This window comes from Hordeum vulgare, chromosome 6H, assembly GCF_904849725.1.
Source record: "Hordeum vulgare subsp. vulgare chromosome 6H, MorexV3_pseudomolecules_assembly, whole genome shotgun sequence".
NCBI classification, from domain to species: domain Eukaryota; kingdom Viridiplantae; phylum Streptophyta; class Magnoliopsida; order Poales; family Poaceae; genus Hordeum; species Hordeum vulgare.
The window spans coordinates 212446275-212518172 of NC_058523.1; the positions used below are offsets into that span (position 1 = coordinate 212446275).

Here is a 71898-nt window from a genome sequence, read left to right on the forward strand (position 1 = left end):
TTATGCGATCTTGGAGCCGGTGTTAGTGTTATGCCTCTCTCTCTTTATCGTAGACTTGAATTGGATAAGTTGACACCCACTGAAATCTCCTTGCAAATGGCCGACAAATCAACTGCTTTCCCTATCGACATTTGCGAGGATGTGCCTGTTGTGGTTGCTAACGTTACTATCTTAACGGACTTTGTTATTTTGGATATTCCCGAGGATGATGCCATGGCGGTCATCCTTGGAAGACCCTTTTTAAACATTGCAGGGGCTTTTATTGATTACAACAAAGGCAATGTCACTTTACATGTCAATGGTAATGAGCATACGGTGCACTTTCCGAAGAAAAAATATCGAGTACATTGCATCAATGCTATTGAAAAAACTTCATCGATTCTTATTGGGAGCTTTGAATGTCCTATACCTACTATTAAGATGAAGTATGATTTGCTTGTTGGGGATATGCACATCCCCATTGAGGTAACCTAGTGACTATTCAAAAATTCTCTGGTTTTATGCGATTCGAAAAAAGTTTGTCAAGGAGACTTGACCAACCTCATTGACAGATTTATTTTGATGACCATGAGATGGATGAATCTAGGAGTCACAACCCTCTGTTCCGAAACTTTTACTTTCGGTTGTTTAGAAGAAAAATGATAGATTTAGCTTTAGTTTTTCCTGTTTTCTGCTTTCTCCGTCCCTTAGAAAAGTGTCCCGAAAATAAAAGTTTGTCAAATGCCCTGAAAATCAAGTATGATTTTTCTGGAATTTTTGAAAAATTCTGAGACAGAGAGCTAGTTAGGGGGATGAGCTAGTGGGTCACAAGCCCACCAGGCTTGGCCACCCCCCTAGTCGGGCCTAGCAAGCTTGTGGGGCCCACGTGACCCCCTCCACTTATTCCAGCTCCCATCTCCTTCTCCTACCTCCAGAAAAATTCATACCACAGCTCTAACCCGTGTTCTTGCTCCTCTTGCTGCATTTTTTGATCTCCTTGTGCAAAGCCCCATTCACCAAACTGTTTTGGGGAAATTGTTCCTTGGCATGTGACTCCTCCATTGGTCCAATTAGTTTTTGCTCTAGTGCTTTATTCGTTGCGTATTTTTGCTGCCTTGGTGACCCTGTTCTTGAGCTTTGCATGTTCATTTTAGTTGGTCCCAAGTAGTTTTGATGCGTGATATTGCCTCTAGGCACTTGCAGGAGTAGTTGCTATGAGTTTTGTTGAGCCTCGTTCACTTTTCCCTTGAGTCACTAAAAATTTCAGAAATTTTCAGAGAAAGAAAAAGGGAACGACGAGGAGGTTCCTAAGAGGCTCTTCAAGCCGTAACCCCAAGGAAGATGAAAATGAGAAGAACAAACCCAAGTATCCGGTCCCCCGAGTTGCAGAAGTTCGAGCGTGCGAGTGGCCAAGCGATGTGTTCTTACGTGCCGCCGGTCTTTATGAGGATGTTTATTACTTGGTGGAGAACGCAGGCCTTACCGCATTTGTTGAAGATAAGTGTCCACAATACCTCCTCCTCACTAATATTTTCGTGCAAAGCTTTAATTTCTATCCTAGGAAGGATCCTCCTATGGTCGAGTTCAAGTTATATGATATCCCCCAGTGCATGTCACTTCAGGATTTTTGCAATGTTTGCAAATTACCTTATGTTGGGGATATTCATGAACCTCGTCCACGGGACTTGGAGTCTTTCATTGATATTATTGCTATAGGAGAGGAGAGAGGAGTATCTTGCGCTAGAGTTGCTAGCATACATTCTCCCGTGCTTCAGTATTTCTCATTATTCATGGGGAAATGTTTGATTGGCCGTGGGAAAGCTGGGGCTCTTAGCTCCCCAGATCTTGCGGCTTTACGCGAAGCTCTTTATAATGATAAAACTTATAGCTTGGGCGCTATAGTGGCTCAACGGTTGAACACAAACCGTACTAAAGGTGTTGTTTATGGAGGTATCTATGCTACCCGTCTTGCTAGACATTTTGAGATACCTATTAGACTACAAGAGGAAGAAGAGATGCTTCTACTACCCGTCTTGCTAGACATTTTGAGATACCTATTAGACTACAAGAAGAAGAAGAGATGCTTCTTCGTGAGAGATATCTAGATTATGATAGCATGGTTCGCCATGACTTTCTTGATAGAGATAACAATAAGAGGATGATTTATAACTTGGTGTTTAGCCAGGGTACTCGTGAGACTATTACCTTGCCTGCTCCTTCTTTGTTCAATCTTCATCTAGGCAGGTACATTATTATGCCCTCGGACATCTACGCATATTGGGGCATAGCGCCACCACAGGCGCCCGAGCCCAAGCTACCAGTCGAGTACCAGACGCCAGTTTATCAGTGGGAGCTAGAGGAGCTCACCCAGCAGTGGCACCCTTAGTACACTCCGGAGTACCCCGGAGATGGTTATTTCCCTCCGTGGGAGTAGACCAACTTAGGACAAAGGCCTAAGCTTGGGGGAGTACGTGTTTCTCACCGACTTTATATTCTTGCTCATGCTTTCACTTTGTTAGTCGGTGTTCACACCTTGCCATTTGTATCATCCATGCTAGTTTATTTCTTTTTCTCGCTTTCTTCTCGTGTGTTTGTTTAGACTGAGAAAAACAAAAAAAATTAGTTGTAAGTTTACTTTTCTGCTTGCTTAGTAGTGTTTTAAAAATAAAACCAAAAAACATTTCCCGTTCTTCTTTTGCTTGTTGGGAGCTTTCCCGTGTAAATAGTTTTCTTTTTCTTTGGGTCAAGGTAAAAGACCATGGTTAAAATGTTTAGTGGCTCTCACATGCATATTTGTTTATCGGTCAAAGAGCCATATTACTTTGTCTTCTCCTCTGTGTTTGCCTGCAGATTCCAGCTTAGTCCAATGCATGAACACTCTCATTATAACTCACATCATTCGATCGTGCAAGTGAAAGGCAATAATGACGATATATGATGAAGTGACTGAGCCTGGAAAAGCTGGTATGAACTCGATCTATTTTGTTTTTGTAAATATGACTAGCTCATCGTTCTTAATTCAGCTTTGTTATGAGAGAAACATGTTTGCAATGACAACTTAGAGATCATAGTTTCTGATGCCATGCTTAATTAGCTAGGAGCTTATAATGGTTTGTCTTGGATGCTAACATGAATTTCAGTATGATTATGATGTAGTATGATAGGATGGTATCCTCCTTTGAATGATTCAAGTGGCTTGACTTGGCACATGTTCACGCATGTACTTGAAACAAAATCAACATAGCCTCTATGATATTCATGTTCATGGTGATTTATATCCTACTCATGCTTGCACTCAATGTTGGTTAATTTTAATGCATATTGATGACTGTTGTCGCTCTCTAGTTGGTCGCTTCCCAGTCTTTTGCTAGCCTTCACTTGTACTAAGCGGGAATACTGCTTGTGCATCCACTTCCATAAACCCAAAGTTGTTCCAGATGAGTCCACCATACCTACCTATACGCGGTATCTACCTACCGCTCCAAGTAAATTTGCATGTGCCACTCTCTAAATCTTCAAGCAATAATCTGTTTTCCATGCCGGAACCGCTCATGTGGTGACAAGGGGCGATCAGTATCTTCCATGCTAGGCGTGTTCTCCTCGATATGTGTTTATTCACTATCACTCACGAGAAAGGGGCCGGTAATTGGAATGCCCGGTTCCATGCTCAAATCAAAAAGATAATTGCAAACAAAACTCCCCCTGGATTGTTGTTGGTATGGACGACACCTGAGGATTCGGCTAGCCGTGGAGTATGATTGATCGGTGGGGGGAGTCAAAACTTTACTTTTCTGTTTGGGAACCGCCTATAGTTTGTGTAGCATGGAAGATGGTGAAAACTCTTGGTCATCGCGTTGACAATGAGAGCATACCACTCAAAATTGTTTATCTCTGTTTAAAAGCTTGAGCTCTGGCACCTCTGCAAATCAATGCTTCCCTCTACGAAGGGCCTATCTATTTACGTTTCTGTTGAATCATCCTCTTCTTATAAAAGACACCAATTAGAGAGCACCTCTGTCATTTTCATGCTTTGCTATTAATTGATATTGAGTATGACTGTGACTGGATCTTCTTTGCCATGAATTACAATGTTCAGTCAGCCCTTGGTCTTTGAAGGTGCTCTGCATTTCTGTTTTGCGGTCTCAGAAAGAGCTAGCGAGATACCACCTGTTCATATTGCTTCATGATTGTTTTGATTGAAGTGTTGACGTTTGAAACTTATTATTATTGCTCGCTAGTTCATTATGCCATTGATATGAGTACTTCATGAGACCTATATGTCATTGCTTACGTGGTTAGCTTATGATCTTGCTGAAAATCTGAATATGAGTTAGACATAATTACAACAACAAGATCAAATAGAGTTTGTAAAAGTTTTTGTTTTGTCTCTTTGAGTTTGTCAACTGAATTGCTTTAGGAAAAGCAAGGCTTTAAGCTTGGGGGAGTTGATACGTCTCCGTCGTATCTACTTTTCCAAACTCTTTTTCCCTTGTTTTGGTCTCTAATTTGCATGATTTGAATGGAACTAACCTGGATTGACGTTGTTTTCAGCAGAATTGCCATGGTGTTGTTTTTGCGCAGAAATAAAAGTTCTCGGAATGACCTGGAAATTTATGAGGATTTTTTGTGGAATATATAAAAAATACTGGCGCAAGAATCAACTAGAGGGACGGAGCCAGGAGCTCACAAGCCCACCAGGCCCGCCCCCCCCCCCCCCCTGGTCAGGCCTGGCAGGCTTGTGAGCCCCTCGGGGCTCCGCCGCCTCCAATTCCAGCTCTATATATCCTCCTTCGACTGAAAAAAAATCAAGGAGAAGAGTTCATCGCGTTTTACGATACGGAGCCGCCGCCAGCACATGTTCTTCCTCTAGAGGGCAGATCTGGAGTCCGTTCTGGGCTCCGGAGAGGGGGAATTGACGCCTTCGTCATCACCAACCATCCTTCATCACCAATTCCATGATGCTCTTCATCGTTCTTGAGTAATCTCATCGTAGGGTTGGAGGAGATCTATCATGTAATCGAGTTAGTTTTGAGCAGGTAGCAGAATGGTGGCAGCAACTGAAGGATTCCAGAGGCGATAGAGTGATCAGCTGGGATGATTTCTGCATGCAGGGATTTCAGGGATCACTATATTCCAGCAAGTTTTGTGGAAGAGATGCGTGAGAAATTCAGGCGCTTGAAGCAAGGAAGTTTGTGTGTGTACAAGTACAAAGTGGAGTTCCAGGAGCTGGTTCGTTATGTTAAACAGGACATTCCAGATCAAAAGAGCAAGATTTATCGGTTGCGAGGTGGTTTGAAGGAAGACTTGCAGCTGGCCCTTGCCTTGCACGATCCTCTCGGGTTCGACCAGTTCTACAATTTGTCTCTGAGGGCTGAGGCGGCTTTGCTCAAAGTCGAGAACTCAAGGAAGCATTTTAGATATTCCAGTTCCTTGTCCTCAACTCAGGTGGTTCGGAAGCAACAAAAATATTGGGTATCTCCTCCTCCTCGGAAGCGTCGGCAGTTCAAAAAGTCTGGTGGTCGTGGTTCTTCCCACCCACCCAACCCAGCTTTCCAACAAAGATTTCAACAGCAGAAGCAAGGAAATCCTCAAGTGCAATTCCGTCCACTTTCAGAGGTGACTTGTCACAAGTGTGGGCAGAAGGGTCATTACTCTAACAAGTGCACCACCCAGCAGTGTCTCTCGCATCCTCCTCCAATTAGGTCTCCAAGCAATGCAATGGTGAAGCATAACCCCAAGTATGCAAGGATAAACATGATGAATGCAGCTCGAGCACAAAACTTCTCAGATGTGATCATGGGTAATCTCTTAGTTAATGATATTCCAGGAAAGGTTTTATTCGACTCCTTCTTCCCATTTATTTTTAGGCAGTTTAAAAGTAGTTGTTTTGGACCATTAAAAAAGTTCCTCCTTTTCTAAAATACTTCTTGTAAATTGTGGAGGAAACCCCTCTGGTTTTAGTTTTTATTTTCCTTTTGGTTTTATTTTAAAACAAAGTCTTATTTAAATAAAAGGCATTTAAATTTTACTATTCAAAAATGCCCAATTTATTTTTATAAATTGGAGCATGTTCTTAGCAGCCCAAAAGTATTTTTTATTTTTGTTTAATTGCTTTTCTTTTGCCTCTGACGTTATTTAAAAAACAGCTTCTAATTTTTATTTTCAGCCACACACACACACACACACACACACAGAGAGAGAGAGAGAGAGAGAGAGAAGGCCCATTTGCGTTATGTTTCGGCTCAGGGGCCAACCAGCGATCCTCTCCCTCCTCACTGTCGTCACTGTGTACGGCGCTAGGGAGAGCCACCGATCCTCATTTCCTGTGTGATCGACGAACCCATGCCTCGGGGTTCGGTCTATTTAGCTCTCCTCCTTCCTCTCCAACCCTAGCCATCTCTCTTCTTCCCCTCTCTTCCACTCTCGCACCGTCAGGGATGAAGCAGAGAACCGTCGTCACCATGATCAGCTCCGGCTCGAGCTCGACGCTGACATAGTGTTGGCCCCGCCTCCTCCCCTACCCTGCCAGGAGCAAGAGGATCCCGACGCAGTTCCATTTTCGCACAGATCAGGCGCAGGGACTCCTTCCCCGACATCCACGATGGCATGCTCCTTCCTCGACTTCCGACGAGCTCCTCCCGCACCTCGACATCGATGCCTCCCTCCTCTCGTGCACCGGTTCTTCGTCATCGCCCCTAGATGAGCATCCGCAGCCTCGTTCCCTCCCCTCGCTGTCCGTAGCCTCGCGTAGCTGTGTCGCCAGCACGTTGCCTTGCCGCGCGGCTCTATAGAGCGTCAACAGTAGCCTGTAGCAGCAGCAGCAGCTTGTAGCAGCAACAGCAGATCGCGGTAGGGCAGCTAGTTCGAGCGTGCAGTCCCCCCGCCAGCGATTTTCCATGTGGTGTGCCATGCATGCAGCGTGCTATCTGTGCATCGGCAATATGTGGCCGACATTCCTCTATTATATCAGGGAGGACGCCTGGTGTTTAGTCATCTGGAGTGGAACCTCTTGTTGAGCAGATTCCCCCTCCTAGGCCGACTGGTTTGAGCGTTCGCGTGTGACCTGAGGTCGCGGGTTCGAGACCGAGCGCGCCCTTTTAGCTTCGGCATTTTCTTCGCGTGACCTGAGGTCGCGGGTTCGAGACCGAGCGCGCCCTTTTTAGCTTCGGCATTTTCTTCACGTGGTAGTTTAGCTAACAGAGCAGACTTACCTTGCTTGTTGCCTTTCTTAGAGCAGCAACACCTCAATAGCATAGTGGCGACAGAGTTGTGCCATGCGTGCGGGTCTTGGGTTTGAGTGCCTCCTAGCGCCCCCTTTTCCCTAGTTTTATTACCTGGAATTATACGTGCAGAGTGTGCTTATCTGAATTTAACCCCCTTTGTTGCCCCTTTTATGTTTCTGCATGCATTATTGTGTGTGGGGTGTAGGGCCCACATGTGATACTCTAGGGGGCCTGCTGCATATGACAAGTGCCCCCTGTCAATAGTGTTTTGTTTTTTTACCTGTTTGTTGTGTTATTCCATTTTTGGAATAGTCAAAAGTGGAATTTCCTAATCTGGTATATACCAGATATGGAAGGTTCGAGAACAGCTCCTGTTCTTGACATAAGTAGTTTTGATCCCATGTAGAATTTATGTGTTGTTTTGTGGTGTTTTTCTACATGCATATATATAGTAGTATGATATATGGATTTGGGGTAGAAAAACCCCAGGAATCCAATGGTGGCACTGGATTCCAGATTTGAGTAGTTCTGCGAAAGTGTCATTTTGTGATGAGGTGGCACTTTATTATGTGTGTAGGATTGTTTCTGTGCATATTCAGAGGTTGTGCATACCTGCATCATATTGATTGTTGCATTATCAATTGCTGGTGTTTATTTGTTGTTTGTTTCTTTGGGTAGCTATTGGGTCCGGAAACGAGTTCGATGAGTCGGTTGAGTTCGTGCAGGAAGATCAGGAATAGTTTCACTCTGAAGAAATCTCATGCAAGATGATCGTGACCTTGACATTGTTTCTAGATTTCTTATGCTTAGTTGATTCGATACCATCGTTATATCTCCGCTGCCTACCACATGATATATATGCCATCAAACATTGCCATGAAACCTCAAACACCTCCCCTCCAAGCAAATATTGTTTGGCTAAGTTAGGTTGCTCAACTATCAATCTTAGCGTTGCTAGTTGCAGGTTCAAACTGGTCCATGTGATAACATGGGCAATTTGATTATCATCTTACTTAATGCTATTTAATTAATGCACCTATATACTTGGTAAAGAGCGGAAGGCCTCGCCTTTTGTCGGGTGATTTGGTCCGCTGTTGCTGCCTTAGTTTCGGCTATCGGTGTTTTATTCCATAACTAAGCGCTCCTAATACGTTCGGGGTTCTTATGGGGACCCCTTGGTAAATCGTTTAGTCTAAGGCGTGTCTGGCAATACCCAACTTTGGTTTCAAATTTGCTAATAACTTAATAAAAAGCATAGGGAATAGCTACCCCGAGGAAGCTAATCAACCCCTGGGCCAGTGCTCCTCATGAGTGTTGGTCCACCCACCTAGCAGTCGGCGGTGCCACCTCAGGGCAACTCGAGTCGTTTGGCTATCGTCCATTATGCATAGATGGTTGTGTCCTAAGAACGAGATACGCGGCTCCTATCGGGTTCGTCGACACACCGGGTGGTCTTGATGGACTTGTCTTACCTTAGCGATATATCTTGCGCATTTGGATTCCGGTGAGACTTTGGGTCTTCTCAGGGTTTAGGGTTTCCTCTTAGAAATCCGACGAGATCACGAGTTTCGTGGTCGAAGATTACTATGCGACATGTGGTAATTTGTGATGGATTAGTTGGAGCACCCCTGCAGGGTTAAATCTTTCAGAAAGCCGTGCCCGTGGTTATGTGGCAAAAATGGATATTTTGTTAACATTCGGTTCTAGATAACTTAAAGTAACTTAATAAACCTGCCAACTGTGAGCGTAACCGTGACTGTTTTTTTAGAGCTCCTTCTCTGATCGAGAACACGGTGGGGTTATGAATGATGCAAGTAGGTGTTCAGGATCACTTAGTGGTTATGCTTAGATCTCGACCGTCTTATGTAGACCACCATAACTTATTTTTTTCTTCGTAAGTTAGCTACCATATATGCTTAGGTTGCTGCAAACTCAACACATACCCCAACCTCACCTATTAACTTAGTTAGACTCGATGCCAAGGTCATGAGAGTGCTGAGTCCCTGTAATGCCCCAAGTGTAGGACTTTCCCTTTTTGTAACCTTCCATGTAGGACCACCTTGACCTTGTCATGAGAGTTGCTATGCATGTATGATTTCATGTGTCACCTTCTATTTTTTTTCATTAGCATGCATGCATCCATGCCTTCTCATTCCTTGCCTTACCTTTTGATGGCATGTCATGATCATGGTGGCATATGTTCTTACTAGGAGTTAGTATTGTGGAGATATGATTGCATGTGATCTTGTTAGGTGTGATGTTGAGGTTTGTTATTATCTTGTGTTGATGCTCATGTGATAATGGTATGTGGGTAGGAGTGAGTGCTAAGTATGGTTTAAGCTCTTGCTATTTAAAAACCTTTTCCCTCCTATTATTCCATGTCAAAATTCCTTCTTCCCAAAAATGATTCTGAAATGTCTGGTGGTTAGAGTAAAATGTGATTATGAGGAGGTGCAATTTTTCTGACTTGTTCTTTGAATTTTAAAGGTGCAAATAAACCCAAAACAGTAAATTAATTACTGTTTTGCATTTATTTCAAATGGCTCCGAATATTACTTTCCTATTTTTTCCTAATGGGCCATAATTCCTTATGACCAGGAGGTATTCCTTTTGATTTTTAGCACAGTAGCTTATATGGTGGTTTATTTTTTCCTCTGTGTGTTTTTAAACGAAATAGAAAAACCCTCCCCTGCGTTTTCTATTTTTCCCTGGGCAACATGGGCCTCCTTTCCTGTTCGCTGGCCCATGCTCTCCCCTCCAGAGAAAGCCCACGCGAGAGCCCCCTCCTTTCCTTTCTTTCTCTGACGGCGTTACTTCGCCTTCCCCGCTTTCTTCTTTCCGTCAGCGCGTGAGAGACAGGGAGGAGCTGACGGTGCCGTGGCACGGACTCCGAGGGCTCCTATATATCTGGGCGTCCGAGCCTCCCCTCGAATAGGGTTTCCTCCTGCCGCCGCCATCTCCTTCTTCCCCCTCCATCTCTTCCTTTCCTCCCCAGGTAAACTTCCTGTAGGTAGCAGAGAGTGCAGAGAAGAGAGAGTTCGCCGGCGTCTACCCGGCGTGCGTCGTCGGGCGGCACGGCCGCCATGTCCGGGGGCTCGGGGTGGTTCCCCGCGACCCATTCCCGGCGCTAGGAGCCCCGAGGAGCGACCCTCCCGTCGAGACCGTCCTTGTCTTCGGCGAGCACCGGACGAACTCCTTCCCCTGCGTCGGTCTACGGCAGGACGACTTCATCGGCTCTTCTTCTTCCCCTCCGGCGCTCCTCCTCCCCGTTCGGCGCCCCCTCTTCTCCCCAAGGTGAGGTCGCGTCTTCCCCCTTCCTTCCTCCTCCGCGGATCGGCTCGGACCCGTCGTGGTGCGTGCTTTCTCTGTTCAATAGCAGCGGCACAGGAGGATGCAGTAGTAGCGGCTTGCTCTGCAAAGTGCAGAGTTCGTGGGTGTGATGCGCAGAGGAGGGCTTCCTCCCCCCTCGTGACAGCAGCGCCGTGGCCAGGGGACCCCCTCGTCACCCGTAGCTGTGGCCTTCCTGTCCCCTCGTTCTCGGTAGAAGCAGTGCAGCAACGTAGAGTTTGTGCGGGTTCTCCTTCCGTCTAGGGCGCCATTCGGGCGTTCACTAGCAGCAGCGGGGATCCCTTCCCGCGTAGATAGGTGTTCGGTAGGTGCAGGTCCTCCTCGTCGCCGGTTGCGCAGCGCGGCAACGCCGGTAAGGGGAGCCCATCAGGATCTCTGGCGCTGGCGATTTCGGTAGACAGAGGGCGATTTCCGTTAGCTGTTACCTTTGTGTTTTCCCCCTCTGTCAGTAATCACATCGTAGACTAGTGGTTGTTCCATGTGTGCGCCTGATGAGAGGTTCTGGGTTCGATCCCCCTCTCGGCCTATTTTTGTATTGCTAATTCGGTGCACAGTGACCGGGAGCAGTTCACCTTGTTCCCTTCCTCCATCCTGTCGAATAGATGACAGTAGTGTGGTGGTGTGTTGCTGTTGCTAGAACCAGAGGTTCTGGGTTCGAATCCCAGTAGTCTCTGTGTCCCTTTTGCTGTCATTTTTTTTGTCTATTTAATTTCTGTTTTCCTAACTCCTTTACAAAGTGGTTGTTTTGCTGTTAATTCTGATGTTTAACCATCTCTTAGGATTGGGGAGGATTAATTACTGTTACTGTTAGAATAGTTAGGATAGATTTATGTGTGTGTGTGTTTTGCACACTAGTGTTTGTTGGATGATGCTAACCTTGTGGTGCTCATGATGAGTGAATCTAGTGGTGTGAAGTACACTTGGTAGGAGTTGTGCATGATAATGTGGTTTCTTGTGAGTGTTGTGCTTAAGGTATGCAAGTAGCACTAGTGTATCAGGTGTAGCCATCTTTGGAGTTTTAGTGTGGCCTAAGTTGATCTTGTAGTTTCTGTTGCTAGCATGGATTTAGTGGGGTGGGTGCCTCCCCTTCACCACATGGACTTGAGGTGATGAGTTGCACTAGGTGGCCATCTATGTTAGCATGTGAGGGTGTGAATTGTTGTGGGGGTTGCACTTTGAGGGTGACATGATTCCTAGGAAGATCCTAGTAATGAATGTGAGAGTGTGTACCATCACATGCCCATATGTGGAGGGTGCATACTCTCTTGTTAGCATAGAGTCCCATTGTGATGTGCTTGATACTAGTAATATTGTGATATGGGTGTGGGTGTTGTTGATGTGCATGACACAAACATGGGGTTCAAACCCCCATGTCACTTTGTCATTGTGCACATAAAACTCGCCCATGTATTGTCATCTTAGAAGCATACTTTATGGAGTTACATTTACATTTTGTTGGAAATTTGGTCTTTGATTCCATGGTATAGGAGGAGCCCAAGGGCATGGATCTTTGTGTTTTAGTAGTAGGGGTTTGTGCTCAACACCATAGTGGTGTCAATCACCTCTTGGTGACATGTGTGTGCAAACTATGCCTAGACAAAGTGGGCATATGGCTGGAAAATTCCAGATTTTTGAACTCTGAAAATTTCACTAAGTCTGGGATGCTGGAAACATTTTCTTCCCCTGTAGATTAGGATGTGCTGGTCATTCTGTTGAGAACTGGACTTAGTTCAGTGCTAGTATTTTGAACCTGGTATGTTGGTGAAGCTTCCTGTCAATTTTCAAGTCATTTGGAGTCTAGTAGATTGTATTTTGATTGCTGTCAAAAAGCTTCAGAACAGAAACAGAAACTCAGGTGCAGGAATTTTCACTAAGTCCCTGAGATCTTATGGTTTTGGGAAAGTTTGTGGCCTTGTAGCTTCTAGAGTTTAATTCCTTTTGCTGTGATTCTTGCTGGATCTTGTATTGTTTTTGGTTGGAAACAGCCACATATATTATTTGCCATGTTTGAAGACCTGTAGCTATGTTGCATGTTGCTCCCAAACAGCTAAGATGCAGAAACTGGCAGATTGTGTAGTTTTGCCATTTTGTTCAAAGTTTGTGTTTAATTGTTGTTGGAGTGTTCTACCTTGCTCCATTTCATTCATGTTGGGTTAATATATGTCTTGGCAACCTGGGAATACCAGATTTGTGCCAATTGTGTGTGTGGTGTTGAATCTTTCATGTAGAGCTTCATATCGTGTTTCGTTGATTCCCGTTGATCCGTAGCTCCGTTTGCAAAGTTCTCTATATGGTTTTGCACCGTTTTTACGAGCTTCATCTTCTCATATCATTCCCATGCATGTCCAAATAGTTTAGTGCAAAGTTCTGTCCAGAAACTTGTTGAAGTATATTTTGCTTGTGCTAGTGTTAGAAATAGTGGTGCATGCTCAACTTTCATCTCATGCATCATGTGATTGTTGCATTTTGTGGTGCTGCTGTTCATTGGCTGTTATTCTTATGTTGGGTAGCACCGGGAGCGGAGAACGAATACGTGGAGTCAGGAGAGTACGTGCAGGACGATCCAGAACCATTCCAAGCTGAGGATATCACAGGCAAGATGATATGACCTTGATCCCACCTCTAGACTTGTTATGTTAGTTTCGATTCCATGTCATATTTATCGCTGCCTACCACTGAAAATATATTGCCTCTTCATGTGCCATGAGCCTAAACACCTTACTCTTTCCTAGCAAACTTGCATGGCTAGGTAGGCTTGCTCAGCTACTAATGTTAGCATTGTTAGTTGCAGGTGTTTTAAACTCATGTGATGACATGAGCTTGATATCATTATACTAATTTCTGTTATTTAATTAATGTATCTATATATTTGGTAAATGACGGGAGGCCTAGCCTTTTGCCGGGTGTCTTGTTCCGTTATTGCCGCCTTAGTTACCCATTACCGGTGTTTGATTCCATAATGATCGCTCCTAACACGTTCGGGGTTGTTATGGGGACCCCCTTGATAAATCGCGTAGCGTTAAGGCTTGTCCGGCAGGACCCAACATTGGTTTTAATTTGCTAATCACTTAATAATAAACTGCATAGGGAATAGCTACCCCGAGGATCCTAATCAACAACCCGGGCCAGTGCTCCTCATGAGTGTTGGTCCAACCACCTAGCAGTCGGCAAGACCACCCCGGGGAAACTTGAGGTTTGGTCCTTGTCCACTTTGCATAGACGGTGTTGTCCTGAGACTGAGATACGCGGCTCTTATCGGGTCGTCGACACACCGGGAGGTCCTGCTAGCCTTGCCTTACCTTAGCGATATATCTTGCCTATAGGAATCCCGGTGAAGCTTTGGTTTCCCCCAGAGTTGAGGTTTTCCTCTAAGGAATCCGACGAGATCACGAGATTCGTGGTAGAGGATGCCTTTGCGGCGTGTGTTCGTTTGTGATGGACTAGTTGGAGCACCCCTGCAGGGTTTAATCTTTCGGAAAGCCGTGCCCGCGGTTATGTGGCAACTTGGAATATTTTGTTAACATCCCGTATTAGAGAACTTAAACATAAACTAATAAAAATGCCAACTGTGCGCGTAACCGTGACTGTCCCTTCGAAGATCTCTCTTCGATCGGGAACACGGTGGGGTTATGAATGCCGTAGGTAGGTGTTCAGGATCACTTTCTGATCAAGTATTCTCGATCGTTAGCATAGACCACTACCACTTCACTTTTGCGTAAGTTAGCCACTTATTCAATCATAGGTTGCAGCAGCCTGATACACTTCACCCCTTCCTTACCCAAATAACGTGGCTAGCTTTGGCACCAAGGTCTTAGATTGCTGAGTCCCCGTGGCTCACGGATTCCTCTGAAACTCCCAGCAGGTACAGGTATCCCGGAGGCAGATGATCCCGACGGCACCCAGCTGGCGTGGCAGTACGACGAGGAGACAGATCGCCTTTACGTGAACTATCCAGAGGACTGAGTCGTGGTCGTGATCGTGGGCCTGCAGCGGGTAGCATAGCATTTTCCTTGTTTTGAAGTCCGTACCGGAACTACCTTGTTTGTATCTGCGTTGTACTCTGTATTATTAATAAGAAGACAGTTGGATCCCAGATTGTCTACTGTAATTATTATTATGTGCTATGTTTACTTGCTTGCGAAACGCTTAGATGCGCTTCTTTCCTATTCGGGGGCCTCGACCCCCAGATCGGAAAGGACCGCATCTTGGTCGTTACAGTCCCCGTGGCTCACAGTATACTACAACCACCCACAAGTACAAGTGAAGCAGAGGTAGGTTCATTCGATGCTACAGAGCTCAAGTGGGAGTTTGACGAGGACAGTCGCCGGATGTACGTGACGTATCCCGAGTTTTAAAGGCACTTGGTCGTGATCGTGGGCCTGGCAAGGCGGGATAGTATGGGCTTTTGTCGTTTATCTTGTCCGTAGTCGGACCCTGTTTTCCCCATTTGAATAATGTATGAATGTGTGACTTTGTAATTTACTTGTGGCGAGTGTAAGCCAAATCTTATTACTCTTACATCCATTATGTATTGGGATATTATCCTGCTTGCTAAACGCTCAAATGTGCCTCTTTCCCCTTTTGAGGCCTCGCCCCAAATAAGGAAAGTGTCGCATCTTAGTCGTTACAAGTTGGTTATCAGAGCCTTACGACCATAGGAGCCTTTGATTGATCGAACTTGGCCGAGTCGAGTCTAGTGAAAACTATTTTGAGTCTTAGTTATATCGGAGAGTGGGTTTCTTTTTTCTCCTCTTCTATGCTCTAGTGAGGTTCACGACTTAGGAAATTTTAATTCTACTCCTCTTCTCGCTCAATTGTTTTAGGATCACGTGCATATTTTGGAATATATATGATATCGATGTGATGGAGTTCTGCCTTGGTGCCTCCTGTTGTATTGATTTTATTCCGGGGAGTTGAGCTCCACGGGATTCTTGAGCACATCGTTATCATTCAGATTTCCTAGTATCTCAGGATGGAGGATGTTCGAAATTGCTTCAATACTAGTAGTGGCGCAATAAGCCCGACATCACCAGTACTGGTGCAGAGAGTTCGAGGGTACCGCCATACTTAGTATCGTTGTGATTACAAGGGTCTGAGATAGACGAGGTTCCGAGATTCTGGTTACGTGTTGACGGATGTGATACACTGGACGGGTCAGATGCTAGGAGTTGAGTGATATATTACTCCGTGTATCCGTGGACCAGATTGAATGACCAGAAATTTCGGAAGTTCTTAGCTGGGAATTCTGTTAGCAATTTAAGAATTCTTTCATCATATGTATGTTGGGAATATACATTTGTTCCGAGCAATCCTAGCTCATACTTGGCATTACAAGTGGCTCTGAATCAAATGTTGTTGACAGTTATTTTGAGGAAGAATTTGCACTAATTATAGCTCGAGTGCATTTGCTAAGAATTCTTGTTCAGATATTTCTGTCCATTGAATCAACTTACTCTTTGAATTTTTCACCTCGGGTCTAACATTGTTGTCCGTCTCCAGGATGGCTCCTCCAACTCGCTAGAATCCGGGTCGTGAGAGTGCTGACCCTCCACCACCCCCTCCGCCACCGCCTCCTCCTCAAGAGGCATGGCAAGCTGTGATGGCGACAACCAATGCAAACACTCACATGTTTCTCCAGTTGTTGCAAGAGAGGAACCAAGGGCATCAGGGTAATTTCAACAATGGTGGACATCAATTTGCATCTCTGAATCAATTCTCAACGAACCAGTTCAAGTCATTCACCTCCCGTGACCAGTCATTTGATGCAGATGACTAGATTCGTGACTTGAACAAGCACTTCGAGTGCAGTAATGTATGACCAGAGGACTTTGTCAAGTTTGCAACATTTCAGCTCAAGGGGCAGGCAACAGAATGGTGGCAGCAATTGAAGGATTCCAGAGGCTACAAAGTGATCAGCTAGGATGATTTCTGCAGGGATTTCAGGGGTCACTATAATCTAGCAAGTTTTGTGGAAGAGATGCATGAGAAATTCACGCGCTTGAAGCAAGGAAGTTCATCTGTGTACAAGTACAATGTGGAATTCCAGGAGCTGATTCGTTATGCTAAACAGGACATTCTATATCAGAAGAGCAAGATTTATCAGTTCCGAGGTGGTTTGAAGGAAGACTTGCAGTTGGCCCTTGCCTTGCACGATCCTCTCGAGTTCGACGAGTTCTACAATTTGGCTCTATGTGGTGTCAAGCCCAATTTAGGAGGCATGGCTCTATGGGATAACAAGGTTGCCCCAGTCGTCGACTCCGAGCATTGGGACTGGGGAGTACACCGCCCGCCTCCGTGCGCAAATTATGCATGCCCAACTCCGATTCAAGAAACAAGCCGACCGCAACCGGACCCAACACAACTTTGAAGCAGGGGATTCAGTGCTCCTCAAGCTGCAACTGTACGCCCAATCGACTGTCATCAACCGTCTGTGTGCCAAATTAGCATTCAAGTTATTTGGACCATTCAAGATTCTTGAGTGCATTCACAAGCTCGCGTACAAGCTGGAGCTGCGTGTGGACAACAGCATGCAGGACGTCTTCCACGTCTCCGAGTTGGGGCCCTTCACTCCAAACTACTCCCGAGTGTTCACTGAGCTACCTCGTCCACGTGATTTACCAGCTAGTGACGCCGAGCTGGAGGAAATTATCGAGCATCGGATGGTCAAGCTCGGCGATCAAGCCATCGTCCAGTTACACATTCACTAGTCATCCTCTTCGGGAAGCACCATGTGGAAAGACTAGGACACTCTTCGCCAACGTTTCCCAGCTGCAGGAATCTCGGAGGATGCACCAGCTGACCAAGACGCACGCCGATCTGACGGTGATGCACTCTGCGAATATGGAGCTCGTTCTGAAGAAAACGGGCATGTCACACCTGCATCCCTGATCCCTCCCAACATGGAGTGGACAAGGGAAGTCTGGGCCATTGATCCTTGTAAGCGTGGGGCCCATAGGCCAGGAGTGTGTGTGTGTGTGTCTATTTAGTCTGAGTGGATAGGGAAGGAGCAAAAAAAAGGAAACCACAAGGCTCTGATCTCTCATCCCTTTCTCTGGTTTGATTCTGGATCTTGCTGGGTTGTTACACCTCGTCAACGCCGCCGTCGCGCCCTCTCAAGCGCCGTTGTCGCATCATCGTCAAGCTCCACCGCCGCGCCCCCTACCGCCGCTGCAGCCTCGTCAAGCGTCGTCGCCGCCGCGCCCTCGTCAAGTGCCGTCGCCTCCGGCCTAGTCAAGCGCCGTCGCCTCCGGCCTGGTTAATCGCCGTCACCGCCGTGCACCCGTCAAGCGTCGTCGCCTCCGGCCTGGTCAAGCATCATCGCCTCCGGCCTGGTCAAGCGTCGTCACCTCCGCGCACCCGTCAAGCGCCGTCGCCGGCCTCATTCGCCCTTGCCCGAGCGCTACACACCAGATCCTGCCACCTCCGCGCACCCGTCAAGCGCCGTCGCCGGCCTCATTCGCCCTTGCCCGAGCGCTACACACCAGATCCTGCCGCCTCGCGCCGTCGCAAGTGAGGATCCACTATCAGGACATCTGTAGTCATTGAGCCCCGGGTCCAATCGCCCAATGTTGCCGCCTGATCCACGTTCCTTCCCGATTTTCAGCTATATTTTAAAGAACCTGCATATACAACCAGCCATATCATATAAATTTTACCAAACACTCATCTCGGCTCACCGTTGCATAGCATACAAAGTGTGCCCCTTGAGGAATATGTTCTACTAGTTACTCCCTCGGTACCAAAATATAGGTCGCTGCGAGTATAATTCCGACCAGGTGAAAATGAGGTAATTGACTTTTATGCCTCTAATACAAATTTTGAATTAGCGTCGCTACAGTAATTCCAACAGAAAGAGCATCTTATTCCGCGCGTCTTCCACCTCCGCCTGCACCCCCGACCTCGACCTCCGCCTTCACCCCCGCCCTCCACCTCCGGCCTCCACCCCCGCCCTCCACCCCCGCCCTCCACCTCCCCCCTCCACCCCCGCACTCCACCCCCGCCCTCCACCATCGGCCTCCACCTCTGCCTCCACCCCGCCATCCACCTCCGGCCTTCACCTCCACCTCCACCCCGCCCTCCACCTCCGCCTCCACCCCCGCCCTCCACCTTTGCCCTCCATCCTCGCCCAGGCGCTCCTCCTCCTGGTCCGCGTGTGCCCGCTGGTGGAGGCGCGTGCTCTGCTTCCAGACTGGTGGAGGCGAGCCGCTGCTGGTGATCTTTTGCTGCTAGTGTTTGGTGGAGGCGAGCTGCTGCTTGACCTTGGTGATCTTGGTGACGCTGGTGGAGGCTTGACCTTGGTGACAGATTGTCTAAGCCTTGACAGATTCTGCTGCTGTTAGTGTCTGGTGGAGGCGAGCTGCTGCTGGTGATCTGCTGCCACCTGCTGGTGATCTTCTGCTGCTGGTGCTATTGATCTGCTGCTGCTGGTGGTGGAGGCGAGTTGTTGCTGCGTGTTGGTGATCTGCTGCTGAAGTATTCACCTGAACTTTTATGAACTTTGCATCAAATTGATGACTGCATCTGCTTGACCTGTACAGTGTAGCACTAGAAATTTTGTCACCAATGACTAAAGGAGGAAGCACAGAAAAGGAAAACATTAAATATCAAGAGTCCAGAAATATGAGCAGATTAGTTCTACTAAGGTTTCAAGATATTGCAACCTTTATGTTTCAGAATTCAGAATGCTTTATTTTGGACGGTTGCAGAAATGTTCCTATGTAGAAATTTTGGATGTTAACTATGCAGAAATTCTGTTTAGCACATATTTTTTCTATTTCTTCAATCTTCTTTTATTCTTCTCAAGATATCTTATGTCCTAAGGTTAATTTGCAGCCGGAGTAAGAAGCAGGAGTAAGACCTCTAGCAGCAATACTCTAGCTGCAGCACCTGGCAACAACAATACTCTAGCAGCAATACTCATGTACGGAGTAGTGAATATGGAGAACATGGTTGTGCCAGACCTCAACTGCGCTCCACCTGCAGATGGAATGGATGAAGATCCAGTAGTTGAAATGGATGAAGATGCAGTACTTCAAATGGATGAAGATGGAGGTACAATTACAATAGCATTTCAGACTACTTTTAGTTAACTCTAGCATTTCTGACTATTTTTCCTTTGTTGTATTCCTTCGTGCAGGTGTTGAGCAAGCAGTTCAGAAAAGGGACAACCTTGATGACAAGCAGAAGTATGTTGCTTATGTTGCATTGCATACACTGTGTATGAGTAGAGGGGGCAAATTTAACAAAGACGATAAGAAAAAAGTGGCTGACTTTTTTGGAGTAGGTGTCTGGAATATTCAAAGAGTTTGGAAGAAAGTGATGAGGCAAATTGCACAAGGTTTGGAGGTTGACGTTTCCAGTCAGAGAAAAGGAAACTGTGGAAGAAAGGCAAAGGACATCAACCTAGACCAAATCCCTACAATCCCTCTGAACAAAAGGTCTACCATCTGGTCACTTGCTTGGCAACTTGGATGCAACCCCACCACACTCCATAGGAAGTTCATGTTGAAGTTGATAAAGAGGCATTAAAATTGTGTGAAACCAATTTTGAACGAAAAGAACATGAAGGATAGAATGATTTTTTTCTTGTCAATGCTCGATGAGACAACAATAGAAACTGGAAGGCCTAAATTCCTCAAGACCATGCACAACATTGTGTATATTGACGAGAAATGGTTCTATATGACAAAAAACAAGAACTATTATCTGCTCGATGAGGAGGAAGAGCCTACAAGAACTATACAAAGCAGCGCTAGCATCGGAAAGGTCATGTTCTTGACTGTCGTTGTTGTTTGGAAAGCAACTTATCTATATTGAAGGCCCAAGGGGCATATATATATTACACATGACTTGAGGTGCAAGGAAAGTAAACATAGACTAATAAGGACTCCTAGACTAATACTAATAGACTAATAAGGACTCCTAGACTAATACTAATAGACTAATAAGGACTCCTAGACTAATACTAATACTTCCTAACAACCCCCTCAAATGCAAAGCGTATGCAATAGCATTGCATTTGAGGAAGTGTAATACTAAAAAAAATGATAATCCAAATCCGCGTCTTGAGAGTGTCCTCGTAGCATGAAGAGTCTTCAAAACTTGTCGAGTCGCCGAAGGAGAGAACGAAGAGATGGCACATCAGAGGTAGACACCACATCACTTGAAGATACAAGATAAGTATCAAGAGAAGATGGGTTGTCAAAAGAAGATGGCACATCAAGAGGAAGACACCGAAGAGATGGCACATCAGAGGAAGACACCGCATCACTTGAAGATATAACAAAAGTGTCAAGAGAAGATGGGTTGTCAAAAGAAGATGGCACATCAAGAGAATAAAGCATTGTGCAAAAAATCATAGTCCACGACAACCGACGGCGAAAGAAGCTCGGCGGTTAAGGCACGATGGACGTAGATCGACAATGCAAAAGAAGTCCAGAAAATCCTATAGAAAACAACAAGGGCAAGTAGGCCACAAAAGTTGCATAGAAAGGATCAGGACCGGAGAAAGGGCCGACGGACAAAGGTATGGTCGACTCGCATGGCATGAGAAAACACAAAATATCAACGGATTTGGTGGACGCAGCGGAAAATATAGAAAACTAGAAAACACATACTAGATTAGGGATGATAGCAGCGGAAGAGAAAAAAATAGTATCATGACGAAGAGAATAGCAGTAGCACGCGAGCTGGACGTGCGGGAGCAGAACATGCAATCAGGAGCTGGGCAGTACATGCCACGACAAGGTAGCATGCAGCAGCAAGCAGCACGCGTGTAGGAGAGGCAGCGGTGGCCAATAGCATCATGTAGCAGCATGAGCAGAACCACCACGTAGCAACAGTTTTTTTTTTGCTCTTTTTTTTACCAAAGAAACTCGATCAACTAAAAGCAGACCAGGACCAAGCCTTCGATCTGGCAGAAGCACCTGCTCGTGCAGGCAAGGCGGACGGGATCGTGAGCAAAGAAATAGAACGGGCAAAGCACTCCTTGGTAGTAGACTGGAAAAGAGACGGAGCCGGCGCCCTGAGGAACAGCAGCGGACGGCGAGAGCGCAGACAAGCAGCAGGAGATGGGGTCCAGCGGAACGGCAGAGGACGGAACCCACCTCGGGGTAGCCTTCTCCTCCAGGCAGGTAGACGCGGCGGCAGCTGATCTGGCGAGGGGCGAGATTCGGAGAGGGGCGAGATCCAGCAGGGTGGAACGAAGACGACGGGAACCGGCAGAGGATGCCAGAAACCGGATCGGGAGCCAGCGGCCGGGAGAGCTGCAGAAGACCTGCGGGCCTGCAGGAGAGGTAGCAGCAGGAGGATCGGGGAGCAGCAGCCTCGATCCCGACCAAGAGCGGGACGAGCTCGAGCGGGACCGGTAGCTGCGATCGGGGTGGAGGAGATCGGCCAAGGAGGCCCGCTGCGAGCGAGACGAGATTGGATCGGGAGGGCGAGTTGCGGTGCCCCCCAAAAATAACCTAAGCTCTAATACCATGTTAGGAAAGCAACTTATCTATATTGAAGGCCCAAGGGGCCTATATATATTACACATGACTTGAGGTGCAAGGAAAGTAAACATAGACTAATAAGGACTCCTAGACTAATACTAATAGACTAATAAGGACTCCTAGACTAATACTAATACTTCCTAACAGTTGCTAGACCAAAGTGGGATAGTAAAGGAAATGTGACCTTCTCTGGGAAAATTGGAATTTGGCCGTTTGTGAAAGAAGTTCCTGCTCAAAGAAAAAGTGACAATAGGCCTAGAGGAACAATGGAGACGAAGTCCATAAAAGTTAACGGTCAAGTGATGAGAGAGTTCATGATAGATAATCTATTGCCAGCAATACAATCAGCTTGGCCTGAGAATGATGCTGGGCAAACCATCTTCATACATCAGGACAATGCAAAGCCTCATATCTTACCCAATGACCCAGATTTTTTAGCAGCAGTCAGGACTAGACATCAGACTAATTCAGCAGCCTGCCAATAGCCCTGATTTGAATGGGCTTGACCTTGGATTTTTCTGTTCATTGCAATCTCTGACAGATTGTCTAAGCTCAAGAACCCTTCAAGACCTTATTAAGGGTGTGTTGGAAGAATTTGAAAACTTGGAGGTTTACAAACTGAACAGAGTTTTCTTATCCCTACAGGCTTCCATTATCGAAATTTTGAACCATGCAGGGGGCAATGGCTATAAAATACCTCATGTGAACAAGGAAAGGCTCGAGTCTCTTGGGTTGCTACCGCTAAGACTTACATGCTAGAGATGCTTGTTATTGAGATGATGCTTGTTGTTGAGATGAGGCTTGTTGTCGAGATGCTAGAGATGCTAGAGATGCTTGTTGTTGAGATGAGGTTTATTGTTGTGATGAGGCTTGTTGTCAAGATGCTAGAGATGCTAGAGATGCTTGTTGTTGAGATGAGGCTTGTCGTTGAGATGAGGCTTGTTGTTGAGATGCTAGAGATGCTAGAGATACTTGTTGTTGAGATGAGGCTTGTTGTTGAGATGCTAGAGATGCTAGAGATACTTGTTGTTGAGATGAGGCTTGTGTGGAGTATGTTTAAACCCTAGAGATGAGGCTTGTTGTTGAGATAGTAGAGATGCTAGAGATACTTGTTCTTGAGATGAGGCATGTGTGGAGTATGTTTAAACCCTAGAGATGAGTCTTGTTGTTATGTTGGTATGCTTCTGTGGAGTAAATGATATGCATATCATCCTGAAAATGTTTCTAGAATTTGAATCTAAGTTGCTGCAAAGTTTTTCGAATTTTCTATTTTTTGAAAAGTTTCTTTTAATTTTATTACCACACAAGTTTTCATTTAGATTAACACAAAAAATTTCATTAATGGAAGATGCTTGACAAGAGAAGAGAAAAGAAGAAAGAAGAGAAAATAATGTCCAGTTAAGGAGAAGTTTCAGTTAAAGTCTCAGTTAAATTCAGTTGGAGTAAGAGGGGAGAAGACAGAAGAAAGAGAAGAGAAGAGAAAGAGAAGAGGGAAGAAGAGAGCAAGAATATGGAGGGCACAAGAGGATTAGACTAGAGTAGCTCTCCTCTTCTTGCAAGTCCAAACTGATTTATTGATAGTTGAAAAAAATACTTCAAGCAACCATTATTGTGATTATTGACAGTTTATTTACAATTGACAGAATTGTTTATTGACAGTTGACAAAATACAGTTGGGAAGAATGAACATAAATTTTTTATGATTATTGACTTAATTGTTCATTTTTATGATTATTGGATAGAATAAACATAAACATTTTATGATTACAGTTGAAATAATCAAATCAGTTGGGCAGAATAAACTCCAGTGAGTACTCTCAACAATTCTACTCCATGCTTACAACAGTACTAACTAGAAAAATTGATAGAGGTACAAGCACTGGAGGAGTACTCATCTTGTTGTAGCTCGTCGTCATTCTCATGGTCGAGGAACTCGTAGGTGACGACGGCATCATCGCAGACCAGACACCATCTTCTCCAGCATCAATAGCTGAAACTGATATTTGAATTTTCAGATTTTTGAAAAGTTTCATTTAATTTTATTACCACAAAAGTTTTCATTTACTCGACAAATGAAAGTCTCATTCAGTTTTGGAGTAGATTCAGTTAAAGTGTGATTCTGCCTCCACAAAAGTTTTCATTTAATGATGAGGCTTGTTGATTGTCTCCACAAATGATATGCTTGTGTGAAGATTCAGTTTCCAAGTTACTGCAAGCAGCGCTAGTTGTTTGAGTTAAATTCAGTTAACAATACATATTGTTTGAGTTAAATTCAGTTAACAGTAATACTGAATCTAAATTGAGTTAAATTCACTAATTCAGTTAACAATACATATTGTTTGAGTTAAATTCAATTGGAGTTAAATTCAGTTAAAGTCTTAGTTAAATTCAGTTGGATAACGTGCGTAGGAGCAAGACAACAATACAGTTGCCTGCAGAATTACCATATCCTAGTGTCAATTTTTGAGCGTTTGCTATAGGCAAAATCTAGAAATAATACTCCCTCTGAGAGCAAAATTCTCCTTACAATTTCAGAGAAACAAACATCAGAGGAGGTTGGAGATGATATTCAACAAGAGGTTGGAGATGATATTCAGCAAGAGGTTGAGAGCATCAGCAGACGGCAGAGGAGGTAGAGAAGAGCAGCAGAGGAAGCTAGGTAGGCGTTGGACTCGAGCAACAGCAACTGGTCGAGAAGAGAAGCAGCAGCAACATTCAGCTGGACTCGAGCTGGACTCATCTTCAACTGGACTCGAGCAACATTCAGCTGCTTCTCTTCAACATTTAGAGGAGGTAGAGAAGAGAAGCAGCAGCAACATTCAGCTGGACTCGAGCAACAGCAACTAGCCGAGAACAGAAGCAACACGTAAGCGCTGCAAGAGAGGAATGACAGGAGCACATAAGGTTGGAGATGAGCAGCAGCAGAGAGGCATCGAAGGGAAGAAGAGCAGGAGCCTGACGCTACAAAAATCCCCATTCAACGCCGGCCAGGGAGTAGAAGAAAAATCCCCATTGGCCTGACGAAGCTAAACTGAAGTGAAGCTGGCTGGCCAGGGAGTACAAACAAACCTCACGGAGGCGGCGGCGTCGTCGTGGTCGGGGAAGTCCAGCTCATGGCAGCATCCTGATTCGGCTCCAGCTCCTCATCACGACGACGTCCAGATGCGGGTCCAGCTCGAGCTCGAGCTCTTCACGCCCACGCTAGTTCCTGGATGAGCTCCGGCGACGTGGTGCTGCCCTCCGTGTAGCTGGCCGCGGATGCCCCCAGTTCGTTGGCCTCGTCGGCGCACGCGGATCCAGTGCGTCCGCCGCCCAGAAGCTCGTTGCCGGTGCCTAAAGCTTCAATCTTTTGACCAGCACGCCGTGGGAGAAAAGGATGGTGGCGCAGTGGTGGGGAGAGGAGAAGCCAGCGTCTGGGAGGAGATGAGAGGCCAATGACGGAGAGGAAAGGAGAGGCGAGCGAGAGGACGAGATCTGGGCGGCGACGACGATAGCGCGAGCGAGTGAAGCGACGGCGAGAGCGAGTGGACTGTGGAGCGGTGGGAGGGCATTTTTGGAAAGTTGAAAAGTTTCTCTTCGTAAAAAAAAATTTGTACGTGAATGTCCTTAACGACCTATAATACGGAACGGAGGGAGTAGATAGATCTAAGCGGCTCAGAGCCAGACACCAGCTTCCATGGCAGGAGGAATCGGAGGAGTTGGGGGAGGAACAGGGGGAGAGGACTCCTTGGCTCGCAGGGCCTGGAGGCAGTACCTGCTCCAGCTGCAGCGCCACCCACTCCGCACCAAGGTCTTCGTCTTTTGTTGCTGTTTTTCTTGGATTTGATTTATTGGTTTGGGGAATTTTCTAAACCTGGGTTAAGTTGGCTAGTGCAGATGATCACTGCTGGGTTCCTCGCAGGCATCAGTGACTCCGTGGCGCAGAAGCTCTCTGGATATCAGAAGATTGAGAAGCGCCGCCTCCTGCTCAAGATGGTGAGGATGCTGAACTATTTCTTGTTTTATTTTCTTGATTATTACTGGTGTGGATTTGAGGTGTCCTCTTGTTGGTGGATACTAGATTGGTTCTGTACATGGAGTTGTATTCCACCCTCTTAGTAGGGTAGAGGCTTTAGTTGTAGGAGGATCATGTGCTACCATTGATTGCGTTTTCTCTGTTTTTGGAGTGGAAGTACTCCATAACTGATGTATAAGTGGAACGATGTTTCTTCGGATTCAATTGAAAAATGACTTGACGTTATGTAGCTCGTGATTTCACACTTCAGAGCTCGTCGTAGGTTTGAGGCAATTCGGATCAGTGGATGCGATGTGCTGTGTTGGCTGTTATTCTTTTTTTTTGGTAAAGGAGGTTAAACCCCCGGCCTCTGCATCAATCGATGCATGCAACCATCTTTATTAATTATTTCACAAAGGTCTAACAAAACATACATCAATCCACTTAAAGCCACCACTCGCATCTACAAATTTGATAATGTGGAGTGCTCTCACTCCACATATCTAAAATCGGTGTTGTCGCCAATCCATCCACATAACGTATCGGGAACAACAGCCGGTGCAGCACACCTAAAGCGCATACCTCACGCACATGTTTTAGAAGCCGCCATCATCATCGGATCACTGACCCATATTCAGGAAAGAGATCCGCATCATCCTTGCCAGTCCAAACATCCGTCGACGCCACCACGGCGCCCAACGGCGCCACCGCCCTGCGCTCATCCGTCCAGACGCGAAAACTCTGGAAGATCTGTCGTGCGTAGCACTTGCCAAACGGGCATGACTCAGCGTAGCACCTGTCGGCCAAGCATGACTTGACAGCTCCACCGAAATTCCGTGCAAGACGATGCCGCTCCACCTCCTGCCTCAGTCTGCCAGCGCTGCTCCACAAATGATGCTCCCAAAAAAGAAACGGCACCGCAGTACCCCCATCGTCCGATCTGGAAGACCAGATCCTAGGGTTTCCCCCGAAGCAGTGCCCACCACCAGCAACCGTCAAGGACCCACACAGTGCCCACCACCACTCAGCCCTCAAGGCGACGCCTTCAGGAAGGTCACAACGTCAAGTACGCCGCCGCCGCCCACCGGAGTTAGGTTTTCACCCGAGAGGCAAGGAGTGGGAGGGAGCAGAGGAGCAGATATAGACCGACGTCTCCAAGGAGAAAAATGGCGCCCTTGAGCTTCATCGTCGGCGATGTCGGCCTGGGCCAACCAAGGGGTTCCCCCAATCCGAATCTCCTCCACCAGCTTCACCTGCAGCAGAACCCGCAGGAGAAAGGCCCACAGATCAGGGCCGAAGGACAGCGGCCAGATCTGGCGCCGCCGGCCGCCAGAGCAGCCACGCGACACCAGCCTCATGCGGCGGCGAGGGAGGAAGGGAGATCGCGCCCCCGAGCCACCGCCGCGCAGATCCGCGAACTCCAGCGTCGGATCCCGCGCCTCCGAGTCGCTACTCGGAGCCACCAGATCCACGGCCTCCCCGACACAGGCTCGCTGCGCCTCCGAACTCACGCCTCCACGCGCTCGAGGACAACCCCCAGCCCCTGCGTGCACCGGCGCATGAGGGGCGCCCTGGATCCCATCGGGATGGGCAGCCCGCGCTATCGGAGCTCCGACGGGAGGAGGGAGTGCCCCGCCACCGCCGAGCCGCGCGGGCTTTGCCCGGCGACCTCCGCCGACGGCGGCAGGGGAAAGGGACCGATCGATCTATGCTGGCGGCGGCTGGGTTTCGACCCCCCCCCCCCCTGGCCGCCCGCGGGAGCGACCCGAGGGGTACAGGGGCAGACTCCATGTCAAGGCCCCCTCTAAAATATCCTTTGATGACAATTGGCTGTTATTCTTGTGTGATTTGAGTTGCCACAAATAAAAATTAGTGGGAACATTAGTTGCTAGTGCTCATTGCAGACTTATTGGTGGCTAGGTATCCTGTGCAGATTTGTTATATCTGACCTCATCTCAAAATGATGATTCACAATATCTTTGTTTTGGTTCTTACTTGCTTCTCTGACGTAGAGCAAATTCCTGTTTCCTTGTTATGCTTCACTAGTTCATATATATGTTGGTGAATTGTTGTGGTGTGAGATATAATTGCATCAAAGAGGAATATATGGCATAATGTACAGTTGTGTCAAGGACAATATGCATTCACAATATCTGTGGAAATATGTTTAAGATAACTCGTCCTTGGCTCTTGGGCAGAGGGCTTCTCTATTTCTTCCATTGTCCTGACTAATATGTTATTGGATTTCATGAGGCATCATAACCTAAACTCACAGCAAGTTGTGTACTTGTGTCATATTAAGTAGATGAAATTGAGAACTGCCGCTTCTAAGACTTCAGATTAGAGGAGAACATTGATTTGGACCCTGTGTTTCACCTATTACTTTCTTTAATGGACCAAAGATATTGACATCTGATGCACTAAAGATAGTACTGCACAAATTGTCAACAAAAATTATCCTCTCTGATGTTGCTAACTCATAAGAACATAATTAGAGATGTCCATTTGTGTTATATGCTTCTCTTGTGTTGTTTATGATGCTTTGTTGTATGCATTTGTGTGTTGTAATTTTGACATAGTGTGCTATTTTTTTTTTGCTGCAGATATTTGGGTTTGCATATGGTGGCCCATTTGGGCATTTCCTGCATAAAATGTTGGATTATATCTTTAAAGGGAAGAAGGATACCAAAACTGTAGCTAAGAAGGTATAATATTGATTGTCTTAAAGCATCTAGGACCAGACCCCCCACTTTCCTCTTATACGTCCAGGCGGACAGCCCGGACAGTGCAAGGACATGAGAGAGAAGAAAAAAAGCCACCCAACCGGACCCCTCAAATTGCCCTCATATGTCCGGGCTTTCCACGAACCCTCATACCAACCTATATGTGGGGAGGATATGAGGGCGTCCGGGCCAGGCAGTCCAACTCGTTGGATTTGGCCCACCATGGACCATTTTTTCTCTTTTTTTTTTCTTTCTCTTTCCATCCCCACCAATCATATGCATGTGACCAGACATATAAGGGAAAAAGTGGGGGACATGGCTACATGCACGGACAAATGTGGGCTTGGAGTGGACATGCCCGGACAGTGTCCGGACGCGTCCATGGACGTATAGGGGGTCAAATTATCCTAGTCCGGTTGTAGATGCTCTTATAATCTACACAATATTGCTCACTTCTTTCTTGTGGTGGCCATGTATAAAAGATTCTGCTACGAATGATAAAAGTGCACATATAAGTAAAGAACAGTACATCCTGGTATTGTAAAGGTTTAACTTTAGTTTCCCGCAAAAAAGGTTTGAATTTACCATACTAGTAAAGCACCAACAACTTAGTTAGTCTGATAATTTATATGATATCTGTTGCCAGCAAATTTTCCCACATCATGATTGAAGTCAAACAAGCACTGGCGGACAATCTGTACTTGATGGTATGTCAGAATGCTTTGAGATGTTTCGAACTATTTTCAGGTGTTGCTGGAGCAGATCACTTCCTCACCCTGGAACAATTTACTCTTCTTATTCTATTATGGATATGTTGTTGAGAGTAAGTCTGTAAGTTCTAAGAGTTTGATTTTGTATTAATCGGAAGAGTTCCTTTGGCATCATATCATGCCAACTGCCAGTGATGATTTAAAATTTTACTTGCCACCTTTCGAGTATGTTACTTTTACAGGACGTATTAGAAGAGTAGAATTTAGGAAACCATTTACTGAATAAAAAACATAAGAACCAGGCTTTTCTGTACTTTCCTCAGCTTGTTGGGCCAAAATATCCCTTTCTTTCCTTCTTCTAACCATGACGTTTGAAACATTCAACAAACATTAATAAACATATTCTACTTAATATTGGAGATCATGTAGATTTAGGGTCTAAAACCGATCAATTATATCTCTATGGTGACCGTGATATCTGTAAACTGGGGGAATCAGTTTATCCTGCCAGTTGCCTGAATCCTGCAATAGTGTTGTGTGTTCCAGTAAGATCGTTGCCTTTAAATTGAATGGAAGTACTGAATCTATAGATACTTTGCCTGGGTTGGTCTACTCCACTATTTTTTTGGGAGGTCTATTCCACAGCTACTCATGGGTTATTGGCAAGTCGGAATGCAGAGAGGCCTTTCAAGGAGGTGAAAATTAGGGTGAAGAAACAGTATCTGTCAGTGCAATTGTCTGCTTGGATGGTATGTAATTTGCTCTCAGCATTGCTACTTGCCTTATAATTTGTCGTTACATCTCATTAATAGATCCACTCAATGCACAGTTTTGGCCAGTAGTTGGTTGGATAAACCATCAGTACGTGCCTTTGCAGTTTCGGGTGATTGTCCACAGCTTTGTTGCATGTTGCTGGTAATGTTCTTTTGCTTTTGGTAGCTTCTTTCCCAACTGAAAGACTTGCTCTTATGTGGTCATCTTTTTGTTTCCTGAAGGGGGATATTTCTCAACCTTCGCGCCAGAGCGATGTCTTTGAAGCAGTCATAGACATTTAGTTGGTGTATAACACTCCATCATGGTTCAAACTTGGCCGGAGAACAAGGATGGTGTTTGCTATGTAATATACCGTTGATTGTCCTAGGGTATTTAAATAGTTAGAGGATTTCGATACTTGTTTGCAATCAAGTTGCAGATTTGTTTGTCACCGCATGGGAGGCCGCTTATCTGATTTCTCTGCTGGCACCATTTAAGCTTTGTGACTGAAACGTATCTGACTTGTATTAGCTATGGATTTATGGGGTCTACTTTTGGGAGCAAATAATGGTTTTGGGTCTTTTACAACTGTGCCCCTAACCGACATTTCTGCTGTCAAGTCACCTTATAGAAATGTCCTTCCGTTTTGTTTTTGTCCGATCAAAGGGGTTGACCGTCAACTGGGTGTTTATTGGACATTGTACCTTTGCCTCCATGTGCCACTTACATGTGGGACCCAAACAAAACAGAGAAATAAAAAATCCCTCCCACCTCTATTCCCTACCTCACGGCTTCTTTCACCTCCGGCGAGCGCCCCCTGCCTCCATCCCATCCTGTTGTCTCCCTCATCCTTCCTCGAGCACCATCGTCGCCATTGCCTTCTTTCCTGCATGGTCGGGCTCAAACTCCTTGCCCCGGAGCTCCGTCAAGGTTCTTCACCAAGATCTTCATATAACAGCCCGGAAACGACGTTTTAGAAAATTCTTCTTTTATTTCGTTGTTGTGCTGTGATTTATTTGTCCGTCGCATTCATCATCCACATTGCATCGTCTGTTGCGTCATTTAAAAAACACTTGGATCCGTTGTTAGTTGTTAGGATCAACCACACGACATGTCAGGATCAACCACACGCACTTGCCCGTGGCATCATTAAATAATATTTTTAAAAGTGTGTATAAACTTCTTCGGAATGGGTTGAAAGTTGTCGTGCGGCCTTAATATAGTGTAGGTAGACTGCGTGATAAATTTCATTATATTTGGAGGTCGTTTGATACCCGAACCGTTAGACCTATAGCGGCACTTTAGCCGGTTTATTCGTTGGATGTTTTCAGTGTTAAAAACCATATCACTGGCTCCCAAACCTCCCTCTCATCTCAACCTACCCATCTACACAACCCACCTACACCACTCTTGCGTCTCAAACTGTCCGATCGAGAACGTACGGCTCAAAATGGGTAGAAAACCCCAAACCATAGCTAAAACTGTTGTAAATGGACACCACCTCGTCCAGTTTGGGCAACCTAGCCACCCTAACCTACAGCCGCCACCCCAGCTTCGTTTTCTACGCCGGCCACCCCTGCCCGCCACTTGGCACCGCACTATGGGCAGCATCGCCGCCTCCACCCGCGCAGCGCGCGCCACGTGTCCCCAAGCCTCCCACCTCGTCGCGGTCCGCGCTAGCCCATGATAGGCTCGCCTCGGGCCCGAGCCGCCCCGCGCGCAGCCGCTCCCCGCGCGTCGTCCTTCTGCCCCGGCGCCTGGCTCCCACGCTCGATGGCCGTCGTCGTCGTCGTTGTGCGCCGCCGCTAGCTCAGCCCGCGTCGCAAGCCGGAGTGTGCCGCCCAGAGCCTCACCCTGCTGCCGCTCGTGCGCCGCTCGGAGCCGTAGCCATGGCTACCTCCGTCGTCGCCCTCTCCTCGCTAGAGGCCATGCCCGCCCCCCGTCGATCGCATCTAGAAGCCCAACCCCGGGGGGGGGGGGCGGATCTGGAAGCCCGGCCCCGGATCCGTTGCGTGCATCGCCCCTTAACCCCCTCGTGCGTTTACCCCGCTGCCGGCAGCCACCTCAGCCTCGCCATGACCGACTCCTTCTCCTCCAGCCGTGTGGATCGCCCCGTCCCGGGTCCCCCCGACCCCGAAACGGCACCCTCTCGTCCCATTGCACCACCTCGTTCCGTTTCCCCGGGTGAGATTTTTCTCTAAGTCCCTCGAATTTGCCTGTTTTAACATCATATATAGCCATGTTTAGATTCTTGTAGTTTTCAAGCGAGGCGTGAGATTGCAATGATTTTTATATGTAGAAGTATCTAGTCTTCGTGCTCTACAACATGGTAGCATTTGTATGCATATTATAATTCATCTAGATGCTGTAAATTGTGTTGCAAAAGTGCTTGCAGTCGTAGTCGGTAAAACTGTTATTTTCTTCTAAGTTACGTGGATGATTGCATCTAGACCGTAGGTCTATTGCACATGGTTACTTCATGAGAATTGCTCGAGGATATGTCTACTTTGGTTCTATGCCTCTGATTTCCATGTAGATTATCATTAATATGCTCATTTGTTGCTTTCAAGGTGCTATCACGTTAAAAACGACAATCTGTTTACGTAAAGTTCCATTTTGCGTAGCTCGAATTAAGCAAACCATGCCTCTTTTGATTGTGTGAAACGGAGTGATTTGTAGTAGGCTATGCCTAGCTTCTCTTAGTAGGTTCCCCATGCCATGTATGTCCCAAGTGTAACCTTGCCATATTTGGAACCTTGCCATGTGTGGGTCCATGATGTCATTGCTTTGTGAGCTATATTTCATGTGTTATTTCATGTGATCATGTCTTGTTTTCCCTTTGCATTCATGCATCCATATCATTCATGCCATCATGTGTGTTGTTGTGTTGATCCTTATGTATTCGATGTGATGAGTGCACATGGTGTGAGGTGATGTGCAAAGAGTGCCTATCTTTCAAAAGCTAGGTTTCAACTAAACCTCTCCCTCTTTATTTTTCTAAGTTCAAGTTTTACTTGTTCAACCCCTCTTTGAAAAATGTTTATCATTTAGAGTATTTTCTGGTGGATGTGGTGCTAGGTCTAAGGTGTTTTAAAACTATGTTTAAGAGGGGTGTTTATTCACAAAACAGATTATTAATTCTGTTTTGTAAATATTTCTTTCCTCCAAAAATCCTCTTTTCATTTTATTTAAATAGGTCATAAATCCCTTATGACTAGGGGCATTTTTTTTATTTCTTTTGCAAGCATAGAATTAACTAGGGTTTGTTTTCTGCTGTGTTTTTGTTTTAAAAGAAAACCCAAAGGGTTTTCTTCTCCTCTAACTGGCGCCAGCCGAGTGGGATCCCTCCCCCTCGCTGACCCATTTCCTCCCTTCTCTCGTTAGCCAGCCCACCACCATGTCCGTCTCCTTCCTCCTGCTAGCGTCACCCCTGTACGACCAAACCTCCACCACTGATCCACCATTTCTCGATCCTGCGGCTCCAGCTCTTCCCCGAGGTGATATAAGTCGCCCGCCGTCCTCTCCAGCTCTAGGAATCCGCGTTTTTCCTCCCCTCTCTCTCTTGGCGCCGCCAGGGGCGATCCCGAGCTCCCCTCCGCCATGGCCGGCCACTGGTGAGGTCGACGACGTCAAGATCGTCGCCCTCCTTCCTTTCTGACAGCGCCAGGAGAACGCGGGACCCCAGGAGGTTCCATTTCCACATCAAGGAAGCGTCGATCGCCTCTGCTTCCACGATGTCGACGACGACCTCTTCCTCCTCTGCTCCGGTGACTTCTCCCGCAACGTCTACTTCCTCTTCGTCGCCAGCTTCCTCCATGTCGAGTCGACCTCTTCTACTCGACGAGTAGGGTGAGCCACCCCGATTCCCTTTCGTTCCCGGTAGCAGGACCCCCTCCTAGAACCGTAGCAGGTCGCCGTTGTTCTTCTCTGTCGTCGGCGCCGCCGTGCGCGTTGCTGCCGTAGTTGTAGAGCGTCTCTCGTCGCGTTTAGATGTGACCCGTGGGAGTTCGCTCTTCCTCCCAGCGACGGGCCGCTCCTCGATTTAGAACGTAGCGCCGGCGGTGAACCTCCCCTGTTCCGGCCACCGTCGAGTTGTATCAGATCCAGAGGGGGTTGCTCAAAAGAGTAAGGCCCCCCTCTCTGTTAAGTATCGTTCAAGTAGCGCAGTGGTAGCAGTGGGTTTTGTCTTCGCGCAGGTCGTGGGTTTGAGCCCCCGCAGCGCACCTTTTTGTTTTCTTGTTTTCTGGTACAGTAGGAACAGGGAAGCTCAACCTGGTAGCTCCCTCTGTTCTGTTGAGCCCAAGGGCACTAGTGCAGTGGCAGTGTGTGTTTGCTATGGCAGATAGGTCTCGGGTTCGATCCCCAAGCCACCCCTTTTATTTTTTACTTCTTTGCTATTTTATGTAGTGTAAGCTGTTGCATGCTTGGGCAGAAGTATATTTTGCCTAAGATCACATCCAGTAGATTTTCATCTTTATTATTTTAGCTAGTGAGCATGTGTAGGTGAGTGTTCATGTGTTGATATAGATTGAGGTTGTATGTGGTGTGTGCATGCATCCATGTGGTGTGTGCTTGTGTGTGTGTATGTATGTGTGTGTGCGCCACACATACATGTGCATGTGAGTAGTATGGAGAAGTAGGTGTAGGGTTGTAGATGTTTGAGCAAGCAAGTGTGTGTGTGTATGTATCCATGTGTGTGAGAGTAGTGAGGTGCATGTGTGTGTATGACACACACATGACCAAGGCATGGATTTAGCCTTAGTGTGCATGGGGAGTTCCTTTGAACCACTAGCATGTGTGAGTGTGTGTTACTGGTAGCTTGTGCGAGTGTATGTATGTGTGTGTATTAGAACTAGCATGTGTAGGTGCTAGTTGCGCTTGCTTGGTTGTATGTGAGTGTGTGTGCTGATGTGCTATGGCACACATACATGAGGTCTAACCCTCATGTTCACCATTGGAGTTGTGAGTGTGAGCATGTGCAAGTTAGGTGATGAGATAGTAAGTACCACATGTGATATGGCACTATTTGAGCTATAAGATTCTATGTTGTTTTTCCTTTCAACTTTGTGCCTACATGTTGTATGCAAGTACCTAGGTATTATATATGTTTTTGGGGTAGAATCATCTCAGGAATCCATTGGTGGAATCAGATTTCACTTTGGAACACTTTATGGAAATGTCATTTTTCTGTCCTGATGCTATGTTTAGAGCTTGGTGCCATGTGGTGTGATGAGCCTATGAGGATGATTCCTTGATGTGGCAGTAGTGGGTGAACCCCTCTACAACATGGTAGTTTTGTTTTATGCTTAGGAGTTTGTATGTGCAAGTTGTGCCTTGTCAAAATTGACATGTGGCTGAAATTGTCTGCTTGCTGAAACTCTGTGAATTTCACTAAGTCTGAGAAACTGTTATAATTTTCTTCCCTTGTTGTTGTGGTTGCAAAAGCTCATGTGTTGGGAATAAGTCCTTGCAATCAACTAGAGAGTTGGAGCTTTTGTGTTTGTCTAGCTCTCTGTTAAATTTCATGCACTTTCACTTCCTGTAGATATTATTTTGGGGGTTGTCAAAATGCTTCAGAGCATAAGCAGCTGGTGAAAATCTGAGATTTTCACTAAGTCCCTGAAATCTGTTATTTTTGTCCAAGTTAGCACCTGTAGATCTTCGTGTGTGTGACTCCTTTGTATCATCTTTTTGCTAAGGCTTGTAGAGATTTTGAATAGCTTTTGCCACATATCTTGTTTGGCACATTTTGGTGGTTGTAGGTGCTTTGCATGTTGCTCACAAACTGCTATGATGTTGTTTAGGACAGATTGCATAGTTTTGTTGTTTTGAAGCTTGTGAGTGCATAGTTGGTGGTGTGGTGAGTTTCTTTGCACCACCCCACCTATATTTGTTTGTTTGATCATGTGGCAACCTGGGAATACCATAAGTGTGCCATTGGAGTGTGCTTGAGGTGGAATTGTTCCGTAGGACTCCATATCTTGTTTCGTAGTTTCCGGTTGATCCGTAGCTCCGTTCTCAACGTTCTTTATATGTTTTTGCATCGTTTTATCGTGATGCACCTGTTCATGCCATCTTCATGCATGTCAAGATAGATTAGTGTGAAGTTCTGTCCAGAAGTTTATCTTCTCTTCTCATGCATATGCGAGGGACTAGAATAGAGATGCATGCTTCATTCTCATCTCATGCATCATGTGTTTGTTGCATCATGTTGTGTTGGTGTTCATTGCCTGTTATTTTTATCTTGGGTAGCACCGGGATCAGAGAGCGAGTACGTGGAGTCTGGAGAGTACGTGCAGGACGAACAAGAGCAGTTCCAAGCTGAAGACATCACAGGCAAGATAACCGTGACCTTGATATCGTATCTAGCTTTGTTATCCTTAGCTTCACGTTTCCTTTGATATATGCTTGCTGCCTACCACTTGATATAATTGCCTCCTGATATTGCCATGAAACCCAAACACCTTCCCTTCCTAGCTAATGTTGTTTGGCTAAGTAGGCTTGCTCAACTTCTAATGATAGCTTTGCTAGTTGCAGGTGCCAGCTGTCTCATGCGATAACATGAGCATTTGATATCATTATGTTTTAAACTGTTATTTAATTAATGCACCTATATACTTGGTAGATGATGGAAGACCTAGCCTTTTGCCGGGTGATTTGTTCCGTTATTGCCGTCGTAGTTTCCGGCTACCGGTGTTTGATTCCATAACTGATCGCTCCTAACACGTTCGGAGTTGTTATGGGGACCCCCTTGATAAATCGTGTAGTGTTAAGACTTGTCCGGCAGGACCCAAGATTGGTTTTAATTTTCTAATCACCTAATAATAATTTGCATAGGGAATAGATACCCCGAGAAATTAATCAACAACCCGGGCCAGTGCTCCTCATGAGTGTTGGTCCAAACTAGAGTCGTGTGCGGGGCCAACCCGAGGCAACTCGGGAGATGTCTATCAGGCCACTGTACGTTGTGCTCAACCGTCATGTCCTGAGACTGAGATAGACGGCTCTTATCGGGGTCGTCGAAACGATGGGAGGTCCTGCTAGTCTTGTCTTACCTTAGCGATATATCTCGCGTATAGGAATTCCGGTGAAACTTTGGTTCTCCCAGAGTTGAGGTTTTCCTCTAAGGAATCTGACGAGATCACGAGTTTCGTGATAGAGGATTACTTTGCGGCTCATGACCGTTTGTGATAGACTAGTTAGAGAACCCCTGCAGGGTTTAATCTTTCGGAAAGCCGTGCCCGCGGTTATGTGGCAGCATGGATTATTTGTTAACATCCGGTTATAGATAACTTGAACTAACTTTAATAAAACTGCCAACCGTGTGCGTATCCGTGATTGTCCCCTTCGAAGACCTCTCTTCGATCGGGAACACGGTGGGGTTATGTTTGACGTAGGTAGGTGTTCAGGATCACTTAGTGATCGCCTAGTCTTCGATCGCCCGTGTAGACCACCACATCTATTAATTTGATCTTCGTAAGTTAGCCACCATAAATGCTTAGGATGCTGCAACCTAAACATGGAACCTTCCTCACCTAATAACTTGACTAGTTTCGGTACCAAGGTCATCGATTACTGAGTCCCCGCGGCTCACAGATTACTTCAACACCCCAACAGGTATAGGTACGCCCGACGCAGGTGATCCAGATGGCACGCAGCTAGCGTGGCAGTACGATGAGGAGAACGACCGCCTGTACGTGAACTATCCAGAAGACTGAGGCTGTGGTCGTGATCGTGGGCAAGCATGCGGGATAGCATAGCCTTTTCCTTATGTTATGTAGTCCGTAGCAGAACTATCTTGTCTAAATAAATATGTGGATGTAAACTCTAATATTATCTATGTAAGATGGCAAATGAAGCCCTCTTTGTCAATCTTAAATTATGTATGTGCTATGTTTATCTCACTTGCGAAACGCTTAGATGCGCTTCTTTCCCTTTTGGGGCATCGCCCCCTAAATAGGAAAGGACCGCATCTTAGTCGTTACAACATCCTAAGATGATGTTGCTGTTTGGTAGGGTCAAATATTTCTAAGTCTGAGAATTTGATTATTTCAGAATGCCATGTTGTAGGGACGCTAGCTATGAATGTGTGCATATTTAGACCTTGCTAGTATGGAATGAAATGAAGTTCATCATGCCTACTAACATGCAGTAAATTTTCATGCCATTATATGACCATTAGCAAGTGTTTTTCTTGTTGCCAATATGATTTCATGATAAAAACTGCATAGTTAAAACTGATAATTTCACCAAGTCTGAAATTGTGTTCAACTTGCCATTTTGTGAGCCCTTTTTCTAGTGATCCATGCTTCTATTCAATTTTCCGTAAGCAGATGGTTGTTTTGAATCTTGTGCACTATTGCCCCATATATTATTTGTGCATTTTAGAATCTTCTAGGTAGTCATTTTGGTGTGTATAAAGTGCCATGTTGCTGATTTTGGCAGATTATAGCTATATCTTGTATTGGTTGTATTCGTTGAACCGTTGCTCCGTTTTGAAGATGCCATATATGAAACTTGCTTAAAATCTCATGTAGTTTAATAATATCTTGTTGCATCCATGATTTAACATGCTTGTGGCTGTCATTTGCATACATTTTGCATTCATGACATATTATCTTGTGATGGTCATATCTTTTAGACCGTAACTCCATTTTAGATGATTTATATATGTAAATCGACTAGGATGACATGTAGAATCACATGGTCCACTTTGTTTTGATGTTTAATAAATGTAAAATGTGTTTAGTTCATATTTGGACCAATTTCGGAATTAACATATGGGGTCATTCAAAAATGATATATGTTGTTTCCGACCTCATTTAAAATGCCTAGATAGTGTAGTTTATTTATGCTTCACATCTTTCGTATACCTAAACAGGAGTGAACTAAGTAATTCAAAAGTGGAGTTTCATCAATATGCTAGTCGTTGTATATTGAGCTTCATTTAATGTGTAGAAGTTGATTGTTGTGCTTTGGCGTGTCCTGCATAATTAAAATGAACATGCATCATATTTGTTTGCGTATCATGTCATGCATATGTTATGCTGTTTTGTGTGTTGATTGTTATTTCCGGATTGTTACTTCTCGATAAATTTCCGAACCGCTTCGGAGTGGGAGAATTCGTTCGACTACGTCAGTTTGTCTACTTCACGGATTCATTTTTCTTCCAAGCGGGATCTCATGCAAGATGATCATTTACCTAGGTACCACTACTATCATTGCTATGATAGTTGTCTCGTTTCTATCGCTATGTCTTGCTACCTACCACCTGTTATGTCAAGACTCCCAACATTGCCATCAAAAGCCTCTAACCCTTCCACATCCCAGCAAACCTTTGTTTGGCTATGTTACCACTTGCTCAGCCTTCTTATAGCATTGCTAGTTGTAGGGGCAAGTTGCTTCCCATGTGACAACATGGATTCCTTGTTATATCACAATATTATTGCTATTTAATTTAATGCACCTATATACTTGGTAAAAGGTGGAAGGCTTTGCCTTATAGCTCGGTGTTTTGTTCCATCTTTGCCCGCCTAGTTACTTGTGTACCGGTGTTATGTTCCATATTTGAGCGCTCCTTACATGCTTGGGGTTGTTATGGGGACCCCCTTGATTTTCGTTTTAGGATAAAACTCTTCTCGCAAGGCCCAATAATGGTACTATATTTGCCCAACATAATAATACTGACCATTGTTATTAAAATATAGGACGTCATGAACCCAAGGAGTAATTCAACTTAATACAGGGAGGGCGAGTGTTGATGGTGCTGGTCCTAAAAAGAGCCACCTGTGGGGCCATCCGGGGCAGCTCGGGGGATTTCTATCAGGCCACTATACGTAGTGCTCATACGATTGTGCCATGAGAACGAGATACGCGGCTCCTATCGGGATCGTTAGCACGTCGGGCGGCCTTGCTGGATTTGTTTTACCTTTGTAGAACGTCATGTGCGTGGGATTCCGAGGATACTTTGGGCTATCTCAAGGTTGAGGTTTTCCATCGGAATTTTCGAGGAGATCATGAGTTTTCCGTGGTTGAGCTTATTCAACACAGCTTGTGGTAGTTTGATGGACTAGTTGGAGCACTCGTGCAGGGTTAATATTTCTGAGAGCCGTGTCCATGGTTGTGTGGTAACCTGGAAACTTTGTTTAACGCCCGGTCATAGCAAACTTGAAGTAAATTGAATTAAAATATGCCAACTGTGTGCGTAATCGTGAGTGTCCCTTCTCGTGAGTTCTTATCGGAGAGAGGACACAGTGGGGTTATGTCTGACTCGTAAGTAGGTGTCAGGATCATTTCTTGATCATTATTAGTTCATGTCCGTTTATATGTAGACCACCCCCTATTATTCTTGTACTCGTAAGTTATCCACCCCAAATAAATGCTTAGTTACTTGCTGCAGCCTCACCACTTAACCATACCTCACCCGTTAAGCTTTGCTAGTCTTGATACCTTTGGAAATGAGATTGCGGAGTCCCTTTGACTCACTTATTCCTATAACAACAGTTGCAGGTACATGTAAAGTGATAGTTTGACGTGAGCATGATGATTGTTCTATTTGGAGTTTCTTCTTCTTCTTCTTCTTCTTCTTCTTCATCGATCTAGGATGGGTTCCACGCCGGCAGCCTGGAATAGCAAGGATGGACGTCATTTTATTCGTCAGATTTCGTCCATAGTAGGACCCTGCTCTTCTGAATGGTGCTTGAATGCATGTTTGTATTAAGATGATCATGATTAGCTTGTGAAGAGTGTAAGCCAATTCCATATACTCATCTATTTTGTACATGTACTTGTAATGATATCCATTCTTGCAAAACGACGTGACGCGCTTCTATCCCTGTCGAGGCCTGATACGTCCATTTTGCATCATGCTTTTATATCGATATTTATTGCATTATGGGCTGTTAATACACATTATGGTACAATACTTATGCATTTTCTCTATGATTTTACAAGGTTTACATGAAGAGGGAGAATGCTGGCAACTTGAATTCTCGACTGGAAAAGGAGCAAATCTGAGAGACTTATTCTACACAGCTCCAAAAATCCTGAAAACTTACGGAGTATTATTTTGGAATATAAAAAAAATAGTGGGCGAAAGAAATACAACAGGGGACCCATCAGGTGGCCACAAGCCAGGGGGGCGCGACCTACCCCCTAGGCGCGCCTTGCAGGCTTGTGGGCCCCCTGGCATGCCTACGATGCTCATCTTCTGCTATATGAAGGGTTTTGACCTGGAAAAAATAAATCATGAGAGAGCTTTCAGGACGAAGCGCCGCCGTCTCGAGGCGGAACTTCGACAGAACCAATGTAGAGCTCCAGCGGAGCTATTCTGCCAGGGAAACTTCCCTCCTGGAGGGGGAAATCAAAGCCATCGTCATCACCAACGATCCTCTCATCAAGAGGGGTCAATCGCCATCAACATCTTCATCAACACCATCTCCTCTCCAAACCCTAGTTCCTCTCTTTTATCCGATCTTTGTCTCAAAACCTCATATTGGTATCCGTGGGTTGCTAGTAGTGTTGATTACTCCTTGTAGTTGATGCTGGTTGGTTTAGTTGGTGGAAGATCATATGTTCAGATCCTTAATGCTTATTAATACTCCTCTGATTATGAACATGAATATGCTTTGTGAGTAATTACGTTTGTTCCTGGGGACATGGGATAAGTCTTGTTATAAGTAACCATGTGAATTTGGTATTCGTTCGATATTTTGGTGAGATATATGTTGTCTCTCCTCTAGTGGTGTCATGTGAACGTCGACTACATGAAACTTTACCATTATTTGGGGATTGCGGAAGGCATTCAGAATAATATGTAGATGATGGGTTGCTAGAGTGACAGAAGCTTAAACCCTAGTTTATGTGTTGCTTCGTAAGGGGCTGATTTGGATCCATATGTTTCATGCTATGGTTAGATTTATCTTAATTCTTCTTTTATAGTTGCGGATGCTTGCGAGAGAGGTTAATCATAAGTGGGATGTTTTTCCAAGTAAGGGCAGCACCCAAGCACCGGTCCACCAACATACCAAATTATCAAAGTAACGGACACGAATCATATGAGCATGATGAAAACTAGCTTGACAGAAATTCCCATGTGTCCTCGGGAGCACTTTGCTTTATATAAGGGTTTGTCCAAGCTTGTCCTTTTCTACGAAAAGGATTGGGACACCTTGCTGCACCTTTGTTACATTTGTTACTTGCTACCCATTATGAATTACCTTATCACAAAACTATCTGTTACCGATAATTTCAGTGCTTGCATAGAATACCTTACTGAAAACCGCTTGTCATTTCCTCTTGCTCCTCGTTGGGTTCGACACTCTTACTTATCGAAAGGACTAGGATAGATGCCCTACACTTGTGGGTCATCAAGACTCTTTTTTGGCTTTGTTGCCGGGGAGTGAAGCGCCTTTGGTGAGTGGAACTTGGTAAGGAAAAATTTATATACTGTGCTGAAATTTACTGTCGCTTGTCACTATGGAAAATAATCCTTTGAGGGGCATGTTCGGGGTATCTTCACCCCGACCGGAAGCACAAATAGATTCTCCTCAACCTTCTTCACCTACTGAAAATATTTATTATGAAATTCCTTCGGGCATAATAGAAAAACTGCTAGCTAAGCCTTATGCAGGAGACGGAACACCACATCCTGATTTGCATCTAATCTATGTGGATGAAGTATGTGGATTATTTAAGCTTGCACGTATTCCCAAGGATGATGTCAAGAAGAAGGTCTTTCCTTTATATTTTAAGGAGAGGGCATTGACGTGGTATAGGCTATGTGATGATATTGGATCATGGAACTACAACCGATTGAAATTGGAATTTCATCAGAAGTTTTATCCTATGCATCTAGTTCATCGTGATCGGAATTATATTTATAATTTTTGGCCTCGTGAAGGAGAAAGAATCGCTCAAGCTTGGGGGAGGCTTAAGTCAATGTTATATTCATGCCCCAATCATGAGTTCGAGAGAAATTATTATTCAGAATTTTTATGCTCGGCTCTCCCGTAATGATCAATCCATGCTCGATACTTCTTATGTTGCTTCCTTTATAAAGAAAGATATTGAATTCAAATGGGACTTATTGGAAAGAATTAAATGCAACTATGAAGATTGGGAGCTGGACGAAGGTAATGAGTCAGGTATAAGCCTTAAGTTTGATTTTGATAAATCCTTTATAGACACCGATGCTTTTCGTGATTTTAGCACTAAATATGGACTTGACTTTGAGATAGTAGCTTCATTCTGTGAATGTTTTGCTACTCATGTTGATCTGCCCAAGGAGAAGTGGTTTAAATATCATCCTCCCATTGAAGTTAAAGTGGTTGAACCTATTAAAGTTGAAGAAGAAACTATTATTTACAATGTTGATCCTGTTATTCCTACTTCTTATATTGGGAAACAACCCTTTCCTGTTAGAATAAAGGATCATGCTAAAGCTTCAACTGTGGTTCATAAGAGTTGTGCTAGAACACCTGTACCTCCTGAACAAATTAAAGTTGAACCTAATATTGCTATGGTTAAAGATCTCTTGGTTGATAATATTGATGGGCATGTCATTCATTTCTATGATGAAGCTTGTCGCTGCACCGAAGATTGGGGTCTCCAGTGCCCCGGACTAGTGCGTGGACACCGGCAGCCCCTCTGTAGCGGCAAGGCTCGTCGCTGGAGCTTAGGGCAGAAGCAAGACTGAGAATCCTCCAAGTGCAGATTGCAAGCCCCCGGCAAGCACTCGCTTGCTGGGAAAGAAGAAAAGACCCCGCTAGGAGCTCCCTGCCGGGGAGATAGAAAATGCCACGGCGAGACCCTCCCGCCAAGGAAGAAGGACTGAGCCCCAGCAAGCCATCCTTGCAGTGAATATTGACAAGGCCTCGGCAGGCCATCACCTCCCTGCTGAGAGGAACAAGAAGAGCCCTGGCAAGGTAACCCTGCCGGGAAGGAAGAGAAGGCCCGAGGAGAGGCGCGGGCCGAGGGCGCCTTCGCGACCTGTGAACGCCTCCACCGACGAACACGCCACCGCCTATGCATGGACCACGCATCCGCCCGCATGCTAGCTCAACACCCCAAAGTTGCCACGTGTGGGTACGTGTCCAACCCCCCCTGACGAGGCCAGGGAAGTCTGTCGAAGCATTTAATGCACTGCAATATGATACGTCTCAAACGTATCTATAATCTTTGATGGTTTCACACTGTTATCTTGTCTTCTTTGGTTGTTTTATGTACCTTTTATATGTTTTTTGGGACTAACTTATTAATTCAGTGCCAAGTGCCAGTTCCTGTTTTTTCTGTGTTTTTGACTCTTTTTCAGATCAGATTTTGGAACGGAGTCCAAACGGAAGAAAAACCTGAAATGATTTTTTTTCCGAACAGAAGAAGATCAGGGGGCCTCTGGCCAAGCCAGGTGGGCTCGAGGGAGCCCACAGGCCCCCACTCCCCCACTAGGGGGGTGGCGGCCGTGGGCAGGCTTGTGGCCTCCCTGGCCGCCCCCTGACCTAGACCTTTGGCCTATAAATTCCCAAATATTCCTCAAAAAATATAGGGAGCCTCGAAAATACTTTTCCACCGCCGCAAGCTTCCGTTTCCGCGAGATCTCATCTAGAGACCCTTCCCGGCACCCTGCCGGAGGGGACTTTGGAGTTGGAGGGCTTCTTCATCATCATCATCGCCCCTCCAATGACTCGTGAGTAGTTCACTTCAGACCTACGGGTCCGTAGTTAGTAGCTAGATGACTTCTTCTCACTCTTGGATCTTCAATACAAAGTTCTCCATGATCTTCATGGAGATCTATCCGATGTAATCTTCTTAGGCGGTGTGTTTGTCGAGATCAAATGAATTCTGGATTTGTGATCAGATTATCTATGATATATATTTGAGTGTTTGCTGATTTCTTATATGCATGATTTGATATCCTTGTAAGTCTCTCCGAGTCTTGGGTTTTGTTTGGCCAACTAGATCTATGATTCTTGCAATGGGAGAAGTGCTTGGTTTTGGGTTCTGCCATGTGGTGACCTTTCCCAGTGACAGTAGGGGCAGCAAGGCACACATCAAGTAGTTGCCATCAAGGGTAAAAAAGATGGGGTTTTTATCATTGGTTTGAGATTATCCCTCTACATCATGTCATCTTGCTTAAGGCGTTACTCTGTTCTTATGGACTTAATACACTAGATGCATGCTGGATAGCGGTCGAATTGTGGAGTAATAGTAGTAGATGCAGACAGTATCGGTCTACTTGTTTTGGATGTGATGCCTATAGAAATAATCATTGCATAGATATCGTCACGACTTTGCGCGGTTCTATCAATTGCTCGACAGTAATTTGTTCACCCACCGTCTACTTGCTTTCATGAGAGAAGCCACTAGTAAACACTACGGCCCCTGGGTCTATTCACATCCATCGTTTACATCTCCGCTTTTACTTTCCTTTGTTACTTTGTTGCTTTCAGTTCTCACTTGGCAAACAATCTATAAGGGATTGACAACCCCTTCATTGTGTTGGGAGCAAGTTTTTGTGTTTGTGCAGGATCTTGAGATACTCCTCCACTGGATTGATACCTTGGTTCTCAAACTGAGGGAAATACTTACCACTGCTACGCTACATCACCCTTTCCGCTTCGAGGTAACACCAACGCAAGGCTCCAGGCCACGGGGTAAATCCTTTGCAGCCGCAGCAGAAAGATCAAGCCAAGTATTCTCCCGTCGACGTGCCTATTTCTGGCGCCGTTGGAAGGTCTTTTGTTGCAGTAGCAGAAGTATTTCTGGCGCCATTGTCGGGGAGGAGAAATCAAGATCTATCCAAGTAGGTCTCACAAACTCTTCTCTTGCATTTACTTTTGTTGCTAGTTGCCTCTTGTTTTCCTCTCCCCCACTTCACATTTGCCGTTTTCATTTGCCTTTCTCCTTTGCCTTTTTCGTTCACCCTTTTCTCTCGTTTGCCTTTCTGTAGCTTGTGTGCCATGTGCCTTCAATATGCTTTCATCTTCGTTTGTTAATCTCTTTAAGAGACCCACTTATGTGGAACGAATTGCTAGTGAGTTGAGGGCAATTGACTATTTCTATGGAGTGTTTCTTAAGATGGCGTGAATCTGAAAATTGTGAGGAAGAAATTCATGAAGTGATTCACGAGGGCTCCTTGGATGAAAAGCATGATTGCAATGGTTTCACTATAAATTCTATTAGTGACAATCTTGCTAAAAATATGCAAAACCCTAAGCTCGGGGATGCTAGTTTTGCTTTGACAACTACTTGTTGCAATAATCATGATTGGGGTGATGATCTTTCTTATGATCTTGAAAATTTGTTCAAACCCCATGTTGAATATGATATTTGCAATAATATTGGAAGTGGGTTTGGAGACATCATGACTTTGGTTGATGATAATCCCACTATTTTTGAAGAGCATCAATTTTGCATGCATGTGGATCATGAAAAGAATATCCTATGTGATAGTTACATTGTTGAATTCGAATATGATCACACATGTAATTGCTATGAGAGAGGAAAATATTGTGGTAGAAACTTTCATGTTACCCAATTACCTCTCGTTATGTGGAGATCACTATTGTCTCTTTCTTCTTCCTTGCATATGGCAACTATTGGTTGTCTTGACAATCTGTTTTCCTATAAAATGCCTATGCATAGTGTTGGGGAACGTCGCATGGGAAACAAAAAATTTCCTACGCGCACGAAGACCTATCATGGTGATGTCCATCTACGAGAGGGGATGAGTGATCTACGTACCCTTGTAGATCGTACAGCAGAAGCGATTAGAGATCGCGGTTGATGTAGTGGAACGTCCTCACGTCCCTCGATCCGCCCCGCGAACAATCCCGCGATCAGTCCCACGATCTAGTACCGAACGGACGGCACCTCCGCGTTCAGCACACGTACAGCTCGACGATGATCTCGGCCTTCTTGATCCAGCAAGAGAGACGGAGAGGTAGAAGAGTTCTCCGGCAGCGTGACGGCGCTCCGGAGGTTGGTGATGATCTTGTCTCAGCAAGGCTCCGCCCGAGCTCCGCAGAAACACGATCTAGAGGGAAAACTATGGAGGTATGTGGTCGGGCAGCCGTGAGAAAGTCGTCTCAAATCTGCCCTAAAAGCCCCATATATATAGGAGGAGGGAGGGGGACCTTGCCTTGGGGTCCAAGGGATCCCCAAGGGGTCGGCCGAGCCAGGGGGGAGGACTCTCCCTTTTTTTTTTCTTCTTTCCTTTGATTTTTCTATCTTGGCGCATAGGGGATTGGTGGGCTGTCCCACCAGCCCACTAAGGGCTGGTGTGACCCCCCCAAATACCTATGGGCTTCCCCGGAGTGGGTTGCCCCCCTCCGGTGAACTCCCGGAACCCATTCGTCATTCCCGGTACATTCCCGGTAACTCCGAAAACCTTCCGATAATCAAATGAGGTCATCCTATATATCAATCTTCGTTTCCGGACTATTCCGGAAACCCCCGTGACGTCCGTGATCTCATCCGGGACTCTGAACAACATTCGGTAACCAACCCTATAACTCAAATACGCATAAAACAACGTCGAACCTTAAGTGTGCAGACCCTGCGGGTTCGAGAACTATGTAGTCATGACCCGAGAGACTCCTCGGTCAATATCCAACAGCGGGACCTGGATGCCCATATTGGATCCTACATATTCTACGAAGATCTTTATCGTTTGAACCTCAGTGCCAAGGATTCGTATAATCCCGTATGTCATTCCCTTTGTCCTTCGGTATGTTACTTGCCCGAGATTCGATCGTCAGTATCCGCATACCTATTTCAATCTCGTTTACCGGCAAGTCTCTTTACTCGTTCCGTAATACAAGATCCCGCAACTTACACTAAGTTACATTGCTTGCAAGGCTTGTGTGTGATGTTGTATTACCGAGTGGGCCCCGAGATACCTCTCCGTCACATGGAGTGACAAATCCCAGTCTTGATCCATACTAACTCAACTAACACCTTCGGAGATACCTGTAGAGCATCTTTATAGTCACCCAGTTACGTTGAGACGTTTGATACACACAAAGCATTCCTCCGGTGTCAGTGAGTTATATGATCTCATGGTCATAGGAATAAATACTTGACACGCAGAAAACAGTAGCAACAAAATGACACGATCAACATGCTATGTCTATTAGTTTGGGTCTTAGTCCATCACGTGATTCTCCTAATGACGTGATCCAGTTATCAAGCAACAACACCTTGTTCATAATCAGAAGACACTGATTATCATCGATCAACTGACTAGCCAACTAGAGGCATGCTAGGGACGGTGTTTTGTCTATGTATCCACACATGTAAATGAGTCTTCATTCAATACAATTATAGCATGGATAATAAACTATTATCTTGATACAGGAATTATAATAATAACTATACATTTATTGTTGCCTCTAGGGCATAATTCCAACAGTCTCCCACTTGCACTAGAGTCAATAATCTAGCCCTCACATCACCATGTGAATTACATTGTAATAAATCTAACACCCATACAGTTCTGGTGTCGATCATGTTTTGGCCGTGGAAGAGGTTTAGTCAGCGGGTCTGCTACATTCAGATCCGTGTGCACTTTGCATATATTTACGTCCTCCTCCTCGACGTAGTCGCGGATGAGGTTGAAGCGTCGTTTGATGTGTCTGGTCTTCTTGTGAAACCTTGGTTCCTTTGCTAAGGCAATGGCACCAGTGTTGTCACAGAACAAGGTTATTGGATCCAGTGCACTTGGCACCACTCCAAGATCCGTCATGAACTGCTTCATCCAGACACCCTCCTTAGCCGCCTCCGAGGCAGCCATGTACTCCGCTTCACATGTAGAATCTGCTACGACGCTTTGCTTGGAACTGCACCAGCTTACTGCACCCCCATTAAGAATAAATACGTATCCGGTTTGCGACTTAGAGTCGTCCGGATCTGTGTCAAAGCTTGCATCGACGTAACCTTTTACGGCGAGCTCTTCGTCACCTCCATACACGAGAAACATCTCCTTAGTCCTTTTCAGGTGCTTCAGGATATTCTTGACCGCCGTCCAGTGATCCACTCCTGGATTACTCTGGAACCTGCCTGTCATACTTATGGCCAGGCTAACATCCGGTCTAGTGCACAGCATCGCATACATGATAGAACCTATGGCTGAAGCATAGGGGACGGAGCGCATATGCTCTCTATCTTCATCAGTTGCTGGGCACTGAGTCTTACTCAATCTCGTACCTTGTAACACTGGCAAGAACCCTTTCTTGGACTGTTCCATTTTGAACCTCTTCAAAACTTTATCAAGGTATGTGCTTTGTGAAAGTCCTATCAGGCGTTTTGATCTATCCCTATAGATCTTAATGCCTAGAATGTAAGCAGCTTCTCCTAGGTCCTTCATAGAGAAACTTTTATTCAAGTAACCTTTTATGCTATCCAAAAGCTCTACGTTGTTTCCAATCAGTAATATGTCATCCACATATAATATTAGAAACGCCACAGAGCTCCCACTCACTTTCTTGTAAATACAAGATTCTCCAACCACTTGTATAAACCCAAATGCTTTGATCACCTCATCAAAGCGTTTGTTCCAACTCCGAGATGCTTGCACCAGTCCATAAATGGATCGCTGGAGCTTGCACACTTTGTCAGCATTTTAGGATCGACAAAACCTTCGGGTTGCATCATATACAACTCGTCCTTAAGGAAACCGTTAAGGAACGCCGTTTTGACATCCATCTGCCAGATTTCATAATCGAAAAACGCAGCTATTGCTAACAAGATTCTGACGGACTTAAGCATCGCTACAGGAGAGAAAGTCTCATCGTAGTCAATTCCTGGAACTTGTGAAAAACCCTTTGCCACAAGTCGAGCTTTATAAACGGTCACATTACCGTCAGCGTCCGTCTTCTTCTTAAAGATCCATTTGTTCTGAATAGCCTTGCGGCCCTCAGGCAGCATCTCCAAAGTCCATACTTTGTTCTCATACATGGATCCTATCTCGGATTTCATGGCTTCTAGCCATTTGTTGGAATCTGGGCCCACCATTGCTTCTTCATAATTTGCAGGTTCATTGTTGTCTAACAACATGATTGATAAGACGGGATTACCGTACCACTCTGGAGCAGCGCGTGATCTCGTCGACCTGCGTGGTTCAACAGAAACTTGAACTGGAGTTTCATGATCATCATCATTAACTTCCTCCTCAACCGGCGTCGCAATGACAGAGGTTTCCCCTTGCCCTGCGTCACCATCCAGAGGGATGAGAGGTTCGACAACCTCGTCAAGTTCTATCTTCCTCCCACTCAATTCTCTCGAGAGAAACTCCTTCTCGAGAAAAGTTCCGTTCTTAGCAACAAACACTTTGCCCTCGGATTTGAGATAGAAGGTGTACCCAACTGTCTCTTTTGGGTAACCTATGAAGACACACTTTTCCGCTTTGGGTTCCAGCTTTTCAGGCTGAAGCTTTTTGACATAAGCATCACATCCCCAAACTTTAAGAAACGACAACTTTGGCCTCTTGCCATACCACAGTTCGTATGGTGTCGTCTCAACGGATTTTGATGGTGCCCTACTTAAAGTGAATGCAGCTGTTTCTAATGCATAACCCCAAAATGATAACGGCAAATCAGTAAGAGACATCATAGATCGCACCATCTCTAACAAAGTACGATTACGACGTTCGGACACACCATAACGCTGTGGTGTTCCCGGCGGTGTTAACTGCGAAACAATTCCACATTGTCTTAAGTGAGTACCAAACTCGAAACTCAGATATTCACCCCCACGATCAGACCGTAGGAACTTGATCTTCTTGTTACGATGATTTTCCACTTCACTCTGAAATTGCTTGAACTTTTCAAATGTTTCAGACTTGTGCTTCATCAAGTAGACATAACCATATCTACTTAAATCGTCAGTGAAGGTGAGAAAATAACGATATCCGCCGCGTGCCTCCACGCTCATTGGACCACACACATCGGTATGTATGATTTCCAACAAGTCACTTGCACGCTCCATTGTTCCGGAGAACGGAGTCTTAGTCATCTTGCCCATGAGGCATGGTTCGCACGTGTCAAGTGAATCAAAGTCAAGTGACTCCAAAAGTCCATCAGCATGGAGTTTCTTCATGCGCTTTACACCAATATGACCCAAGCGGCAGTGCCACAAAAATATGGTGCTATCATTGTTTACTCTAACTCTTTTGGTCTCAATGTTATGTATATGCGTATCTCTATCAAGATTCAATATGAACAATCCTCTCACATTCGGTGCATGACCATAAAAGATGTTACTCATAGAAATAGAACAACCATTATTCTCAGACTTAAAAGAGTAACCGTCTCGCAATAAACAAGATCCAGATATAATGTTCATGCTCAACGCAGGCACTAAATAACAATGATTTAAGTTCATCACTAATCCCGATGGTAGTTGAAGTGACACTGTGCCGACGGCGATTGCATCAACCTTGGAACCGTTTCCTACGCGCATCGTCACTTCGTCTTTCGCCAGCCTTCGTCTATTCCGCAGTTCCTGCTTCGAGTTGCAAATGTGAGCAACAGAACCGGTATCGAATACCCAGGCACTACTACGAGAGCCGGTTAAGTACACATCAATAACATGTATATCAAATATACCTGATTTTTCTTTGCCCGCCTTCTTATCTGCCAGATACTTGGGGCAATTGCGCTTCCAGTGACCCATACCCTTGCAATAGAAGCACTCTGTTTCAGGCTTAGGTCCAGCCTTGGGTTTCTTCGGCGGATTGGCAACAGGCTTGCCGCTCTTCTTCGAATTGCCCTTCTTGCCTTTGCCGTTTCTCTTGAAACTAGTGGTCTTGCTCACCATCAACACTTGATGCTCTTTACGGAGTTCAGACTCTGCGACTTTCAGCATCGCAAACAACTCGCCGGGAGACTTGTTCATCCCTTGCATGTTGTAGTTCAACACAAAGCCTTTATAGCTTGGCGGCAGTGATTGGAGGATTCTGTCAGTGATAGCTTCTTGCGGGAGTTCAATCCCCAGTTCAGCTAGACGGTTTGAGTACCCAGACATTTTGAGCACATGTTCACTGACAGACGAGTTTTCCTCCATCTTGCAAGCATAGAATTTATCGGAGGTCTCATACCTCTTGATCCGGGTGTTCTTCTGAAAGATGAACTTCAACTCCTGGAACATCTCAAATGCTCCATGACGCTCAAAGCGACGTTGAAGTCCCGGTTCTAAGCCATACAAGACTGCACATTGAACTATTGAGTAGTCCTCCTTACGCGCTAACCAAGCGTTCTTAACATCCTGATCAGCCGTAGCGGGTGGTTCATCTCCTAGCGCAGCATTAAGGACATAATCCTTCTTTCCAGCTTGTAAGATTAGCTTAAGATTACGAGCCCAATCTACAAAGTTGCTTCCATCATCTTTCAACTTAGCTTTCTCTAGGAACGTATTAAAATTGAGGATGACACTTGCGTGAGCCATGATCTACAACACAAATATATTCAAAGTGGACTTAGACTATGTTCAAGATAATTAGAGTTCAACTTAATCAAATTACATGCTAAACTCCCACTCAAAAGGTACATCTCTCTAGTCATTTGAGTGGTTCATGATCCACCTACACTATCCCAAGTCCGATCATCACGTGAGTCGGGAGTAGTTTCAGTGGTAAGCATCCCTATGCTAATCATATCATCTATATGATTCATGATCGACCTTTCGGTCTCATGTGTTCCGAGGCCATGTCTGCACATGCTAGGCTCGTCAAGCTTAACCCGAGTGTTCCGCGTGCGCAACTGTTTTGCACCCGTTGTATGTGAACGTTGAGTCTATCACACCCGATCATCACGTGGTGTCTCGAAACGACGAACTGTAGCAACGGTGCACAGTCGGGGAGAACACAATTTCGTCTTGAAATTTTAGTGAGAGATCACCTCATAATGCTACCGTTGTTCTAAGCAAAATAAGGTGCATAAAAGGATTAACATCACATGCAATTCATAAGTGACATGATATGGCCATCATCACGTGCTTCTTGATCTCCATCACCAAAGCACCGACACGATCTTCTTGTCACCGGCGCCACACCATGATCTCCATCATCATGATCTCCATCAACGTGTCGCCATCGGGGCTGTCGTGCTACTTATGCTATCACTACTAAAGCTACATCCTAGCAAAATAGTAAACGCATCTGCAAGCACATATGTTAGTATAAAGACAACCCTATGGCTCCTGCCGGTTGTCGTACCATCGACGTGCAAGTCGATATTTCTATTACAACATGATCATTTCATACATCAAATATATCACATCACATCATTGGCCATATCACATCACAATCATACCCTGCAAAAACAAGTTAGACGTCCTCTAATTTTGTTGTTGCGTGTTTTACGTGGTGACTAAGGGTATCTAGTAGGATCGCATCTTACTTACGCAAACACCACAACGGAGATATATGAGTTGCTATTTAACCTCATCCAAGGACCTCCTCGGTCAAATCCGATTCAACTAAAGTTGGAGAAACCGTCACTTGCCAGTCATCTTTGAGCAAAGGGGGTTACTCGTAACGATGAAACCAGTCTCTCGTAAGCGTACGAGTAATGTCGGTCCAAGCCGCTTCAATCCAACAATACCGCGGAATCAAGAAAAGACTAAGGAGGGCAGCAAAACGCACATCACCGCCCACAAAACCTTTTGTGTTCTACTCGAGAAGACATCTACGCATGAACCTAGCTCATGATGCCACTGTTGGGGAACGTCGCATGGGAAACAAAATTTTTCCTACGCGCACGAAGACCTATCATGGTGATGTCCATCTACGAGAGGGGATGAGTGATCTACGTACCCTTGTAGATCGTACAGCAGAAGCGATTAGAGATCGCGGTTGATGTAGTGGAACGTCCTCACGTCCCTCGATCCGCCCCGCGAACAATCCCGCGATCAGTCCCACGATCTAGTACCGAACGGACGGCACCTCCGCGTTCAGCACACGTACAGCTCGACGACGATCTCGGCCTTCTTGATCCAGCAAGAGAGACGGAGAGGTAGAAGAGTTCTCCGGCAGCGTGATGACGCTCCGGAGGTTGGTGATGATCTTGTCTCAGCAGGGCTCCGCCCGAGCTCCGCAGAAACACGATCTAGAGGGAAAACTATGGAGGTATGTGGTCGGGCAGCCGTGAGAAAGTCATCTCAAATCTGCCCTAAAAGCCCCATATATATAGGAGGAGGGAGGGGGACCTTGCCTTGGGGTCCAAGGGATCCCCAAGGGGTCGGCCGAGCCAGGGGGGAGGACTCTCTCTTTTTTTTTTCTTCTTTCCTTTGATTTTTCTATCTTGGCGCATAGGGGATTGGTGGGCTGTCCCACCAGCCCACTAAGGGCTGGTGTGACCCCCCCAAATACCTATGGGCTTCCCCGGAGTGGGTTGCCCCCCTCCGGTGAACTCCCGGAACCCATTCGTCATTCCCGGTACATTCCCGGTAACTCCGAAAACCTTCCGGTAATCAAATGAGGTCATCCTATATATCAATCTTCGTTTCCGGACTATTCTGGAAACCCTCGTGACGTCCGTGATCTCATCCGGGACTCCGAACAACATTCGGTAACCAACCCTATAACTCAAATACGCATAAAACAACGTCGAACCTTAAGTGTGCAGACCCTGCGGGTTCGAGAACTATGTAGTCATGACCCGAGAGACTCCTCGGTCAATATCCAACAGCGGGACCTGGATGCCCATATTGGATCCTACATATTCTACGAAGATCTTTATCGTTTGAACCTCAGTGCCAAGGATTCGTATAATCCCGTATGTCATTCCCTTTGTCCTTCGGTATGTTACTTGCCCGAGATTCGATCGTCAGTATCCGCATACCTATTTCAATCTCGTTTACCGGCAAGTCTCTTTACTCGTTCCGTAATACAAGATGCCGCAACTTACACTAAGTTACATTGCTTGCAAGGCTTGTGTGTGATGTTGTATTACCGAGTGGGCCCCGAGATACCTCTCCGTCACACGGAGTGACAAATCCCAGTCTTGATCCATACTAACTCAACTAACACCTTCGGAGATACCTGTAGAGCATCTTTATAGTCACCCAGTTACGTTGCGACGTTTGATACACACAAAGCATTCCTCCGGTGTCAGTGAGTTATATGATCTCATGGTCATAGGAATAAATACTTGACACGCAGAAAACAGTAGCAACAAAATGACACGATCAACATGCTATGTCTATTAGTTTGGGTCTTAGTCCATCACGTGATTCTCCTAATGACGTGATCCAGTTATCAAGCAACAACACCTTGTTCATAATCAGAAGACACTGATTATCATCGATCAACTGACTAGCCAACTAGAGGCATGCTAGGGACGGTGTTTTGTCTATGTATCCACACATGTAAATGAGTGTTCATTCAATACAATTATAGCATGGATAATAAACTATTATCTTGATACAGGAATTATAATAATAACTATACATTTATTATTGCCTCTAGGGCATAATTCCAACACATAGGAAGTATGTTAGACTTAGATGTGGTTTTCACATGCTTTAGGATGCTCTCTTGTGCTTCAATTCATGTCTTTTGTGAGAGCATCATTGAATGCCTAGCTAAGGGCGTTAAACAAAAGCGCTTGTTGGGAGCCAACCCAACGAATATATCCTTTTTATTTCTGTTTTGTGTTTTCCACACTTTCATAATTCTGTTATGATTGTGTTTTTTGTGTTTCTTTTTGCATTTGTGCCAAGCAAAACCGTTATGATTAGTCTTGGGAATGATCGTTTGGTCATGCTGGAAAAGACAGAAACTTTCTGCTCACGAAAAGAATATTCTTTTTTTTCTTCTGTAAGAGCTTTTGAGTTGATTCTTTTTTCTGCTGATTGCTACGCAAATTCTTCAGACTTTCGTAATGTTTCAGAATTTTTGAAGTACCAGAGGTATACGAAATATACAGATTGCTACAGACTGGTCTGTTGTTAACATATTCTATTTTTGTTGTGTTGGTTGCTTATCTTGATGAAACTATGGATAGTATCGGGGGGTATTAGCCATGTAAGATTGAAAGTACAGTAACCCAACATCAACACAAGTAGAATTTAAGTGTGCTATAGTACCTAAGGAAGTGGTGGTTTGCTTTCTTGTACTAATGTTATCACGAGTTTCTGTTTAAGTTTCGTGTTGCGAAGTTTTCAAGTTTTGGGTGAAGTTCTTATGGACAAAGAGATAAAGAGTGGCAGGAGCCAAAGCTTGGGGATGCCCAAGGCACCCCAAGAGATTCAAGGATGATGTAAAAGCCTAAGCTTGGGGATGCCCCGGGAAGGCATCCCCTCTCTCGTCTTCAATCCATCGGTAACGTTACTTGGGGCTATATTTTTATTCACCACATGTTATGTGTTCTTGCTTGGAGCGTCTTGTATCGTAGGAGTCTTTTATTTTTGTTGTGTCACAATCATCCTTGCTGCACACCTAGAGAGAGAGACATGCACACACCGTGATTTTGTCGAGCTTCACTTATATCTTTTGGTAGACAATTCAGCTCACATGTGCTTCACTTATATCTTTTGAGCTAGATACTTTTGCTTTATGTGCTTCACTTATATCTTTTAGAGCACAGTGGTGCGTGGCTTGGTAGTTGATATATGCTTTGAAAGTAGTCTAAAAAGGGTAGTTATCCAAAGGGATACGAAAACTTCCACCTTCATGTGCATTGAATAGTTAGAGAAGTTTGATTCATCTCAATTAGTTTTGAGTTCTGGTTATGGTAATATTAAAGTCATGCTAGTAAGGTGTTGTGGATCTATAAATACTTGTGTTGAAGTTAGTGATTCCCGTAGCATGCACGTATGGTGAACCGCTATGTGATGAAATCTGAACATGATTAGTCTATTGATTGTCATCCTTTGCGTGGCGGTCGGGATCACGCGATGGTTTATACCTACCAACCCTTCCCCTAGGAGTATGCGTTGAATGCTTTGTTTCGATTAATAATAAAACTTTTGCAACAAGTATATGAGTTCTTCATGACTAATGTTGAGTCCATGGTTTAGATTCACTTTCACCTTCCACCATCACTATCTTCTTAGTGCCGTGCAACTTTCGCCGGTGCACAAAACCCACCATTAGCCTCCCTCAAAACAGCCACCATACCTACCTACTATGGCTTTTTCAAAGTCATTCCGTGATATATTGCCATGCAACTATCACCATGACATGTGCCACCACGTCTACATTTCCATTGCATGATCGTAAGATAGATAGCATGATGTTTCCATTGATGTCTATGCCATGCTAGATCATTGCCACGGTACACTACCGAAGGCATTCCATATAGAGTCATTGTTACTATAAGTTTTGAGTTGAAAGTGTGATGATCATCATTAATGGAGCGTTGTCCCATGTGAGGAAATAAAAGAGGCCAAAGAAGCCCACCAAAAAAAAGAGGCCAAAGAGCCCACCAAAATAAAAAAATGAGAGAAAAAGAGAGAAGGGACAATGCTACCACTTTTCCACACTTGTGCATCATGATTGAGAGTCTCTCGTTTTGTCACCACCATATAACTAGTGGGAAATTTTCATTATATAACTTGGCTTGTATATTCCTATGATAGGCTTCCTCAAAATTGTCTTAGGTCTTCGTGAGCAAGCAAGTTGGATGCACACCCACTAGTTTCTTTAAGAGCTTTCACATACTCATAGCTCAAAATTGTCTTAGGTCTTCGTGAGCAAGCAAATTTATTCTACACCTCTTCTCGGTTAATTTTTCGGACCACGAGGGTATTTTGGAATATATATGATGCTGATGTGACGGAGTTCTCACTTGGTGCCTCCTATTATCGAGGAGTAGAGCTCCAAGGGGTTTTCAACACATTATTATCATTCAGCTTCCTTAGTATCTGAGGATGTGGGCATCGAAACACTTCAATACTTTGCTTGGTGGAAAATAGTGCCATGACTTTTCCCCAGTACTGGTGGACATAGCTCGGATGATCTACCAAGTCTAGTATTATTGTTTTTTGAAGGTTTGAGGTAAATGAGTTTGTGGAACTTCTGGGATATGTGTTGATAGTTACGGGAAAGGTTATGCAGCTTATTACATTGAGTAGGTTGATACGTCTCCATCGTATCTACTTTTCCAAACTCTTTTGCCTTTGTTTTGGACTCTAATTTGCATGATCTGAATGGAACTAACCCGGACTGACGCTGTTTTCAGCAGAATTGCCATGGTGTTGTTTTTGCACAGAAATAAAAGTTCTCAGAATGGCCTGGAAATTTACGAGGAGTTTTTGTGGAATATATAAAAAATACTGGCGCAAGAATTACCTGGAGGGACGGAGCGAGGAGCCCACAAGCCCAGGAGGCGCGACCCCCCTGGGCACGCCTGGCAGGCTTGTGAGGCCCTCATGGCTCCGCACCCTCCAACTCCAGCTCTATATATTCTCTCTCGCCCGGAAAAAATTAAGAGAGAAGAGTTCACCGCGTTCCGCGACACGGAGCCGCAGCCATCACATGTTCTTCCTATGGAGGGCAGATCTGGAGTCCGTTCTGGGCTCCGGAGAGGGGAAATCGACGCCGTCGTCATCACCAACCATCCTTCATCGCCAATTCCATGATGCTCTTCATCGTTCGTGAGTAATATCATCGTAGGCTTGCTGGACAGTGATGGGTTGGATGAGATCTATCATGTAATCGAGTTAGTTTTGATGGGGTTTGATCCCTAGTATCCACTATGTTCTGAGATTGATGTTGCTACTACTTTGCTATGCTTAATGCATGTCACTAGGGCCCGAGTGCCATGATTTCAGATCTGAACCTATTATGTTTTCATCAATATATGTGTGTTCTTGATCCTATATTGCATGTTGTAGTCACCTACTATGTGTTATGACCCGTCAACCCCGGAGTGACAATAGCCGGAACAACTCCCGGAGATGACCATAGTATGAGGAGTTCATGTATTCAATATGTGCTAATGCTACATTCCGGTTTTCTATTAAAAGGAGACCTTAATATACTTAGTTTCTATTAGGACCCCGCTGCCACGGGAGGGATGGACAATAGATGTCATGCAAGTTCTTTTCCATAAGCACGTATGACTAAATACGTAATACATGCCTACATTACATTGACGAACTGGAGCTAGTTACATATCACCCCATGTTATAACTGTTACATGATGAATGTCATCCGACATAATTATCCATCACCGATCCAATGCCTACGAGTCTTTTCCTACTGGTCCTTGCTAAGTTACTTTACCGCTACTGCTGTCACTACTGCTACTGTTACCGCTGCTGCCGTTACTATCACACTACTTTGCTACTGAAACTTTGCTGCATATACTAAGTCTTTCAGGTGTGGTTGAATTGACAACTCAACTTATAATACTCGAGAATATTCTTTGGCTTCCCCATGTGTCGAATCAACAAATTTTGGTTGAATACTCTACCCTCGAAAACTGTTGCGATCCCCTATACTTGTGGGTTATCAAGACTATTTTCTCACGCCGTTGCCGGGGAGGCATAGCTCTATTCTCTGAGTCACTTGGGATTTACGTTTGTTGAACACTATGTGCAATCTGAGAGATCCAAAAACTAAAGTCTTGCCCTCAACTACGAGGACAGGTAAGGAACTGCCATCTAGCTCTGCACTTTATTCACCTTCAGTTATGAGTAAATTTGCGACACCACCACCTACTAGAAATTCTGATGTGTCGCATGTGCTTGATGATGCTACTTCTACTATCCATGATGCTTATGATGATGCTTTGCTTGATACTTCTTTGCCACTGGGTGCATTTCTTGATGCACAAATTACTAGAGTTGTTGCTGAATGTGATGATACTTCTGAAACTGATGAAATTATTGAAGTATAACCTGCTATTTCACCTGTTAGAACTAGCTCTCCTAGATATGAATTGCCTAATATACCTGAGGGTTATGTTATGGAGGGAGAGGTAGCTGAAGAGTTTATTGCTTGTAAGTATAGCTATGACCTTGAGAATTTATTGCGCAAGTGGAAAGAAAAATCTCTGAATGCTAGAATGAAATACGATCCTAAGTTTTCTACTTCACCCATCTTTGTTACCGATAAGGATTAAGAATTCTCGGTTGACCCTGAGTTGATCACTTTGGTTGAATCTGGTCCTTTTCATGGTTATGAGTCTGAAACGGTTGTAGCACATCTTACTAAGCTGAATGATATAGCCACCCTATTCATGAGTGAGGAAAAAATTCGGCATTACTATATCCTTAAGTTGTTTCCTTTCTCACTAAAGGGTGATGCTAAGACTTGGTTTACTTCTCTTGCTCCTGGTTGTGTGCGTAGTCCCCAGGATATGATATACTACTTCTGTGAGAAATATTTTCCTGCCCATAAGAAACAAGCTGCCTTGCAGGATATATATAACTTTGTGCAAGTTGAAGAAGAGAGCCTCCCACAAGCTTGGGGGAGGCTTGTCTAGTTACTGAATGCTTTGCCTGATCACCCACTTGATAAGAATGAAATACTTGATATCTTTTATAATGGACTAACCGATGCTTCTAGGGACCACCTAGATAGTTTTGCTGGTTGTGTTTTTAGGGAACGAACTGTGGAACAAGCTAAAATTCTATTGAATAATATCTTGCGCTATGATAATGCTTGGACTATTCCCGAACCACCTCCGAAGCCAACTCTGAAGAAAAGAGGTATTCTATTCCTCAGTCCTGAAGATATGCAAGAAGCCAAGAAATCTATGCAAGAGAAAGGTATTAAGTTTGAAGATGTTAAGAATCTACCACCTATCGAAGAGATACATGGTCTTAATAACCCGACACAGGTAGTATAGGTAAATTCTCTTCGTAGATTCAATGAGAGTGATATTCCTTATGATAAACCTACTAGCTTATGCTTAGATGAATTTGATAACTTCGTTGCCAAACAACAAAGTTTCAATGATTATGTTAGCAGACAATTGGAACAAAATGCTCGCATGATTAATCATATAAGTGCTTGTGTGGATAGAAATGTCAATGATCTTAAGCTTTTGAGTAAACATGCCTCTATGGTCACTACTCAAGTAGAACAAGTACTTAAGGCTCAAAATGACTTGCTCAATGAGTTGAATGACAATTCTGTTAGAGTCGTCACTAGAGGTGGTAGAATGACTCAGGAACCTTTGTATCCTGAGGGCCATCCTAAGATAATTGAACAAGATTCTCAAGGAGTTAACACTGAGGCACCTAGTCATCCTGGTAATAGGAAGAAAAAGAAAGATGATAGGAACTTGCATGCTAGCCAACCTGTTGCTGTTACACCCGAGAATCCAAATAATGTCTCTATTTCTTTATGCCGAAACACAATCTGGTGATGAACATGAGCCTAGTGATAATATTTATAGTGGTGTTCATGTTGATGCTCAACCTAGTAATGATAAGGATGTGGAGATTGAACCCGCTATTGATCTCGATAACCCACAACCTAAGAACAGGAGATATGATAAGAACGACTTTATTGCTAGGAAGCATGGTAAAGAAAGAGAACCATGGGTTCAGAAACCCATGCCCTTTCCTCCCAAACCATCCAAGAAAAAGGATGATGAGGATTTTGAGCGCTTTGTTGAAATGATTAGACCTGTCTTTCTGCAAATGCGTTTGACAGATATGCTCAAAATGTCTCCTTATGCTAAGTACATGAAAGATATTGTGACTAATAATAGGAAGATACCTGAGGTTGAGATTTCCACCATGCTTGCTAATTACACCTTCAAGGGTGGAACTACTAAGAAACTAGGTGATCGCGGAGTGCCCACTATAGCTTGCTCCATTAAAGGAAATTATGTTAGAACTGCTTTATGCGATCTTGGAACTGGTGTTAGTGTTATGCCTCTCTCTCTCTTTATCGTAGACTTGAATTGGATATGTTGACACCCACTGAAATGTCTTTGCAAATGGCCGACAAATCAACTGCTTTTCTTATCGACATTTGCGAGGATGTGCCTGTTGTGGTTGCTAACGTTACTATCTTAACGGGCTTTGGTATTTTGGATATTCCCGAGGATGATGCCATGGCGGTCATCCTTGGAAGACCATTTTTAAACACTGCAGGGGCTGTTATTGATTGCAACAAAGGCAATGTCACTTTCCATCTTAATGGTAATGAGCACACGGTGCACTTTCCAAAGAAACAATATCGAGTACATTGCATGAATGCTATTGAAAAATCTTCATCAATTCTTATTGGAAGCTTTGAATGCCCAATACCTACTTTCAAGATGAAGTATGATTTACTTGTAGGGGATATGCACATCCCCGTTGAGGTAACCTAGTGATTATTCGAATATTCTCCGGTTTTATGCGATTCGAAAAAAGTTTGTTGAGGAGACTTGATCAACCTCATTGACGGATTTGTTTTGATGACCATGAGATGGATGAATCTAGGAGTCACAACCTTCTGTTCCGAACTTTTATTTTTTGTTGTTTAGAAGAAAAATGATAGATTTAGCTTTGTTTTTCCTGTTTTCTGCTTTTTTCGTCCCTTAGAAAAGTGTCGTTAAAATAAAAGTTCTCCAAATGCCGTGAAATTCAAGTATGATTTTATCTGGAATATTTAAAAATTTCCGAGATAGAAAGCTAGTCAGGGGGATGCACTAGTGGGCCACAAGCCGAGGAGGCACGACCACCCCCCTGGGCACGACTAGCAGGCTTGTGGATCCCACGTGGCCCCCTCCACTTATTCCAGCTCCCATCTCCTTCTTCTACCTACAGACAAAATCATTCCATAGCTCAAACCCGTGTTCTTGCTGCATTTTTCGATCTCCTTGTGCAAAGCCCCATTCACCAAACTGTTTTGGGGAATTGTTCCTTGGTATGTGACTCCTCCATTGGTCCAATTAGTTTTTGCTCTAGTGCTTTATTCATTGCGTATTTTTGCTGCCTTGGTGACCTTATTCTTGAGCTTTGCATGTCAATTTTAGTTGGTCCCAAGTAGTTTTGATGCATGATATGGCCTCTAGGCACTTGTAGGAGTAGTTGCTATGAGTTTTGTTGAGCCGTATTCACTTTTCTTTTGAGTCACTAAAAATTTCAGAATTTTTCAGAGAAAGAAAAAGGAAAAGATGAGGAGGTTCCTAAGAGGCTCTTCAAGCCGTGACCCCAAGGAAGATGAAAATGAGAAGAAGAAACCCAAGTATCCGGTCCCCCGAGTTGCAGGAGTTTGAGCGTGCGAGTGGCCAAGCGATGTGTTCTTACGTGCCGCCGATCTTTATGAGGATTTTTATTACTTGGTGCAGAACGCAGGCCTTACCGCATTTGTTGAAGATAAGTGTCCACAATACCTCCTCCTCACTAATATTTTCGTGCAAAGCTTTAATTTCTATCCAAGGAAGAGTCCTCCTATGGTTGAGTTCAAGTTATATGATATCCCCCAGCGCATGTCACTTCAGGATTTTTGCAATGTTTGCAATTTACCTTATGTTGGGGATATTCATGAACCTCATCCACGGGACTTGGAGGCTTTCATTGATACTATTGTTGTAGGAGAGGAGAGAGGAGTGTCTTGCGCTAGAGTTGCTAGTGTACATTTTCCCGTGCGTCGGTATCTCTCATTATTCGTGGGAAAATGTTTGATTGGCCGTGGGAAAGATGGGGCTCTTAGCTCCCCAGATCTTGCGGTTGTGCGCGAAGCTCTCTATAAAGATAAAAATTAAAGCTTGGGCGCTATAGTGGCTCAACGGTTGAACACGAACCGTACTAAAGGCGCTGTTTATGGAGGTATCTATGCTACCCATCTTGCTAAACATTTTGAGATACCTATTAGACTGTACGAGGAAGAAGAGATGCTTCTTCCTGAGAGATATCTAGATTATGATAGCATGGTTCGCCATGACTTTCTTGATAAAGATATAAATAAGAGGATGATTTATAACTTGGTATTTAGCCAGGGTACTCGTGAACTATTACTTTGCCTGCTCCTTCTTTGTTCAATCTTCATCTATGCAGGTACATTATTATGCCCTCGGACATCTACGCATATTGGGGCATAGCGCCACCACAGGCGCCCATGCCTGAGCTACCAGTCGAGTACCAGACGCCAGTTTATCAGTGGGAGCCAGAGGAGCTCACCCAACAGTGGCACCCTCAGTACACTCCGGAGTAACCCGGAGACGATTACTTCCCTCCTTGGGAGTAGACCAACTTAGGCCGAAAGCCTAAGCTTGGGGGAGTACGTGTTTCTCACCGACTTTATATTCATGCTCACACTTTCACCTTGTTAGTCGGTGTTCACACTTTGCCATTGTATCATCCATGCTAGTTTATTTCTTTTTCTCGCTTTCTTCTCGTCTGTTTGTTTAATTTGAGAAAAACAAAAAAAATATATTAGTTGTAAGTTTACTTTCGATCTTGCTTAGTGGTAAGAAAAAGGAAAACCCAAAAAGATTTCCCGTTCTTCTTTTGCTTCTTGGGAGCTTTCCCGTGTAAATAGTTTTCTTTTTCTTTGGGTCAAGGTAGAAGACCATGGTTAAAATGTTTAGTGGCTCTCACATGCATATTTTTTTATCCATCCAAGAGCCATATTACTTTGTCTTCTCCTCTGAGTTTGCTTGCAGATTCCAGCTTAGTCCAATGCACGAACACTTTCATTGTTATTCACATCATTCGTTCGTGCAAGTGAAAGGCAATAATGACGATATATGATGAAGTGACTGAGCCTGGAAAAGCTGGTATGAACTCGACCTATTTAGTTTTTGTAAATATTACTAGCTCATCGTTTCTAATTCAACATTGTTATGAGAGAAACATGTTTGCAATGACAACTTAGAGACCGTAGTTTCTAATGCCATGCGTAATTAGCTAGGAGCTTATAATGGTTTGTCTTGGATGCCAACATGAATTTCAAGATGATTATGATGTAGTATGATAGGATGGTATCCTCCTTTGAATGATTCAAGTGGCTTGACTTGGCACATGTTCACACATGTAGTTGAAAAAAAATCAACATAGCCTCTATGATATTCATGTTTATGGTGATTTATGTCCTACTCATGGTTGCAATCAATGTTGGTTAATTTCAATGCATATTGATGACTGTTGTCGATCTGTAGTTGGTCGCTTCCTAGTGTTTTGCTAGCCTTCACTTGTACTAAGGGGGAATACTGCTTCTGCATCCACTTCCATAAACCCAAAGTTGTCCCATATGAGTCCACCATACCTACCTATATGCGGTATCTACCTGCCGTTCGAAGTAAATTTGCATGTGCCACTCTCTAAATCTTCAAGGTATAATCTGTTTTGTATGCCCGAACCGTTCATGTGGTGACAAAGGGCGGTCAGTATCTTCCATGTTAGGCGTGTTATCCTCGATACGTTTTTATTCACTATCACTCACGATAAAGGGGCCAGTAATTGCAATGCCCAGTTCCATGCTCAAATCGAAAAGATAATTGCAAACAAAATTCCCCCTGGATTGTTGTTTTTATGGACGACATCCCAGGTTCGGCTAGTCGTGGAGTGTGATTGATCGGTTGTGGGGGAGTCAAAACTTTACTTTTCTGTTTGGGAACCGCCTATAGTATGTGTAGCATGGAACATGGTGAAAACTCTTGGTCATCGCGTTGACAATGAAAGCATGCCACCCAAAATTATTTATCTCTGTTTTAAAAGCTTGAGCTCTCGCACCTCTGCAAATCAATCTTCCCTCTGCGAAGGGCCTATCTATTTACGTTTCTGTTGAGTCATCCTCTTCTTATCAAAAGGCACCAATTAGAGAGCACCTCCGTCATTTTCATGCTTTGCTATTAACTGATATTGAGTATGATTGTGACTGGATCTTCTTTGCCATGAATTACAATGTCCAGTCAGCCCTTGGTCTTTGAAGGTGCTGTGTATTTATATTTTGCAGTCTCAGAAAGGGCTAGCGAGATACCATATGTTCATATAGCTTCATGATTGTTTTGATTGAATTATTGACGTTTGAAACTTATTATTATTGCTCGCTAGTTGATTATGCCATTGATATGAGTTCACCATGAGACATAACTGTCATTGCTTATGTGGTTAGCTTATGATCATGCTAAAAATTAGAATATAGTTAGACATAATTACAACAACAAGATCAAACAGAGTTCGTAAAAGTATTTCTTTTGTCTCTTTCAGTTTGTCAACTGAATTGCTTGAGGACAAGCAAGGCTTTAAGCTTGGGGGAGTTGATACGTCTGCATTGTATCTACTTTTCCATACTCTTTTGCCCTTGTTTTGGACTCTAATTTGCATGATTTGAATGGAACTAACCCGGACTGACGCTGTTTTCAACAGAATTGCCATGGTGTTGTGTTTGCGCAGAAATAAAAGTTCTCAGAATGACCTGGAAATTTACGAGCATTTTTTGTGGGATATACAAAAAATACTGGCGTAAGAATTACCCGGAGGGACGGAGCCAGGAGCCCACAAGCCCAGGAGGCGCGGCCCCCCTGGCCGCGCCTGGCAGGCTTGTGAGGCCCTCGTGGCTCCGCAGCCTCCAACTCCAGCTCTATATATTCTCTCTCGCCTGGAATAATTAAGAGAGAAGAGTTCATCGCGTTCCGCGACACGGAGCGGCCGCCACCACCTGTTCTTCCTCTAGAGGGAAGATCCGGAGTCCGTTCTGGGCTCCGGAGAGGGGAAATCGACACCGTCGTCATCACCAAGCATCCATCATCACCAATTCCATGATGCTCTTCATCGTTCGTGAGTAATCTCATCATAGGCTTGCTGGACGGTAATGGGTTGGATGAGATCTATCATGTAATCGAGTTAGTTTTGATGGGGTTTGATCCCTAGTATCCACTATGTTCTGAGATTGATGTTGCTACTACTTTGCTATGCTTAATGCTTGTCACTAGGGTACGAGCGCCATGATTTCACATATGAACCTATTATATTTTCATCAATATATGTGTGTTCCTGATCCTATCTTGCAAGTTGTAGTCAGCTACTATGTGTTATGACCCGGCAACCCCGGAGTGACAATAGCCGGAACCACTCCCGGAGATGACCATAGTATGAGGAGTTCATGTATTCACTGTGTGCTAATGCTTTTTTCCGGTTCTCTATTAAAAGGAGACATTAATATCCCTTAGTTTCCATTAGGACCCCGCTGCCATGGGAGGGATGGACAATAGATGTCATGCAAGTTCTTTTCCATAATCACGTATGACTAAATACAGATTACATGCCTACATTACATTGACGAACTGGAGCTAGTTACATATCACCCCCTGTTATAACTGTTACATGATGAATGTCATCTAACATAATTATCCATCACCGATGCAATGCCTATGAGTCTTTTCCTAATGGTTCTTGCTAAGTTACTTTACCGCTACTGCTGTCACTACTGCTACTGTTACCGCTGCTGCCGTTACTATCACACTACTTTGCTACTGAAACTTTGCTGCAGATACTAAGTCTTTCATGTGTGGTTGAATTGACAACTCAACTGCTAATACTTGAGAATATTTTTTGGCTTCCCCTTGTGTTGAATCAACAAATTTGGGTTGAATACTCTACCCTTGAAAACTGTTGCGATCCCCTATACTTGTGGGTTATCATAGGTTCCCGGACCCAACGTGATAGCATAACCAAGAAACATTTCGAAAGTTATTAGGTGGGAATTCAAGTAGTTACCTAGGCTATCTTCCAACAGATGCATGATGTGAGGTTGGGGTTCGACATCTAGTGGTTTGTTTGTTCACGATTTTTCTTACACATTATAGTCTCGATATACTTCATCACATATGCTCTGTCAAGCATTGTAATTCGCTACGCCTAGGGAGCATATTCAAACGTCATTTGAATATGACAATCCAATGTACGATCGAGCCCGTGCAAGTCTTACCTGGAAAATATCGGACGAAATCTCTGTCATGATTTTTTTTTCTCGCTTAATTTGCAAGCCGCGTCCGTTGTTTTGTTGGAATATGGTAATTTGAGTTGCTTCGATGTCAAGTGGTTATTTCATATCTTTCTTAAGCGATGTTCTTATATTTTTATGGGAATACTGTCTCTTCTGTTCAACCGGAGTTGTCATGAAATTCTTTCCATCCGTTGTGCTTCTCTTCAAGTTAATTCAACCTTATCCATTTTTTGCAAATTCCATCCTCATATTTTGTTCATATCATCTGTCCCAAGTTGTCTTTATTCATGTCACCTTTGCTTCAAGTGTTCAATTATCATTATTGCTTCCGCTATCTCTTCGTCCGTATTGTATACGGTGTTTCATTGTGAAGATTCTCAGGAGTTTCGAGTTCATCATTCTTCATTCTTGTTTTCTTGTCCGGTGGATTCGATTCTAGCTTTCGGTGTTCATCAAATCTTTTTCATTTATTCAATGCTTTCCCATGTTAGAAATTCTTATCCAAACCTGTCTTATTTATTCATCCTCTCTCTATTCTATTCGGAGTGCTGTAGATATCTGTGAAGATTCGTGTTTTCATTCAATCCTTTCAATTGTTTCGTAGTTCTTACCTCATCAAGTTTTTGTTGTACTGGTGCAATCTCCTTTTTTTCTAGCAATCTTTTGAATGGTGTTTTCTTTTGGTTGGGCCCATAACCCACATGCTCTTCTCCAGGATCATACCTAGCTCTTCTAATCTTTCCGGAGATCTCTAATTCTTTCAAGCATGAGATAAGTATGGATTCCATCAGTCATATTCCTTCTCCAAGACCGCTTCAAATTATTTTCATCGTTGGCTCAACCATTCCTTATTCATTGTTCCAGAGTATCTTAGTAATTTTGGTGGTGTTCGTTCTCATCATTCTTAGTTTGGAGATCGAAGAAGAGTTCCTCTTAAATCCCTGTCCATTCCTTTCAAGATTGTCATCTCAGCTTGTTGCTATCCTCTTATATTGTTTCCAATTAAGAGGAATTATTTTCATATCTATCTGGTGCATTTCAGAGTTGCTTTGATTTATCGATCCTTTGAAGGCCATCGTTTTAGAAGATTTCTTCGTTCCCAGATTTCAACTTTCATTCTCAAATTCTTCTCAATTGTTGTCTCTTTGTTAGTATCTAAATTATTCCAGTGCCTTGTTGAAGTTTCTATTAGGCGGGTCATGGTCTCTTCATTATCATGTATCTCCTTCCATTCTTGGTACCCTCATTCGTTTGTGAATTCTTACCAGTGTTTCGTTGAAGACTTTTTCAAGTTTGTGCCCTATCTCTCGCTTAAATTCTTTTCAAGAAGAATAAGTGGTATGAAATATCAATTGCTTGTCATCAATTTAACTTGGTGAAGGATAAACATAACATAATTCTTATTCTTGTTCATCAAGATGTTTTCTTCCAGAGTTGTTCATGATATCAAATTCTTGATTCTAACTTGTTTATCTTTTCTTTTCCGGGGATCCAAGATTTCTCAAGTATCTCTTCGCGAAATCCCATCTAAATCTTGGCACATGATAATATTATTCTCTCAACCTTGAATTCTTTTCTATCATTCTTGGTGGGGAACGTGGCATGGGAAACAAAAAAAATTCCTACGCTCACCAAGATCAATCTATGGAGATCAACATATACGAGAGGAGGAGTGCATCTACATACCCTTGTAGATCGCTAAGCGGAAGCATTGAGAAACCCGGTGGATGTAGTCGAACGTCTTCGTGATCCCATCATGATCCGTCCCACAATCTAATCACGAACGTCCCGATTAAGTGCCGAACGGACGACACCTCCACATTTAGCACACATACAACTCAATGATGCCTTCACCTCCTTGATACAGCGAGCGATGGTGAAGTAGAGGTTGATTTCTCTGACAGCACGACGACATAGTGGCAGTGGTGGTGGTGCGATCTCAGCAGGGCTTGGCCAAGCGCTGTCGCGATGCAACGGAGGAGAAAACAATGTAGCAAGAGGGAGGGAGGGCACCGCCATGGCTTGGTGTGTTGGATGCCTCCCACTTCATCTCTATTTATAGGAGGAACGGGTAGGTAGGGCACAACTGTAAGAGCATAATCTTCCCTAAGTACTTTTGTTGGTTGACGACAATACCTTTGCAGACCAATCATGTGCTTTGAGCTTTGAGAGGTTATCAGGTGGCACGAGACGACTATTCTACCCCTCAGATGTTAAACGAGAAGACGCAGTACTTCATATGATGTAGTGTGGGTGGACATGAATCATTGGATAATCTGTACTATCAAGAGGGGAAACACAACTGGAATTGTTGGGTGAACCTCCCACGTACACATTCTTCTCCCTCTTTCTTACCCAACATTTTGGAGCTGGTTTATGTCCTTAGGATCAGGTGCACCATCATAAGTGGTAGTACCGCTATCGTGGGAGGTAGTACCGCTCAAGCGGTAGTGCCAGCCTACGGTACCGGGACGAGTAACGCTTGTGTTTTTGCATGTGCTGGCTTCGGGATTTTACCTCTTGGTAAGTGGAAGTACCGCTTGGGGTAGCACGGTAGTACCACTTAGGCGGTACTGCCACTCTCTACTACCGGCCCTACTTTCGCTTGGGTTTCCATTTTTTGATTCTCTTTCAATAGATTTTTGGGCGGCAGTACTTAGCGATAGTACCGCTCTGGGCGGCACTACCGTACTGCTCCCCTATGTCTTATTCGTCTGGGATGTCGGTTATCGTTAAGCGACAGTATCACTTGCAGGAGAGGTAGTACCACTCTGGAGGAACTACCGCTCCCCTGACGTTTGTTAGAATGAGTGTACTACCCGGTACTTGTGTGCAAGCGGAAGTACCGCTCCCCTGCACGGTACTACCGCTTATACATAGTTTGTAGGCAGAAAACGGTCACATTTATCCACCACTATATAAGTGGGTCTTCTTCCCCTTGGACACCCACCTCTTATCCTCCAAAAGCTCCATTGTTCCCACCAAGCTCATTCTTGCTCGATCTCCTTCTGTAGCCAACGATTCTCGTTGATTTTCTATGGTTTGGAGGAGAAGGCTGATAACCCACAAGTATAGGGGATCAATTGTAGACTTTCTCGATAAGTAAGAATGTCGAACCCAACGAGGAGCTAAAGGTAGGACAAATATTCCCTCAAGTTCTATCGACCATCGATACAACCCTGCGCACACTTTACATTCGCTTTACCTAGAACAAGTATGAAACTAGAAGTACTTTGTAGGAGTGATAGGATAGGCTTGCAAGAAAAGAAAGAACACGTAAATAAAAACAAGGGGCTGGTTAGATAAAGAAACAATTACGTTAGTTTAACGAGTGTGGAAAAGTGGTGGTAGGAGTTGCGGAATTGTCCCTAAGCAATTGTACGTTACTAGACCGATAGCAAGTTTTATATGGGAGAGGCCACTGCTAGCATGTCATCCCTTACTTGGAATTCTATGCACTTATGATTGGAACTATTAGCAAGCATCCGCAACTACTAAAGTTCATTAAGGTAAAACCCAACCATAGCAATAAGATATATTGGTCCCCCTTGAATCCCGTATGCATGAATTTCTATGCTAGGCTGAAGCTTCTGTCACCCTTGCCCTCCAATACATAGTCCTATCAACATACTACTAACCCTATGGCGTGATCCACGCGCGCGCCCATATGATGGGAACCAAAGGACAACAACATAACCACAAGAAAATTAAACCAATCATAGCAATTCATCAGTCACCGATAGGACAACGAAAATCTACTCAGACATCATAGGATGGCAACACATCATTGGATAATCATATGAAGCATAAAGCACCATGTTCAAGTAGAGGGTACA

General features: G+C 44.6%; 2 protein-coding genes and 1 long non-coding RNA gene across 6 annotated transcripts; 2 read left to right on the forward strand and 1 right to left on the reverse strand.

Moving 5' to 3' along the window:
* Positions 1-17369: 17369 nt before the first annotated feature.
* On the reverse strand, positions 17370-18058 carry LOC123401216. Its single transcript, XR_006611054.1, has 2 exons — positions 17971-18058; positions 17370-17896 (listed from the first exon to the last, which is right to left on the reverse strand). It is a non-coding gene; the product is annotated as an uncharacterized LOC123401216 (long non-coding RNA).
* Positions 18059-19468: 1410 nt separating this feature from the next.
* Positions 19469-20410, forward strand: LOC123401215. Its single transcript, XM_045094953.1, has 2 exons — positions 19469-19601; positions 19687-20410. The coding sequence occupies exons 1-2, from the start codon at positions 19469-19471 to the stop codon at positions 20076-20078; spliced, it is 525 nt and encodes a 174-aa protein (XP_044950888.1). The 3' UTR covers positions 20079-20410.
* A 5213-nt stretch (positions 20411-25623) lies between these two features.
* On the forward strand, positions 25624-30741 carry LOC123401213 (peroxisomal membrane protein PMP22-like). 4 transcript variants are annotated; one of them, XM_045094949.1, is made up of 7 exons: positions 25624-25835; positions 25922-26020; positions 28643-28744; positions 29510-29585; positions 30151-30221; positions 30302-30387; positions 30468-30741. In XM_045094949.1, the coding sequence occupies exons 1-7, from the start codon at positions 25722-25724 to the stop codon at positions 30517-30519; spliced, it is 600 nt and encodes a 199-aa protein (XP_044950884.1). In that variant the 5' UTR covers positions 25624-25721; the 3' UTR covers positions 30520-30741. The 4 variants fall into 4 exon arrangements, with proteins under 4 accessions (XP_044950884.1, XP_044950887.1, XP_044950885.1 ...); XM_045094952.1 differs by lacking the exon at positions 28643-28744; XM_045094950.1 differs by lacking the exon at positions 28643-28744 and having other exon boundaries at positions 25947-26020; positions 30063-30221.
* Positions 30742-71898: the final 41157 nt, after the last annotated feature.

What these genes read in the sequence shown, in the direction of transcription:
- LOC123401215 (XM_045094953.1), top strand. Translation starts at nt 19,469, where the DNA reads ATGTACGGAGTAGTGAATATGGAGAACATGGTTGTGCCAGACCTCAAC. An exon ending in TCAAATGGATGAAGATGGAG is followed by an intron (nt 19,602 to 19,686) that starts GTACAATTACAA and finishes TCCTTCGTGCAG; the next exon opens with GTGTTGAGCAAGCAGTTCAG.
- LOC123401213 (XM_045094949.1), top strand. Translation starts at nt 25,722, where the DNA reads ATGGCAGGAGGAATCGGAGGAGTTGGGGGAGGAACAGGGGGAGAGGAC. An exon ending in GCCGCCTCCTGCTCAAGATG is followed by an intron (nt 26,021 to 28,642) that starts GTGAGGATGCTG and finishes TTTTTGCTGCAG; the next exon opens with ATATTTGGGTTTGCATATGG. An exon ending in TTATGGATATGTTGTTGAGA is followed by an intron (nt 29,586 to 30,150) that starts GTAAGTCTGTAA and finishes GTCGGAATGCAG; the next exon opens with AGAGGCCTTTCAAGGAGGTG.